General features: G+C 40.0%; 2 protein-coding genes and 1 long non-coding RNA gene across 5 annotated transcripts; all 3 read right to left on the bottom strand.

Annotated features, from left to right (window-relative positions):
* Positions 1-18,173: 18,173 nt before the first annotated feature.
* Positions 18,174-32,838, bottom strand: LOC131235572 (RNA demethylase ALKBH9B-like). 2 transcript variants are annotated; one of them, XM_058232778.1, is made up of 6 exons: positions 32,551-32,838; positions 26,474-26,998; positions 25,145-25,230; positions 24,751-25,061; positions 21,490-21,561; positions 20,482-20,939 (listed from the first exon to the last, which is right to left on the bottom strand). In XM_058232778.1, the coding sequence occupies exons 1-6, from the start codon at positions 32,804-32,806 to the stop codon at positions 20,675-20,677; spliced, it is 1,515 nt and encodes a 504-aa protein (XP_058088761.1). In that variant the 5' UTR covers positions 32,807-32,838; the 3' UTR covers positions 20,482-20,674. The 2 variants fall into 2 exon arrangements, with proteins under 2 accessions (XP_058088762.1, XP_058088761.1); XM_058232779.1 differs by lacking the exons at positions 20,482-20,939; positions 21,490-21,561 and adding an exon at positions 18,174-18,402.
* On the bottom strand, positions 21,642-24,743 carry LOC131235574 (uncharacterized). The gene is made up of 2 exons (XR_009166218.1): positions 23,651-24,743; positions 21,642-22,257 (listed from the first exon to the last, which is right to left on the bottom strand). It is a non-coding gene; the product is annotated as an uncharacterized LOC131235574 (long non-coding RNA).
* Positions 32,839-37,416: 4,578 nt separating the features above from the next.
* LOC131234477 (magnesium transporter MRS2-F-like) lies at positions 37,417-56,828 on the bottom strand. 2 transcript variants are annotated; one of them, XM_058231388.1, is made up of 6 exons: positions 56,338-56,827; positions 49,572-49,853; positions 44,630-44,758; positions 41,152-41,297; positions 40,315-40,450; positions 37,417-37,926 (listed from the first exon to the last, which is right to left on the bottom strand). In XM_058231388.1, exons 1-6 carry the CDS (start codon positions 56,725-56,727, stop codon positions 37,648-37,650), a joined length of 1,362 nt encoding a protein of 453 aa, XP_058087371.1. In that variant the 5' UTR covers positions 56,728-56,827; the 3' UTR covers positions 37,417-37,647. The 2 variants fall into 2 exon arrangements, with proteins under 2 accessions (XP_058087371.1, XP_058087372.1); XM_058231389.1 differs by lacking the exon at positions 44,630-44,758 and having other exon boundaries at positions 56,338-56,828.
* Positions 56,829-61,724: the final 4,896 nt, after the last annotated feature.

Below are 61,724 nucleotides of genomic sequence, written 5' to 3' on the forward strand. Positions count from 1 at the left end.
GTAGCCTTATAGCTACTACACTTGCAACTACGCTGCTTTTTAAGAAATGTAGAGGTGGGTCCCACGTAGGGCCCACCCTCATATATCATATATTTAGATATAATATATATATATATATATATATATATATATATATATATATATATAATATAATATAACTATTGCATGATACAACTTTTCTACATTAAAGGGGGTAGAGGTGGGTCCCACGTAGGGCCCACCCTCATGCATATATATAATATAATATATATATATATTATAAATGTAATATCCAGGCCCTTGGATGGCCTGGACGGTCACATACATCAAGGAGGGCCCCAAACGTGGGGTGGCTCCCACCGTCCAAGGATGGTGGACACTACACATACATGATGGTGTGGCCCACCCCAATGGATGGATGGTGTGGATGGGTCCCATGGACCTCATTGGCCGTTCACACTTCACTGTTAGCCCACACTTCACTGCTGGCCACACACACCGCCAGTACACACCTCACTGTCAGTTCACACTACACGGTTAGCCATACCCCACTGCTACCACGTCCAGCGTCCAGGGACGCTGGACAGCATGGATATAACACGACATCATGGTGGGTCCCACATGGACGTGGCCCACCAGATTTGGATCAGTCTAATATTTGTGTTTCTCCTACATCCAGGCCCACCCAAAGACGGTCAGCAAGGTGGGCCATACGGATGGGATGACGTGGATCATACATCACAGTGGGGTCCATAATACAAGAGAGAGAAAAGAGAGAGAGTAAGAGAGAGAGAGAGAGGGAGAGAGAGATTTCACGGTGATGGAGGGGCCCCGCCACTATGGGCCCCTCTTGTTACAAGGTGTACATTAAGGTGGGTCTCACATATATGGACCCTTAAATTAAAAAACAAATGAAAGACGAAAATCCAAGATCACCCATTGTCTTCTTCTTGCTCACTTGGCTTCCTTTGCTCCTTAGCTTCGATCTTAATGGAAGATGATGGAGTTTTGATGGTTGAGATGGGAGATGAGAGGGTTAGGAAGTGGGCCACACACAAAATCTCCTCATGGAGGTTGGGAAAGCTTGGACGTTGGAAATTTTGGGTTTTAGGTTGCTTGGAAAAGAAGGGAGAAATAAGAGAGAGAGGAGATGGGTGATGGAGTGATGGGTGAGGTGAGAGATTTGTTGACTTTTGGGGTAATTTGTGTAAGAAGGGTATGGGTTGTGTAAGATTTTGTTGACTTATGGGGTTGCTTGGGGATGTGGTGTGAGGTGATGTGTATTTGACATATACTTGACCCTTAATGGGATTGATTGATCGATTGAGGTGATAAGTCGTAGAGATTCTCTCAGAGTTCGCATGCGTGGCATTTTCCTCGAACTGAACGTGGGCCCACATCTTCTGGCCAAGGTATCGCCTCGGCGCACAAAATGTGGCATTAGAACCTCGGCGACGGCGCGGTTGTTGGGGTACAAGTATCGGGTTGAGTCGACTCGAGTTGACAGCGTGTGACTCAAGGTCGTGTGCAAATGCCGGTTACAGGTCGTGAGTCACCGGAATTCGACAGGGAGGATCGCGGGAATCTACGGGATGGTACGGGCTAGGATACGGGCCTTACAACTCTCCCCCTCCTAATAAAATTTCGTCCTCGAAATTTAAACCACAACATAACTAATATAGAGCTTACCAAGGGAGGGAAACCACACCACTATATATATAATCAGAACACAACATACAAACATAATCAAACACCTAAGAGATGAGGATAATGCCCATGAATCTCAAGCTCTAACTCTCAAGACGCCTCATTCATGAACAATCTAGGAAGACGGTGCAGGGGCCAAGTCAAACGAATCGTCGACGACTCCTCCTGATGTCTGAGGATCCTGTTGCTGCTGCTACCGCTGATGGGGTCCCGGCGGCGGATACTGTCGTCGCTGCTACTGCTGCTGAGGATGGGGACACTTGCTCCTACGATGTCCTATCCCACTGCACCTAAAGCAAGCACCAGAGAACGGTCTGGGTGGCAAGGGCTGCCAAGGGTTGGGGGACTCCCAAAAGCGGTGCCCCCAAAAGCGGTGCCCCGCCTCATCACATCTGAAGCATATACTTGAGGACTGACGTATAAGTGGTGCAAATGCTCGGAAGGACGGGCGGTTCCTGTGCCTCTGTGGCTGTCGATGGTATTGGAAACTACCGGAGGGGGCCCGCCTCTTTTGGCCTCCTCTCTGAAGAATGACGATCATTGCTTGCAACATTTGCTGCAGCTGGTCCGCACTTACGGACACGGTCGATGCTGTGCTAAACTCGGATGGGGGTGCAGAAGTCTCAGGTGGGGGAACAGGAATCTCAGGCGAGGAAACGGAAGTCGCTAGGGTCACTCGCTTGGGTGCCATGTCTTACAAGAAGGAACAAGGGCCTATCATCCTTAGGCATTCTTGAATGCACACATGATAAGGAGCTATATCAGGAAGTTTCAAAGTTATTCGAACTCGGGGGTTTAACCATTCTAAGTTCTCAACAATCACACAGTGTAGTGTAATTATCAGCAGATATGTGATGTTATTCTCAGGTATTCCTAAGTTATGCTCTGATACCAACTTTTATCATGCCCCAAACCTAGAAATCGGACTCACAAGAATCCCGATCATCGAATCTGGTGCCAACAGCCTCCATAATACCCCATTCTCGGCTCCCAGCGCTCATTCGCCAGATTTCGATCCTGGGATCCTACAAGGAGGATTTTTCAACGTACATTTATCTCATAAGAAGCATAACCACAAGTTTACCCAAATCACAAAGACAACATCATCATCACATATCCACTAATATAATCATTTGAATACAATACTAAAAGAAAAATACATATATCAAAAATCAAAGCTCCAGAGGTCCGCTGCATGATCCAAGCTCAACGCTGCTGCAACCTAACGCCACCTACAAGCATCTATCGTGCATAAGCTTATAGAAAGCTTAGTGGGTGGTGAAAGTGTGTGCACAAGGTAAGTGCCAAGTAAGCAATATCAGAGTAATTAGAGTAAGCAGAAATACTAAAAAGCCCATAAATCATACAATATCAAGATAATGCGAAAACATGCTGATAGGCCCATAAATACCATTAGTCTTATCGAGGCTATGCGATGCAAAAATATATATAAAAATAATATCATATACTAATGAATCAATGTAAATCACTTATGCAATGCGGAGACAGTAAGCCAAATATCAGATGCCGATGATACAGTACAATATGCGATGCAAATGAAATGACCAAGCTGGAGTGAAGTCGGGATGATAGTACGTATTATCGTAGGCTATGGGGTCCATCACAAAAGACTTCTATAGAAACCAGTCCCATACCTAAATTTGGATAGCCAGACTCAATGTAGTAGACTCCTGATCTTAGGTTAGTCACGCGCCCGACCGAAATCCTGGCCATGCGAAGGTATACAACAATTAATTACGCACCACCAGCCCAAGTGGATTGTGAATGAAATGAATGCATGAGTATATAACTCCTACTCAATAAGTCTGCATATCAGTACGGTTCCTCTCTGGGAAATCACCGGGGTCTATTACACTCCAAACTAGATTGCTGCACCATTGCGCACAACAAGGTGAGTGAAAGAGACCTCACTATCCGCCTACCAATATCGAGCTCGGCTCATCGATAGCGGACTCATTCCTCGAGCTGGTTAGACTCCGCCTAGCATTACCCCCTCCTCTCGGCAGGTAAGGCCGTGCCCCCTTCCAACCGACCACGACACAGTGGGAGACACGGCCTAACGGTATACAGCCCTCATGCGCTCGTGCATCTACTCAGTCTAGACGTTGGAGTAACCTTTGAAACCAAGATGGTTATGGGATTTTTACTTAAAGATATATATAGCACCCCATATAGAATGGATTTTCAGTGTCCTATCTGGCCACCCACGATATGCTTGTGGAGGCTATGACCCTGATGTCGCTAGGGCATATGGTGGTTATATCACAAAATGCGATATGCATGAGTCATACCATCCAGTCATGCATCAAACTTGCGTGTACCACGCGCTCATGTGGGCAACTCCTCATATCAGGGAGTTCCATAATAATCTGCCCAATGGCATGTGCTATGATCAATCATTTCTCATATCAGGCATACATATGATGCGCATGGGCATGGGTCGTGAAGCTATACTAAGCATGATATATGATGATGGTGTGATGCGCATGGCATGGGTCATGAAGCTATACTAAGCATGCAATATGATAATGGTGTACTTTCCTCATATTAAGGATAGGCCTAGACAATTTACTCATAACAAGAATGTGCCTCACAATGGGCCCAAGGGAAGGTCACAATGCGGACATTTAACCATCATTGTACATCAATGTGGTCATTTAACCAACATCACTCCCAAGCAGTGGCCCACATAAATATTATTACATACATTATAGTGAAATCTCACATTACATTGGTCCGCACCTTCTTCACGTTGGGCCTCACTCAAGGGCCATATATACACCACATTAGGTCTCGCCATACGGGCCACAAATATATCACGATGGGCCTTATCAAATAGGCCATAAATATATCACAACAAGCCACCTACCTGGGCCTAATACACATCACAATGGGCCGTGTGACATGGGTCTAATATACATCGCAATGGATTGCTCACACGGGCCTAACATACATTAAGTCGGGTCTCATCACATGGGCTTAATATGCATTGCAATGGGCCGCATGACATAGGCCTAATACACATTACTATGGGCCGCGTGACATAGGCCTAATACACATTACTATGGGCCTCGACACATGGGTTATAAATACATCACATCGGGCCTCAAATATACATCATAGGTGGGCCTTACACATAAGCAAGCGGGCCCCAAAAACTGATGGACAGCAAAGATAAAACATATATCACGATGCTCCCCTATCCCTGGACGGCATGGATGAAATCACACATCAAGGTGGATCACACGTCCCTCGGATGGTGTGGATAAAACATACTTTGTGTGGGGTCCACGTCCCATAGACGGTCAGGATATAAGGCACATACATAACCTGTGTCCCACGTGGATAGCAGGGATGAAACACATACATCATGGTAGGCCCACCATCCCATGTTGGACGGTGTGGTAGATACATCACCTAGGTGGGCCCTAAGGTGTAGGTTTCATGATGCTATACTATCACATACTTATAATCAGTATCGATAACCGGCCTATACAATTGGAATCGACAATCGGAATTGGTTTCGACCATCAAAATTAGCCTCGATAATCGGAATTGGCCTCGACAGTCAGAATCGACCTCGACAATCAAAATCGGCCTCGACAATTGGAATCGGCCTCGACAATCAGAATCAGCCTCGACCATCAAAATCAGCCTCGATAATCAGAATCGGCCTCGATAGTCAGAATTAGCCTTGATAATCGGAATCGGCCTCGACAATCGGAATCGGCCTCGACAATTGGAATCGACCTCGACAATCGGCACCAATGATCAGCATTAACAATTGGCACCGATAGTCTACATCGATAATCGGCACCGACAATCAGCATCGATAATTGACACTGACAACCAGCACATAAACAAGGCGGGGTCCATAGATGAACAACCGATTAACCATAATATAAGGATCGATCCTTGGCCGTGGTTATATCAAATCCCGTAGCACGGAGCCATCCATCTATGGTGAATGGGGCCCACTTATTTGGGTTAACTTACTAAGAGAATGATGAGAATGGGCCTAACAAGGCCTAAAGGAAGGTCACAATGAGTACATTCAACCATCATTGCCCATCAATGTGGACATTTAACCGGCATCGCTCCCAAGGAGTGATCCACATAGAGTCATACATATAGTGGGCCCATGGCCCCTCACAAGGGCCTAACATACATCGCCAAAGGCCTCACTCGTAGGCCACATATGCATCACATTGGGCCACGCCCATGGGCCTCGAATACATCACAATGGGCCTCACCCATGGGCCTTGAATTCATCACAATGGGCCTTGCCCATGGGCCTCAAATACATCACAATGGGCCTCATCCATGGGCCTTATCACTAGGCTTCATATGTCAAGTGAGCCACATCACATGGGCCACATTATTTGGGCCGCATCAATGTGCTTCATGTATATCAAATAGGCAGCATAATGGGCTTAATGTTATCAAATCGGGCCCACCCTTATATACTTTTGAGATCCGACCTATTCATAAGTTAACATAGAGATAAATGAAGTGAAAATAAATATCAGCTTAATTGGAAACTACTGTGGCCCTTAGGAGTTTGAACGGTGGATGTCACGGTCCACTATTATTGCAAATGGTGGGGGTCCACTTGAACTTTAGATCTGTCCCATTCTTTTACTCATGCCAGAAAATGATCTTACAAATGGTTGGACGGTTTGTATACAACACATGCATCAATGGTGGGTCCCATAGATAGACGGCATGGATGGAACAGGTGGGACCCATGGAGCTTGCTGCTGTCAGTACAGCGGCCAGTTGTGGGGTCCACATAGTTAGACGGTGTGGGTTACACCCACACGTACAACAGCAGACCTACTGACGTAAACAGGGTAGCCTTGTAGCTACTACACTTGTAGCTATGCTGCTTTTTAAGAAAAGTAAAGGTGGGTCCCACGTAGGGCCCACCCTCATATATCCTATATTTAGATTATATATATATATATATATATATATATATATAATATAACTATTGCATGATGCAGCTTTTCTGCATTAAAGGGGGTAGAGGTGGGTCCCACATAGGGCCCACCCTCATGCATATAATATATATATATATATATATATATATATATATTATATTAATGTAATATCCAGGCCCTTGGATGGCCTGGACGGTCACATACATCAAGGAGGGCCCCATACATGGGGTGGGTCCCACCGTCCAAGGACGTGGACACTACACATACATGATGGTGTGGCCCACCCCAATGGATGGACGGCGTGGATGGGTCCCATGGACCCCACTGGCCGTTCACACTTCACTGTTGGCCACACCCACCATCGGTACACACCTCACTGTCAGGTCACACTACACGGTTAGCCATACCCTACTGCTACCATGTCCAGCGTCCAAGGATGCTGGACAACATGGATATAACACGGCATCATGGTGGGCCCACATGGACGTGGCCCACCAGATTTGGATCAGTCTGATATTTGTGTTTCTCTTACATCCAGGCCCACCCAAAGACGGTCAGCAAGGTGGGCCATACGAATGGGACGGCGTAGATCATACATCACAATGGGGTCCATAATACAAGAGAAAGAGAAAAGGGAGAGAGAGAGAGAGAGAGAGAGAGAGAGAGAGAGAGATTTCAGTGGTGATGGAGGGGCCCCCCACTATGGGCCCCTCTTGTTACAAGGTGGACATCGAGGTGGGTCCCACATATATGGACCCTTAAACAAAAAACAAATGAAAAGCGAAAATCCAAGATCACCTACCATCTTCTTCTTGCTCCCTTAGCTTCCTTTGCTCCTTAGCTTCGATCCCAACAGAAGATGGAGTTTTGATGGTTGAGATGGGAGATGAGAGGGTTAGAAAGTGGGCCACACACAAAATCTCATCATGGAGGTTGGGAGAGCTTGGATGTTGGAAATTTTTGTGTTTTGGGTTGCTTGGAAAAGAAGAGAGAAATAAGAGAGAGAGGAGATGGGTGATGGAGTGATGGGTGAGGTGAGAGATTTGTTGACTTTTGAGGTAATTTGTGTAAGAATGGTATGGGTTGTGTAAGAGTTTGTTGACTTATGGGGTTGCTTGGGGATGTGGTGTGAGGTGATGTGTACTTGACATGTACTTAACCCTTGATGGGATTTATTGATTGATTGAGGTGACAAGTCGTAGAGGTTCTCTTAGAATTCGTACGTGCGGTGTTTTCCTCAAACTAAACGCGGGCCCATATCTTCTGGCCAGGGTATCGCCTCTGCGCCTGAGACATGGCATTGGAACTGTGGCAACGACGCGGTCTCTAGGGTACAGGTATCGGGTTGAGTCAACTCGGGTTGACAACGTGTGACTCAGGGTTGCCCGCAAATGCCAGTTACAGGTCGGGGGTCGCCGAAATTCGACAGGGAGGATCGCGGGAATCTACGAGATGGTACGGGCTAGGATACGAGCCTTACAACTACCAGTGGAATTGTTGAACCTGAGCTTATTTGTGACAAAGCTATCCTGCCAGAGTTCGGGTAATGCTTGGAAAGTATATCTCCCATCTTACCTCCAAACAATCCTCCAAATGAAAAAGCAATGACAAACAAGCTCATCAGGAATGCCGTTTCTTTGTGAAAGAAGCCAATGGGCTATAACCATATTGGTGCACTAGCTTTTAGGAAGGATGCTATATAAAGAAAGCATAGGCACTTGAACAAACCAAACTCAAGACCATTTGGATTGGCTTATTGAAAAGAAGGCCCCTTGATGTTGCTAGTCTGTGAGAAACAAAGGCGGATGACTTCTATTAGAAGGCAAAAGGAACCTAACACATCTTAGAGGGGTATGATTCCTTAATCTCATTGTAAAGATGACCATTAGGGGTTCTTTTGATTTTGGATTAGTCCATGATTGGTTGTCTCAGTAAGATGGAGAAATTCTATGATCCCCATACCAAGGACATGGATAGTATCCTCAGGCTTTCTATTTCTACAAGCAGGGACCATGGTTTAGTAAACCAGACCTTCCATGCCATTCATCTAACACGGCAGGTTTCAACCCAGTCGACCCCGAGTCACTATCCCATTGACCCGGTCGACCCCGAATCGTTGTCCACCCTCTTGCAATCGCCCCAAGCCCAGTCAGCCGGGCCAACCCTATATCATAAAATTTTGTCTTCTCCTATCTCTTTTATCCAAGACCCAAACCCAAGCATACACTTTCTTTTTTATTTTCTCAAATATTTTTCTACAAATCCTCCACAAATCCAAAAACCTTGAATTGACTGTGAAGTGAAGGGGAATCATCGGAATTGACCGTGAAATGCATGGAATTGATCGTGAATGCATGAAATTGACCGTGAAGTGAAGGGGATTGACCGTGAAATGAAGGGGATTGACTATGAAATGAAGGGAAATAACCGTGAAATGCATGGAAATGACCGTGAAGTGAAGGGGAATCGCCAGGATTGACCGTGAAATGCATGGAATTGGCCGTCAAGTGAAGGGAATTGACCGTGAAATGAATGGAAATGACCGTGAAGTGAAAGGAATTGACTGTGAAATGCACGGAATTGACTATGAAGTGAAGGGGAATCGTCGAAATTGACCGTGAAATGAATGGAGATGACTGTGAAGTGAAGGGAATTGACCGTGAAATGCATGGAATTGACTATGAAGTGAAGGGAATTAACGGTGAAATGCATTGAATTGACAGTAAAGTAAAGGGAACTGACCGTGAAATGCATGGAATTGACCATGAAGTGAAGGGGAATCGTCGGAATTGACCATGAAATGCATGTAATTAACCGTGAAGTGAAACGATTGACCGTGAAATGCATGGAAATGACCGTGAAGTGAAGGGAATTGACCGTGAAATGAATTGAATTGACCGTGAAGTGAAGGGGAATCACCGGAATTGACTGTGAAATGCATGGAATTGACCGTGAAGTGACGGGAAATGACCGCGAAATGCATGGAATTCACCGTAAAGTGAAGGGAATTGACTGTGAAATGAATTGAGTTGACCGTGAAGTGAAGGGCAATTGCCGGAATTGGCCATGAAATGCATGGAATTGACTGTGAAGTGAAGGGAATTGACCGTGAAATGAATTGAATTGACCGTGAAGTGAAGGAAAATTGACAGAATTGACCGTGAAATGTATGAAATTGACCGTGAAATGAAGGGAATTAACCGTAAAATGAATTGCATTGATCGTGAAGTGAAGGGAATTGACTATAAAATGAATTGAATTGACTGTGAAGTAAAAGGGAATCGCTGGAATTAACCGTGAAATGCATGGAATTGACCGTGAAATGAAGGGAATTAACCATGAAATGAATTGAATTGACCGTGAAGTGAAGGGAATTGACCGTGAAATGAATTGAATTGACCGTGAAGGGAAGGGGAATCGCCGGAATTGGCCGTGAAATGTGTGGAATTGACCGTGAAGTGAAGGGAATTGACTGTGAAATGAATTGAGTTGACTGTGAAGTGAAGGGAATTGACTATGAAATGAATTGAATTGACCGTGAAGTGAAGGGGAATCGCCGGAATTGACCGTGAAATATATGGAATTGATCGTGAAATGAAGGGAATTGACCGTGAATTAATTGAAATTGACTGCGAAGTGAATGAAATTGACCGTGAAGTTAATGAAATTCATCACGAACTGATTGAAATTGACCGCGAAGTGAATGAAATTGACCACGAAGTGAAGGAAATGAATGAAATTGACCGCGAACTGATTGAAATTGACCGCAAAGTGAATGAAATGGATTTTCGACCATCTACCTGATGAAGTCTTGGAAAATAACTAGGTTGGTTGGCTAAAGTAGCTTCTCCTACCCCAAAATCATATATGGTACATCAAGTAACTAATTTTGCTTTAGAAGATATTCTTGTTAAATGAATAAAGAAAGAAATGAAAAGAAAAGAGAAATTTTATTTTATATACTCATATATGCATATTTATATAAATATTAGAGAAAAATGTAGGTAGAATAAAGTTTTCCATGTATTTAAAAAAAAAAAAAAAAGTGCGCGGCACTATGGTTATAATCTGTAGCCATAGGCAACCCCAACTTTCAGAAATCAAAAAGCTGAAAAGGCATGGGCATTTTCGACCCGAGAAATGGGGCCGTACAGCTGAGGTTTGTTTTTGGAAGCTAAGAGGAAAGTGGGTTTAAAAAGGTTCATGGGCCAATAATAATGCCTTTATAACGTTATAAGGAAATCAGATTGCGAACCGAGTAAACTTAGTTGGGCCCACCTTGAATGTATGTGGTCTATCCATGCCGTCCATCCCTTTTTTCTTCTAATTTAAAGTGTTGAGCCAAAACTTGAAGCATATCCAAAGATCAAGTGGATCATACCACTGGAAACAGGGTGGATAATGATTTCCACCGTTGAAACCTTTCTAGGCCCCACAGTGATGTTTATTTGTCATCCAACCTGTTCATAAAATCACGTAGACATGGATGAAGGGAAAACACTATATAAGCTTAATCCAAAACTTCTGTATCCTCGAAGCATTTTTTTACGGTAGACATTTAATTCAACTGTTTCCTGTAGTGTGGTTTATTAGAACAATGGATATGCCTCATTTTTGGGCTGAAGCCCTAAAATTATCTGGTAAAATGAATGAACGGAGCTGATAAAATACATAAGTCATGGTGGACCTCCCAGAATTTACTCAGTACGATAAGCATAGTGAGTTACTACGCAATCCGCTGAGAAATTTCCTACTGTACGACCCATATGTGAGAAATTTACCACTGTATGACCCATTTACCCACTTAAGCCCACCCCATTTTACCTGACCAGAATAAGCCCCAGCTGTACGGATGACTTGCCAAAGGTCGAAAATGACCTTGCATTTTCAGATTTTAGATAAAGCTGGGGATCCCTATAGCTATGGATTATAACTGTAGCCATAACCGTAGCAATAATCCGCCAATTGCGAGAGGGGGACAGGGAGTCGGGGTCGACCGGGTCAAATCTGGGCCTATGGCTACGGATTATAACCGTAGTGCTATGCACTTTTTTCTCTTTTATTTATTTATTTATTTATTTTTTACATGGAAAACTTTATTCTACCTACATTTTTCTCTAATACATATTTATATAAATATGTATATATAAGCATATTAAAAAAATTCTCTTTTTTTCATTTCTTTCTTTATTCATTTAACAAGAATATCTTCTAAACCAAAATTAGTTACTTAATGTGCCACATATGATTTTGGGGTAGGAGAAGCTACTTTAGCCAACCAACCAGGTCATTTTCCAAGATTCCATCAGGTCGATGGTCAAAAATCCATTTCATTCACTTCGCGGTCAACTCAATTCATTTCACAGTCAATTCTATTAACTTCACGGTGAATTCCATGCATTTTGCGATCAATTCCCTTCACTTCACGGTCAATTCCATTCATTTCACGATCAATTCCCTTTACTTCACGGTCATTTCCATGCATTTCACAGTCAATTTCGGTGATTACCCTTCACTTCATGGTCAATTCCATGCATTTCACGATCAATTCCCTTCACTTCACGGTCAATTCGATGCATTTCACGGTCAATTCCGGCGATTTTGTTTCATTTCATGGTCATTTTCATGCATTTCACGGTTAATTCCCTTCACTTCATGGTCATTTCCATGCATTTCACAGTCAATTCGCTTCACTCCACGGTCATTACCATGCATTTCACGGTCAATTTCGGGGATTCTGTTTCATTTCACGGTCATTTCCATGCATTTCACGGTTGATTCCCTTCACTTCACGGTCATTTCCATGCATTTCACGGTCAATTCGCTTCACTTCATGGTCATTTCCATGCATTTCACGGTCAATTTCGGGGGATTCCGTTTCATTTCACGGTCATTTCCATGCATTTCATGGTCAATTCCCTTCACTTCACAGTCATTTCCATGCATTTCATAGTCAATTCGCTTCACTTCACGGTCATAACCATGCATTTCACAGTCAATTCCAGGGATTCCGTTTCATTTCACGGTCAATTCCCTTCACTTCACGGTCATTTCCATGCATTTCACGGTCAATTCCAATGATTCCGTTTCATTTCACGGTCATTTCCATGCATTTCACGGTCAATTCCCTTCACTTCATGGTCATTTCCATGCATTTCATGGTCAATTCGCTTCACTCCACGGTCATTACCATGCATTTCACGGTCAATTCCGGGGATTCTGTTTCATTTCATGGTCATTTCCATGCATTTCACGGTCAATTCCCTTCACTTCACGGTCATTTCCATGCATTTCACAGTCAATTTCCTTCACTTCATGGTCATTTCCATGCATTTCATGGTCAATTCGCTTCACTTCACAGTCATTTCCATGCATTTCACGGTCAATTCCCTTCACTTCACGGTCATTTCCATGCATTTCATGGTCAATTCCGGGGATTTCGTTTCATTTCACGGTCATTTCCATGCATTTCACGGTCAATTCCCTTCACTTCACGGTCATTTCCATGCATTTCACGGTCAATTCCGGCGATTCCATTTCATTTCACGTTCATTTCCATGCATTTCACGATCAATTCCCTTCACTTCACGGTCATTTCCATGCATTTCATAGTCAATTTCCTTCACTTCACAGTCATTTCCATGCATTTCACGGTCAATTCCTTTCACTTCAAGATCATTTCCATGCATTTCACGGTCAATTTCGACGATTCTGTTTCATTTCACGGTCATTTCCATGCATTTCATGATTAATTCCCTTCACTTCACGGTCATTTCCATGCATTTCACGGTCAATTCGCTTCACTTCATGGTCATTACCATGCATTTCACGATCAATTCTGGGGATTCCGTTTCATTTCACGGTCATTTCCATGCATTTCACAGTCATTTCCCTTCACTTCACGGTCATTTCCATGCATTTCACGGTCAATTCGCTCCACTTCACGGTCATTTCCATGCATTTCACGGTTAATTCCGGGGATCCTGTTTCATTTCACGGTCATTTCCATGCATTTCACGATCAATTCCCTTCACTTCACGGTCATTTCCATGCGTTTCATGGTCAATTCGCTTCACTTCACGGTCATTACCATGCATTTCACGGTCAATTCCGGGGGTTCTGTTTCATTTCATGGTCATTTCCATGCATTTCACGGTCATTACAATGCATTTCACGGTCAATTCCAGGGATTCCATTTCATTTGATGGTCATTTCCATGCATTTCATGGTCAATTCCCTTCACTTCACGGTCATTTCCATGCATTTCACGGTCATTTCCCGCGATCTCGTTTCATTTCATGGTCATTTCTATGCATTTCACGGTCAATTCCCTTCACTTCACGGTCATTTCCATGCATTTCACGGTCAATTCGCTTCACTTCACGGTCATTACCATGCATTTCACGGTCAATTTCGGGGATTCCGTTTCATTTCACGGTCATTTCCATGCATTTTATGGTTAATTCCCTTCACTTCACGGTCATTTCCATGCATTTCACGGTTAATTCCCTTCACTTCATGGTCATTTCCATGCATTTCACAGTAAATTCCAGCGATTCCGTTTCATTTCATGGTCAATTACGGCAATTCCCCTTCACTTCACGGACAATTCCATGCGTTTCACGGTCAATTCCCTTTACTTCACGGTCAATTCAATGCATTTCACGGTCAATTCCCCTTTATTTCATATTTCAGAGCCTTTATGCTATTGCAGTTGAGCCGTTGGAGCTCGACTGATAATTTAGAATTTACTTGCTTTCATATTTCAGATTTTGTATCTTGTTTGAATTGTAATAAAATATTTTCCCTATTGTGGGATTTTATTTTGCTCTCATTTACATGTATTAAGCTATCTTGTTGTTAGTCTTGATATCCTTAGTTTATGCACTGTTACCTTACTCCATGTTATGGAATTTGCTGCTATTTAAACGTATGTTAGTCCATTTTATAACGTAGTACTCGGGTTCTCAGTGAGGAGCGACTATCCTCGGATTTTAGGAACCAGGGTATTACACTTAACATCTAGCTGCTCTAGATGTAAGTCCTCTGTAGCCACTATACTCAAGACCATGCGAATCGTAGACATTTTTACCACAGGGTGAAAATATTTCAATGAAATCGATACCTGTCTTTTGTTGAAACTCTTTCACAACCAATCTAGCCTTGTACCGTTTCGGACCATTGTGTTCCTCCTTTAGTTTGTAAACCACGTGTTATGAAGAGCTTTCTTATCCTTGGGTAGAGTGACTAGCTCCCATGTACGATTAGACTCAAGAGAGTCCATCTCATCATCCATGGCCTGCTCCCACTTAACCCGTATATCCGACTGTAATGCCTCTTCAAAATACTCTGGTTCACCATTATCTGTCAGAAGTAGATAATGTAAGGAGGGTGAGTATTGGACCGTGGGTCTCTTCTCTCGAGTAGACCTCCTCACAACCGGTATATGTGGCTCTGCCTCATAATGCTCCTGTACATGATCATCCTGTGGTGCTGTAACACCCGTGTCCAGTAACTCTTCCAACTCTACGAATTCTTTCTCCCCGGCCTTATTGTCCTTCACACTGTCCTTATGTATCACTTTTTCATTGAAGACTACGTCTTTGCTTTTGATGATTTTCCTGTTTTCCGCATCCTAAAACCTGTAGCCAAAATCATGCTGCTTATAGCCTATAAACGTGCATCTTCTAGACTTCGCATCCAACTTGTTTCTGTGCTTTGCATCAATGTAAACATATGAAGTGCAATCGAACACTCTGAGATGTGCAAGGTTCACTTCTTTTTCAGTCCACGTTTCTTCTGGTAGCCCACTACCTAATGGTGCTGAGGGACTTCTATTGATGAGATATGCGGCAGTATTCACAGCATCTACCCAAAAGGTCTTGGGTAACCTGCATGTAACCTCATGCTCCTGGCGCTTAAGGATGGTCCTGTTAATGCGCTCAGTCACACCATTCTGTTGCAATATCCCTAGAATCGTTTTCTGATGTTTGATTCCATTTGCTACACAATACTCCTCAAATATCTTATCATAGTACTCTCCCCCATTATCAAATCTGAGAGATTTTACTGTTTTACTTGTCTCATTTTCTACCATTACTTTCCACTTCTTAAATACATCAAATACATCAGATTTATACTTTAAGAAATAGATCCACAGTTTTCTACTAGCATCATCAATAAAGAAAACAAAATAACATAAGCCACCAAGAGATAATACCTGTGCCGGTCCTCACACATCAGTGTGTACAAGCTCCAACAGATGCGTCTTTGAAGCGCGCCCTGTCTTTTTGAAGCTTACCCTCTTTTGCTTGTCATACACGCAGTCCTCGTAGAATTCCAAGTCGATAGACTTCAGCACTAGTAGCTTTCTTTTTGACAATAACACTTTCATCTCCTTCTCACTCATATGTCCGAACCTCTGATGCCATAACTGCCCATTCACTCCAGTTAATGCGACTATGAGTGAACTATACGATCCTGAAGTCACGTACAAGATACCTTTCTTCTTGCCTTGAGATATCACCAAGACACCTTTTATGATTTTTCAGGAATCACTGGTGAATGTCGTCACATAACCGGTATTGGTCAACTGCCCTATTGAGATCAAGTTACGTTTCAAACTCGGTACATGTCTGACATCCTTCAGTTTCAAAGTCGTTCCGTCTTTCTGATTTATATGAACGTCTCCCTTTCCAACAATACTGCACGGCTCATCATCATCCAGGTAGACTCTCCCAAAGTCACCTGATACATAATCACACAGAACTTCCTTACATGAAGTGGCATGAAACGAGGCACCCGAGTCTATAACCCAAGACTCATTCCTCACATCAAGAGACAAGATCAACGTCTCTGTGTCACTCTCCTCAGATAGATTCACTGAATCATTCCCGCCTTGAGAGCTTCCTTCTTGTTTCTTGAGCGCCCTACAATCACGTTTCATGTGTCCCTTCTTCTCGCAATGCCAATACCCGTCTTTGTCTTTCGGTCCCTTGGACTTCTTCCTCGACTTGGAACGTCCGTGTTTATTGCCTCCTTTGTTCAGCGATCTTCCTCTTTCTTTAACGTTTAGAGCATTCCCTGAATTCCCTAAAACTCCTGATGCCTTTTTTCTAGATTCTTCGTTGAGAATTAGATCGGCCACATCATCAAATTTCAGCTTTGTCGACCCCGAAGAATTGCTCACAACAATCACCAAACCATCCCAACTGTCTTGCAAACTGGACAAGATCAATAACGCCTTGATCTCATCCTCAGAAATAATGCCAACGGATTCCAACTGGCTCGTGACTGTATTGAACTCGTTTAAATGTTCAGCCACGCTCCCACCATCTGACATTTTCATGTTGAATAGTTATTTCATAAGATGAACCTTGTTAGACGTTGAGGGTTTTTCATATATGGCGGCTAGGGCTTCCATTAATTCTTTTGTGGTTTTCATATTGGATATATTGAAGGCGACACTCTTAGACAAAGAGAGTTGGATCGTTCCTAAAGCCTTCCGATTCAATAAAAACCATTCATCATCTGTCATTTTTTCTGATTTCTTCTCTTTTCCTCCTAGAGGAATATAGAGGTCCTTCTGATACAAATAATTCTCCATCTGTATCTTCTAGAAGGCAAAGTTTGAACCATCAAATTTCTCAATTCTAGTCTTCTCTTCTTCCATCATCGCTCCCAATAGAACTAATCCAAAATCTCTGATACCAGTTGTTGCGCAGCACGCTAACAACGCTGTGAACCAAGATCCAATCTCCGATCTCACCCACAAACAATAAACAAGAAGAAATATAAATTAGAAAAAGAATCAAAGCATTCCAAACAAACCACAAGATAAGATATACGTGGAAAAACCTCAACAAGGGTAAAAAACCACGGATGAAAACTTCCACTATGAAAAAAAACAAAGATTACAAGACAATACACTAATCTCTCCCTTAGAAATACAGAGAAAATCTTTTGCCCACACCTTGGAATAACTCTCATAATACTTAAAAAAGCCCTAAGGACTCATATTTATAGTTTAGGTAACTTCCCTTTCGTAACCTTACGAAAACTGACTCAAAAATCCACAGTCCATGTAAAATCAGAAAACGAATCTGCGTAAACTCGACTGGTCAAGCGGACCCCTCAACTGGTCGAGGAGGGACGTCGACCAGTCGAGCACCTTGAAACCCAAAAACTGCTGCTCGCTGGACTTTGACTCGAGCCAGTCCTCGACTGATCGAGTGGGCCACTCGACCAGTCGAGTAGGGCACTTGATTGGTCGAGCGGCCTCCAGATGTGGCTCCACATCTCAATAGGAAAAACTCAGTACTGGCCCTGAATCGGCTGGACTTGGAGAGACTTGTTGGGTTGAATTGACATGACTTCGCGAGGCCTCAACCAAGGGAGGCAATGACTTTAACAAGAGAGGTATGTCATAAATGTAATGTTGATTCTTTCTCATGTTATATATTACTTGGAACTAAATTGGATTGAGCTGAACATCAAGTGGAGTCGAGTTTTTCAGGTTTTTAATCTATGGCATGAGAATTAGAGCAGGCCAATCTCCCACCTTCCAAAGATAGTTGGCGTGAAGGCATTCACTTTTGGAATATGTGGACGGTGGGTGAATGGTGTGCACCAGCTAGCTATGATTGTACACTCCACAATATGGACCATTGAAAAGAAATACCTCTTGCCGGGGACAGCCGGCACGCAGTGTTTAGCGACGTCTGCACCTTTCCCGTTTAAAATGAGCACTGATCTGCAAGAACAAAGACAAGGATGATTATTAAGTATGAAATCTGAATGTATAATAGACAAAATTCAGAAAAATAAGAGAAAAGAAAAACTCTCATCAATATGACCGAAGGCAATGACCCCAAGCCAGATTCACACATCAGACTACCGTAAGTCACAAACTCTATTGCAACTATATAACAGAGGCAATGTAAAAAACAACCGATGTCACAAGATCAAAATTCCAGTACGTAAATGAGAAGCCAACAGAAAGAACAAAATAGAAGTCTAGCTCGCTACATAATCAACAAAAGGTTTGATAGAAAAGCGCCTTGTGTTGTGCACCAGAGGCTTGTCCCAGCATCATCCATTTGTATGGCACTGTGCTTAAAAGAATGATAGGACACACTCCCATGCATGGAAATCTCTATCAATCCTCTAGTAAAAAATTAAAAAATAATTTGAAAGGTGATGCATTAAATTGGTACACATCATTATACTACAATCGAATCAAAACTAAGTGAACAACTTTCCCAAATATCATCGATCGTTTCATGTACAATCTTAATGTAGCATCTAGAAGGGCGGATTTTGTGGCCTTAAGACAAATGAATGATAATGCTAGCGTGTAGCGAAAGTTGAGAGAGACTCTTGAAAATAGGGGCATAGGCCTGAGTAAATGGATGATTGGGGCCACGTCATCAGCCGATTTGATCCATTTACTTTAATCTGACAGCCATGAATTCATAATAGGGTCATTTCAAAAAAAAACGAAGCTATTTGTGGCCCACAACTATATGAGTACTGAGCGCCAATTTTGGACTGTTTCCACCAGTGTGGTCCACCTATCATTAATTCTGCACTCAAACTTCGACGTATAACATGAAATTAAAACCCATTTCATATGGATGGCTTGGATTTGTTCTGAGACAAGCCAATGGGCCCTACATAAGACGTGGGATTGGTTCAATAGGTGAAGATCTTGGGCAGGGAAATGCCATTGTGGCCCTCTCTCTCTCTCTCTCTCTCTCTCTCTTCAGTGTAATAGACCACACGACAGTAGGGGACCACGGCAAAGAGTTGAATCACCATCGACGATTGGTAGAGTTATACAGACGGACAACCCACTCCCAGCGACAGCGACAAACTTCAGCCAATCTCCACAGCCCCCGGGAAGTTTTGGGTGGAATTTTTTATTTATCATTATTATTATTATTTTTAAAAGCTATACGGTCACATTCTCTAGAAGCTATGGCGCCTAAATGTAATTTTTTGTGCATTTTTTTTTCTTTTCTTTTTAAATTGTTGGTGGCTATCAATAGTGATAGTTTTTGAAAGGAGAAGGGTGCGGTTATCTCCTTTCTAGTCTTTTTCATGCTTGAATGGTTAAAGTTTGTGGAAGGGAGGAAAATGTTATGTTTGTATGGATTGTGTATGTATGGTAGAGAGTTTTGCGGTCACCGATAAGGATTGTGGATCACTGATATTATATGAGGTTCCCCAATATGATCTATGGATCTTTGATACACAGTGACTAATGATGATCCACACTTATTATCAATGATCCACTTGGTGATCCACACTTATTATCAATGATCCACATTTAACATCGGTGATCCCCAGTCCATGCGCATTTAATAAAGTCCTTGCACATTTAATAATCTATTTATTTTTCTTTCTATTACTACAGAATCCTTGTTTCTGCCTAGAAAACTTGACACTACGGTTCGCCAATACACAATTTGAATAACTGATAATCACTGCAGTTTGGCGATACAGTGTACTACCCCACAGTGAATATTGGACCGTTGCGTTGGGCTAATTGAGTATTAAACAAAGCTATTTTCTACAACTTGATATATCACCAATTCCAACTTACCTAATCGCATTTCAAGCAAATAGCAATATAAGTACTTTCAAATGCAGCCTAAGAGATAAGCCACCAAAAGACAAATTTCACATGCAAAAGGAGAAAATGAAGCCCCCTCCCAAGTCTCACCCCGCCTGATGGACTTTTGGGCTGGCCCACCAAATCATTGGCGAGGGACTTGAGTGGCCCATCACAGTTCGATCATGATCGTGGAGTGCAAAACACAAGGAGACATCCATCAATCATAATAGACTGAAATATATCAGCAAAATTGAATAATGAATGTGTTAGTATACATGACAACTCTACAGAATAACACTACCCAAAATCTCATTAAAACTTAAACCAGAATAGAAAAAGAAAAAAAGCAAAAAAAAGACAAAAAAAGGCTTCCAGCCGTAACAAACAACAATAACACTTAATGCTTTCATCGCTCCTGTTTGGCCCTCGTCTTGCTCCCAAGACTCAATGCGCCAAGTGGGGGAAAATCATCTTGCCCAAGGCTAATGCTTGTATCATTGCTGGGCCGTTGATTGCTGCGATGCTGGGGCGGTGAAATTTGGGCCACTTGCTGATTAAGTGACTTGTTGACAGTCGTAGGCACAAGAGGCTGAAGGCCTTGCAACTCAGGGTCGGGCCTAAACCTGTATGGAAGCTTGCTATCGTCCATCTTTCTAAAAGTTATTGAAATCCTGTAATCAAGTAAAAGAGAAGATGGTTAAGCAAGAAAGGCTTTCATAATATGGAACTTTTTAGTCATAGTTCTAGAACCCACTGACACAACTCAAAACTTGTCTGAGTCAACTCAACTCAGCTAGACTTCGAGCTGAGTTACTGGGAAAAACTCTGGAGTGGGCCCGAATCGGCTGGACTTGGAAAGACTTGTTGAGTCAAATTAACATGCCTCTGCGAGACCTCAACCAAGGGAGGCAATGACTTTAACCAGAGAGGTATGTCATATATCTAATGTTGATGCTTTCTCATGTTATGCATTACTTGGAACTAGATTGGGTTGAGCTGAACATCAGGTGGAGTCATGTTTTTCGGGTTTTTAAACTATGGTCACAGTTTGCATAGGGAGTTAGAGCAGGCCAATCTCCCACCATCCAAAGATGGTTGGCATGAATCCCAATGTATTTTGGGATGGAGAATCCACTTTTGGAATATGTGGACGGTGGGATAAATGTGTGCACCAACTATGATTGTACACTGTGCACAATAAGGACCATTAAAAAGAAATACCTCTTGCTAGGGACAGCCGGCACGCAGTGTTTAGCGACGTCTGCACCATTCCCGCTTAAGATGAGCACTGATCTGCAAGAAAAAATGACGAGGATGATTATAAGTATGAAATCTAAATGTATAATAGACAAAATTCAGGATTTAAAAAAAAAAATAAAAATGACCGATGGGTTTTTGGCGTGTAGGACATCCAGAGTACCCACATTTTGGATCACTACACCATTGGCAACACACTCAGACAAACTCAAAGCTGAACATACTGTATTAACTTACAGACCAAATATTTTATGATGGGGTGAGCTCTGATGGTACTGGTACCACCGTAAGCCACGGTTGTACTGGCAAGAAGTAGGGCCCATGTGATGTATTTATGACATCCAACCCGTCCATCAGATTTTGTTTTATGTTACATTCAGGGCCCAAAAATCAGCCCAAATGAAATCTCAGGTGGGCCACAGCAGAGGGGACAAGTTGGGAGGGGACACACCCTTGATTTGTGTGGGCAGCCAACATGTTAGTAGCATGCTGTCCAGACATTTCATCTGCCCAGGATGAAGGTTCAAGACAAAAATCAGGATGTTCTGCAACTCAGCTGGACCCCATTGAGAATCAAGGGCGGGCATCCACTCCCACCCTGTTCCCTGTGCTCTGTGCCCACCAGAGTTTTGGATTGAGCTGCTTTTCAGGCCTTGAATGTGACCTGAGGCTGAGGGGCACATTCGATGGATGGGTTTGATGTGATACATAAACCATGCAGCCCATATCTGCCTGGGTACCACCCAGTGTTTTCAGTAGCGCCCGTAGCGTAGCGTAGCGATTTCGCTACGTAGCGTTACAAATAGCGTTTTTCCCCTGTAGCATGCGCTACAGGGGTCGTAGCGTACGCTACGGATACGTAGCGTGTAGCGCAGGTAGCATGCGCTACCTGTTTGGTATTTTTTTTTTTTTTTTTTTCAGTGCAGGAAACTGTGGTGAACTCATACCACAAGCCAAACTTAAGTTAAAAAAAGAAAAACCCTAATTCGAAAGGCTTCCACCCCCAAACCGAAGCAGCCGACGCAGCCGATGCAGCTGCTGTCCCCACCCTTCCATTTGGAGACCAAAAATTCTCTCACAGGGCCAATCCGACGCTGCCGACGCTGCTCCTCTCCCCACCCTTCAATGTTGACGTCGAAAATCTGCTGTCAGGTGCAAACCGACGCTGTTGACATTGCTCCTCTCCCCACTTTTCAATCTTGAGTTTGAAAAACTGCTTCCAGAGGCAAACCAACATTTGCAGTTTTCATTGATTCAATCTCATCTTGAGACAGAAATAGGTACGCTCCTTCCTTTTTCTTTTTTTTCTTTTTTCTTCTTCTCCTCTTCCTTCTTCTCCTTCTTCTTCTTCTTCCTCTTCCTCTTCTTCTCGAACTGCTGCGGTTGCGACCACAGCTGGGATTCTTCCTCTCTCTCTCTCTCTCTCTCTCTCTCTCTCTCTCTCTCTCTCTCTCTTTTCTTTCGGTTTCCCCCTCTCTCTTCTTTTTCATTTTCGGAATAGACTGCGTGGCTGTTTCACAGCCACGCACTTATTATTATTATTATTATTGTGTTCTGCGGTGCACGTTGAACAGTGCACTTGCACTATTTTGTTACACGGTCCGTTGTAATGTTTATTTTCCATCTAACCTGTTAATTGGGTCACATTGGCATGGATGACGGGAAAACACACATGTCAGCTTGATCTAAAACTTTTGTAGCCCCCAATAAATTTTTAATGGTGGACGTTTAATTATTGTTGTTTCTTATGGTGCGATCCACCTGAGCTTTGGATTTGCCTCATTTTTGGGCTCATGCCCTAAAATTATTTGGCAAAATGGATGGACGGTGTGGATATAACACATTTATCATGGTGGGGCCCAAAAAACTTTGACACTTGTGTGCTACACTTCACAATCCGAGTCCCGCCTAATTCGGGCCCTTAAAAAATTGTACACGAGACATGTATTAACTTAAAAATAATAAGACCCTATCCATCAACTTCTTACTATTTAATATTTATCATATATATATATTAAAAAATTAAAAAATAGAAGTATTGTGTAGCTTACGCTACACGCTACGCTATTTCGCTACACGCTACGGAGGGTTGAACGCTACGCAACACGCTACCGCTATTTAAAACACTGGTACCACCATGAGATTGAAGTGGTATTGATACCACTGGAGTGCGCCTCTATCATAATAACTCGACCCATTAACCCCAAGCCAGATTCACACATCAGACTACTGTAAGTCACAAACTCTATTGCAACCATAACAGAGGCAATGTAAAAAATGACCGATGTCACAAGATCAAAAGCCCAGAATGTAAATGAGAAGCCAACAGCAATAACAAGATAGAAGTCTAGTTTGCTGAATAATCAACAAAAGGTTTGATAGAAAAGTGGCCCACGCCCTGTGCTGTGCACCAGAGGTTTGTCTCGGCATCATCCATTTATATGGCACTTTGCTTAAAAGAATGATAGGGACACACTCCCATGCATGGAACTCTCTATCAATGCTCTAATAAAAAATTAAAAATAATTTGAACAAAAGTCACCAAGCAACATGATGATTACAAACATTTAAGTTTAATTATTAAATAATCAACAGTGGTGATGAAAAACAAGATCTTTGGGGAGTTATTTGATACTCCGGCTGCGCCTCACACTTGATATGCAAGCACTCAGAAATTGCACATCAACTCAAACTAATCCAACTACATTGTGGAATTCAGTCACTAGGTAAAAGTCCCAAAATCAGATTCGAGGAACAATCCTAACATGACATCTGATTTGTGGATATTTTGTTGAAATAGGACTTGTATATTTTTCATTTTGAACCGTCCAACAATTGTCCACCAATCTGATAGTCAGGTTATCAAATAAGAGTAATTTTTGGGCTATGATACATCTTACCTAGGACTCATAATTTGGACAGTTTGATTTGAACTGCTTGTAATCCATGTATGCAACTCACTAGTAATTTCTACTTGCCTGTGCATCATCCATCACACCCTACCAAGTATCAAAGTCTCTCCTTTTAGGCTTGAGAAGAAAAAAGAAGATGAGATGTACTGACAGCAAAGCAGTGAAGAAAGGCCAAGATTCATTACAAAGAAAGGGAAAAAAGCCAACATAAAAGGAAGCCATGATAAGTCATGTTAGAAACACATTCCCATTTTCAATCATTACATTCTCATGAAGTATGGTATATTTCAGGGGAAGAGGTGCGAATGCATACCCGACAGGCAGAGGTATCGAAACAGGACCTGAGAATTCTCCGGGACCTGCTATTTTCAGGTTAGAACCAAACAGTATATTGCACTGGGTCAAGAATGAGACAGTGCAGAAAGGCCGGACGAAATCATGGTGGTCAATATGAGGAGGGATGCAGTCTCCTTCATCGTAGATGTTGACGATGCAGCTGTTGGGAACACATGTGGGAGGGAGGACATGCCACCTGACCAATCTCTTGATGATCATTTTGAACAAGGGCGGAATAGGATCCACATCTTCATCTCGAATAATGCCTGGGGGATTCCCATTTTTATCCTGCCAATTAGATTACGGAATCAGCAAACGGTTACAGATGAAGTATGAATTTTGCGACTTGTAATGACCAATTGTAGACTTACCACTGCATAGTTGTAACAGCAGCCGAACTGAATAGTTACACGTCCTTTACCGCGCATCCATTTCCTTGGTTCTGAATATGTGCGCACTGCGGAAAATAAAAATAAAAATGAGACCATCTGTTTAGATCAATCAGATAGTAAGATCTAAAACTCTAGGAGGAATGTATGAATATTCTATTGTAGCTTAATAAGACATCAAAATATTTTGCATCTCCTAAAATTCAAGGCAGCACAAGGAGCAAGTTAGCAGCACAGTTTAAAAACCAACCGAAGACTCACTTAGATGAGACTTTAGATGTGCAACTTGGCATTTAATAATTATGCTATAATAGTGTTACAAAAAACAAAAAAAAAAAAAAAAAAACACTATTGAAAATTTGGATTCAAACAATCTGTGGCCTCTCATTTCTCTTCCCCTCCCTGCAAGAATTCTACAGAAAAAGAAATGAACAAGCAACAGAAGAGAGAGAATTCACATTTTAAACCATCAGTATGTTGACAGTCATGAGGTCTAATATTCCATTTAGCAACAGCTAAGCTATTCATAAGGGTGTTCTAAAGTTTGAGAGAGAGAGAGAGAGAGAGAGTAGTTCTTCGAATGCATATGGTGATAAGATCTTCAGTTACATTCCAGCAATAGTAAAATGTTTCAGCAGTTCTAGTAATTGTGGATTCTGTAAGCCCATTGACACCTCTCCAAATATGGCTGGCATCCTCCCATGTGTATAGATATTTGAACATACATCCGGGGGTGGGCCCAATGTGAAGATGATCTGGCCTAAAATTCATGCTGGTGCACTCATCAGAAATGCTCCAGGCGTACGTTGACTGTGCGCACAAACATTTGAAGTCTTAAACCTACCACCACTTCCACACGTTGGCCCCAATTAGCTGGGTCAGAACATCAAAACACTAGGGCCCAGCTGATCATGGTCCAACGTCACACACAAATGTTATGTGGCTGCATGTAGAAGCGAGGTAAGCTCAGTAAAGTTTGGCTAACGAAACAGCTTGCCTTAATGCACGTACCAGAAATGAATGATAGATGCCCAAACCTTGCCAATTTCTAGTTTCAACAATCTTACATTCAAGCACACACAAACTACCATTTCAGTATGTGGTTGATACTAGACACATTTGCTTATATCCTCAAACATACATGTAAGCTTTCATTCAAACTCAACACAATATCTAAAAACATCCCTTTGAATATGACGAAATGAGATGTAAAGAAGAGAAAACAAACTGCAGATCCATGTGAGTAATTTCCGAAAAGACCCATAAATAACGAACAAACTATTCGAGAATAAGCAGCGAAACCATATGTACCTCGAAGCTGCCCCTCCCGCCCCATCTGCTGAAGGTTGTAAACATAATTGACAATCTTCTTTTGTTCAACTTCGCTAAAAACGCGGGTGTGAAGCTCAAGCCCCTGCAGAGTGTTAACTGGCTTCCCATTTATCCTCTCAATGAAAATAAAATCCTTTTTCCTTTCAACTAGTGAAAAACGAATCTGTTCCCTCTCTTCTCTTGTCAAACTGGATCCATTTTGCACTTCCAAATCATGAGCTAATCGACTGTCTGCTGATGATCCCTCACTGAAATCATCTCCAAGATATTGTTCAGAAACCGAATATTGGCTGCTTGCAGCAGGTGAGAAATTGCGGGTATGCCTCCACCTTGTAGACAAGTCAGAATTTGGAGTTCTTGTTGAGCTTCCTTGGGAGTTCACCTTATAACCATTAGTTGATGAAATGGATCTTTTATCAGGAGAAGACCAGTCCGAGTCTACGGAACAAAAATCTGCTGAACTCTCAGCATTATCATTTGATAATTCCAGTTCATTGATTTTTCCTATGACAAATCAAAGGTAAAATAGGATTGGTTAATGCCAATTCAGATTCAGCAAAATTCAGATAAAACCAAACAATTATTTAATCAAAACCAATTGAGAGATATTATGCATGACTTGGGTGTCCCCTAAAAAAAAATAATAGATGGTCTAAAGAAACTTTACAAAAGTCAGCAAACCCAACATTCGCGCTTGGCCTGCCTCATAAGTTGACAGGCCTGATTTCTGCACCAGGTCATCCGCATGGTAAGGGCCCACATTATGCATGGTTCAGATATCCCACAAATGGGCCATGTTGGTAAAATCGTAATGCAATCTCAAGTCCTCAAATCCATACTTCAATGTCAAATCCTTATATCCATACACTGATGTGCACGTTTGGATTTGAGATTTCCACAGTAATGCAATGAAAAATTGCAATGACTACAAATTCCTTTACCCATCTCCTGTAAACATTGTATTTGATTGACGATTCCTATGTTTGGTTTGGCGGTGGTAAAATTGTAATGATGGGGCTTTTACATTACATTACTACAGTAATTTGCAATCCAACCAGCCTCCTAACGAACGAACAAACGCCATTATTACTCCTCCATGTAAGTGTGGCCAACATCTATCGTCAAGATTTTGGATCGAGACACAAACAAAGTGGGCCCACCTGTTGACCGACTTGGACCTTGTACAAACATTCTACACTGACACGTGGAATATGTTTTCATTGTTCGTACTAGCACCAAGAGTACAAAAGGGGTCTGCGCAACAAAAGATGCGGGTGCAAATATCAATTCCTTCCACCAACCGTGACAATATCATTGAGATTTTTAAATCTCACAATATTTTTTGCAGGAAATTGGTAATATGAGATTATCGTGATAACAATAGATTTTAATTTTCCGTGATTTTATTGCGAAATTATTGTACTTCTAATGCAGTAAGTATCTGAAAGTTGAAGGAATTTATCTTATACTTGTATATTTAAATTCTGAAATAATTTATCAATTTAAAAAATATATATATTTTTAATATTTTACTTTCAACTATATTTTCCTGATAATATCAAAGTGAATAGATTGTCATTATACTTCCACCAAACCCTAACCCTAACACTAGATGATGGACATCTCAACCATAGAATCAGATGGGTGATCTGACCTCTCTGCTCCTGTAGAGCTTCGGCAGAGCACTGGACTCCCAACATCGTGTAGACCGTTAGATCCTGTGGGCCCAACCATTCAGGCCGCCTTTCACCGAAAACCCCGAGCACCAATAAACTACGACTGGTTGTGCGCTAATGCATTCATAATTTTGGTTTCCAATATTACCCTTCGAACTATCACATATTTTCAAAAAAAAAAAAAAAAACCTAATATCTAATCTATCACTAAAAAACGAAAACAAAGAGAACAATAGATCCTGACCATCAATTCCAATTATCTGAAATAGAATAAGACTAGAATTCATACCAGAAGAAGCGAGGTTTTGCAGACGAGTCTGCAAACTATCACTGCATCTTCCACACATCCCTTCGCACAGGAACGGCATCCAATCGGACAGTAATATAGCTGCAATCTCCTTCTTCCCCATCTCCTCCTTCCTCCCGTTCATTAGCGTCTTCCCACACATCTTTTCAAATCGACAGACGAGACTTAAGAGTACGAAAAGCTTCCTGATTCTCACCACCGAAAAGCTACAGAAACCGTGATTTTGTATCCAAACCACTTCGTGGGCTGCTATTTATAGAAGAACTTCCGATGCGGATTTGGGTTGTGATGCGTATTTACTACGAAAGGCGCGAAAGCATTTCGTAGGAAGTTCCCGTGCTGGAATGCTAAGTGGGCCCACCATAATGTTTTTGAGAAATCCACCCCGTTCATCCGTTTTATCAGATCGTTTTAAGATACTAGAACAAAAATCAGTTGGATAAAATACTCAATAAGACCATGCGAAATGGAAAACTAGAGAAAGAGTTTTCCACCGTTGAAACCTTCCTGGGCTCCTTCTTAAATGTTTATATGCCATCCAAACTTTTTATAAGTTCTTTCCCACTGGGATGAAGTGAAAACACAAAACTGTTAGCCTCATAATAATCTTTTGTGGCCATACAAATGTTTAGACGGTGATCACTGAATCTCCATTTTTTCCTTTTGTGCGGCCCACTTGAGTATTATATCCGTCTGATTTGTTGTCTAGTATCTTAAAATTATTTGAAAAAACGGATGGAAGGGCTGGATTTTACATAAACATTATGGTGGACCCCACGTAGCATATCAGTGCAGGAACTTCCGCGGAAGGCTTTTGCAGGAAATCCGTGTCCGGTAACTCACAGGTAATCCACTTGTAACATTTCCTGTGTGCGGTAACTCGCGAGGAACCCACTAATAACGGGAAGCAGATTGGAGAAATTTCCTACTGTATGACCCATGTATGGCCCACCAACCTTTTAAAGCCCACTTGCTTTTGCCTCCCGAGAATAAGCCCCAGCTGTATGGACAACATTTATCAGGTCGAAAATGCTCCTGCCTTTTCTTCCGGAAGCGGATCGCCAGGTGCTCGAAGACTAGTGCTGACGCTCCTCGAACCCCGAGTTGTAGGACCGGTTCAAAAGAGATCAAAGTTACATGGCCCCACAGTTACGTAGTTATTATATCCACAACGTTCATCCGGAGATCATTTCGGAGCATTATCCAAAAAAAAAAAAAATCATACCCAAAGATCGACTGGACCACACTACAAAGAGCCACGGGAAAATTAACATTCATTGTTAAAAATTTTGTAAGGCCCACCATAACATTTATTTTCCATCTAATCTATTCATAAGGTCACAAAGACCTGGATGAAGAGGAAAAACAAATTTCATAATGATCCAAAACTTTTATGACCCCTGAAAGAGTTTCAATGGTAGTGGTTTAATCCTCAATTGCCTTTTACAGTGTGGTCCACTTGATAGTTAGATCTATCTTATTTTTTGTCTCAAGCCTTAATACGAGTTCACCAAATAGATGGATGGTTTGAATATAACACATATCTCATAATTGGACCCATAAAAAGCGGTAGGGATTACAATAGGAAAAAAAAAAAGAAAAAAAAGAAGCCTACCAGTTGAGGTCAATCGGGTCAGTGGTTATGGATTACAACCGTAGTCATGACCGTAGTGCCGCGGTGGTCTGTACATTTTTTTTACATGGAGAACTTTATTCTACGTACATTTTTCTCTGCTACATATTTATATATACATGTATATATAAGCATATAAAAAAAAAATTCTCTCCTTTTTTTTTTTTTCATTTCTTTCTTTATTCATTTAACAAGAATATCTTCTAAACCAAAATTAGTTATTTGACGTACCATATATGATTTTGGGGTAAGAGAAGCTACTTTAGCCAACCAACTTGGTTATTTTCCAAGATTCCATTAGGTTGATGGTCGAAAATCCATTTTATTCACTTCGCGATCAATTTCAATCAGTTCGCGGTCAATTTCATTCATTTCATTCACTTCGCGGTCAATTTCAATCAGTTCGCCGTCAATTTCATTCACTTCGCGGTTAATTTCATTCACTTCGCGGTCAATTTCAATCAGTTCACAGTCAATTTCTTTAACTTCGCGATCAATTTCAATCACTTCACAGTCAATTTCATTCACTTCACGATCAATTTCCTTCATTTCAGTGTCAATTCCATGTATTTCACGGTCAATTCCGGCGATTCCCCTTCACTTCACGGTCAATTCAATTCATTTCACGGTCAATTCCCTTCACTTCATGGTCAATTCAATTCATTTCACGGTCAATTCCCTTCGCTTCACGGTCAATTTCATGCATTTCACGGTCAATTCTGGTGATTCCCTTCACTTCATGGTCAATTCAATTCATTTCACGGTCAATTTCCTTCACTTTACGGTTAGTTCAATTCATTTCACTATCAATTCCCTTCACTTCACGGTCAATTTCATGCATTTCACGGTCAATTCCCTTATGTCTGAATTCATCTCTGTCGTCTCTCTCCCTTGTGTCCAAATACACGTCCGAACTCATCTCTGTCATCCCTATTCATTCTTCACCCATTTTCTTCATTAAATCTCCAAATAATCTCCATCCTACTATCACATTACCTCTTCCATGTTCCATTCCACTCAAGGCTACTTGTCGTTAACCATTACTTGTAATCCACAGGTATCATAGCAATCAAGTTCACCACAATTGTCCAAGTAAGCTAACTTGTCCATTTAATGTTCCCAATTAACTTCTCTTTACCTATAATTATGACATCATCTTTACTCACTATGAAAATTTAATATATTATATATTCAACTTCTTAAGTATTGTTTAAAGATTTCAATGGCTTGTCTCTGTTAAAAACCATTTTGATTGGATATTCAAACCTTTTGATTAATGGTTAGGGAGATTGATTGTCCATGAACTGATCGCCGGAAATGACCGTGAAATACATTAGCACCTGTTTGGATTGCAATTACCTTGGTAATGTACCGTAAAAGTGCAACGATTACAAATTCCTTTACCAGTCTCTAGTAGAGAACATTGCATTTGATTGACAATCTCCTGTATTTGGTTTCTCATGGTAAAATGGTAATGATGACACTTAACCATTACTTCAATCTCAAATCCTCAAATCCATACTTCAATGTCAAATCCTCATATCCATACACTGATGTGCATGTTTGGATTTGAGATTTCCACTATAATGCAATGCAAAATTGCAATGACTACAAATTCCTTTTCCAATCTCCGAAAAATATTGCATTTGATTGACGATTCCCGTGTTTGGTTTGGTGGTTGTAAAATCGTAATGATGGGGCTTTGACGCAAGTGTGGCCCAACAAAAGATGCAGGTGCAAATATCAATTCCTTCCACCCACTGTGACAAATATCGTTGAGATTTTTAAATCTCACAATATTTTTTGCAGGAAATTGGTAATATGAGATTATCGTGATAATAATAGATTTTTATTTTCCGCGATTTTATTGTGAAATTATTGCGGTTCTAATGCAGTAATTATCTGAAAGTTGAAGGAATTCATCTTATACTTGTATATTTAAATTCTGAAATAATGTACCAATTTAAAATAATATTTTTAAAATATTTTACTTTCAACTATATTTTGATGATAATATCAAAGAGAATGAGATTGTCATTATACCTCCACCAAACCCTAACCGTAACACTAGACGTTGGACATCTTAATCATAGAATCAGAGAAGTGATCAGACCTCTCTGCTCCCGTGGAGGTTAGGCAGACCACTGGACTCCCAAGATCGTGTAGACCATCGGATCCTGTGGGCCCAACCATTCAGGCCGCCTTTCACCGGAAACCCCGAGCACCGATAAACAACGACTGGTTGCGTTCATAATTTTGGTTTCCAATATTACCCTTCAAACTATTGAATATAATAATAATAATAATAATAATAATAATAATAATAATAATAGTAATAACCTAATATCTAATCTACCACTAAAAAACGAAATCGAAGAAAACAATAGATCCTGACCATCAATTCCAATTATCTGAAATAGAAGAAAACTAGAATCCTTACCAGAAGAAGCGAGATTTTGAAGACGAATCTGCAAACTATCACTGCATCTTCCACACATCCCTTCGCACAGGTACGGCATCCAATCGGAAAGTAAAATAGCTGCGATCTCCTTCTTCCCCATCTCCTCCTTACTGCCGTTCAACAGCGTCTTTCTGCTCATCTCTTCAAATCGACGGGTTAGATTTGAGTACGAAAAGCTTCCCGATTCTGACCGCCGAAAAGCAACAAAGAGCGTGGTTTTCTGTCCAAAACACATCGTGGCTTACTATTTATAGAACTCGGAAATGACGCGGAAGCCTTTCGCAGGAAGTTCTGCGCTGGGAACCTAGGTGGGATCCACCGTGATGTTGGTGAGAAATCCAATCCGTCCATACGTTTTGTGAGCTCATTTTAGGATTTAAGGCCAAAAATTATCCGGATCCAATATTCAAGTGGGCCGAAAACGTGAGGATCGTACTTTCACAGTTGAAATATTCGTAGGGCCACGGAAGTTTTGAATCATGCTACTATTTTTGTGTCTTCAGTTCGTACCAGTACTAATACGAATGACGTTATGAACGGTATGGATGGTATGTAAACATCACTGTAGACCCGATGCAGGTTTCAACGGTAGTAATTTCCCTACCCACCTTTTCCTTTAGTACGGCCCACTTGAATCTTGGATCCTGATCACTTCTGGTATCATGTACTAAAACGATCTTACAAAACGGATGGACGGGTGGATTTCTCACAAACATAACAGTAGGCCCCACATAGGTTTACAGCGCCAGATATTCAGATGCAGCGGAGTCGTGTAGCTAAGGCACATGTGAGACACCTATATCTTACAGAGTTGTGCTAGATACCATGTGTACGGTAGTTGAGCCTTCACGTGTATCCTAGCCATGCAAAACCATTTGGATTAGAAACCTACGTAAGAGAGGTATGGTAGTCCCAGAGGCAGCCACACGGGCCAACCTTGCATACGTGTTAAAGATCCGAGCCATATATCAGGTTGAACCCACAGTCAGACGGAAAAGTCAGGCTCTTTAGCTAGGGAGTCAAATGTAAGATAGTAACAGACGGCCTAAAAAGAAATTGCTAGGTTTTTAAGACCATCCATCTCTATATTAGTGGCCTGCTAGCCCGAACTTTTGGAAATGATCAGCATGGTGGGCGCCAACTGATACATGGAACGGATATTCTACATGCATGCCAACGTGGCACGTGTGGCTGGTCTTGGTAGATCGCACTAGATTCCATGTAAATTAGGCACATGCTAGATTAGGTTCATATATCAATCGGGCCCAAAGGCCGTTGGGCCCGAGATGGGCTCGACAGTCGTCTGGTAGATCCATCTCAGACAGGGTACACGTGGCGGATAATGTAGCAATCAGAGCCATTCATCTAGTGGACCCTAACTCAAGATGGAAATTACTTAAAGATGCACAGTGATAAGATAATACTAGACGATATGATCAGTGCACGTCAAAGCGACAGTAGAAACAAAATTTGTTAATGGTCAACCATAGGTGCTTTTAAAATGAATGAAAATGAGCTCCTGAAGTATCTGATGGGCATGATTTCCGAAACATGGGCCGTTCGGGAATGTGCGGTCCGGATTGATATATGATAGCTCTATCATGTGTACCCTTATGTCTATAATAACACAACCAATGCAAAATTCAGCCCACAAACTAATGAATATAATAAGCTGTCCACTTATTTTTTTCCAATCATTTTGGACTAAAATTAAAGCATATCCAAAGCTCAAGTGGACTACACCATAGGAAACAGTGTGATTTGAACACCTACTGTTGAAATTTTCTTGAGGTCAACAAGTTTTAAATGAAGCCGATGTTTTTTTCCCTCCACTGGTATATTTGTGACCTTATGAAGAGGTTAGATGACAAATAAACATAACTGAGGGCCTTGGAAAGGTTTTAATGGTGGACGTATCCCCATTGTTTCATGTGATCTATGGTCCACTTAAGATTTGTATATGCTTCAATTTTAGGTTTATGCCCTTACATGATCTAAAAAAACGGATGGGCAACAAATACATCCATGGTAGCCCTGTACACAATCTGCTTCCCCAGTGGTAGTGTTAGGCGCTGTGGGGCCACCGTGATGTATATGTTTTATATCCACACCATTCAACTGTTTTTTTTAGATCCTTTTAAGAACTTAAGACAAAAATAAAGCAGATCCGAAGCTCAGGTGGACCACACCACAGGAACGGTGGAGATAATGACACACATCATTGAAACCTTTCTAAGGTCCACCATAATGTTTATTTTAAATCCGACCTGTTGATAAGGTCACAGACCTGGATGAAGGGAAAACGTACATATCAGCTTGATCCAAAACTTTTGTGCCCCCGCTAAATTTCTAATAGTGGGCGGTCAATCACCACTGCTTCCAGTGTGTGGTCCACTTGAGCTTCAGATTTACCTCATTTTCTGTTTCGGATACTAAAATGAGCTGGAAAAACGGATGGACAGTGTGGATATAAAACAAATACATCATGGTAAGCTCCACAGCGCCTAAGACATAATCACACCACTACTGGAGTTGGTATGGGCAAAATCACCTAATCCGTGTCCCAGGGCCCCCAACTTGGCATGAGGACTCAGCCTGTGAAATATAGACCCAGTGTTAGGGCAAATCTAGGCCTGGCCCAATGATGAATTACCATTGAAGGTTAGGATCATTAGTAAAGGTGATTCTTAAAAGTGATGGGCAATCAAGTATGGGAGTACATGATGGACTGTCTATATCAATGATGGAACCATTTGTAGTATTATAAATATAGGCGGTCCATTTCCCTAACCATTGAATGGGCAGTTGTGAGATCATCCAAAAAGAAGAAGTTTTTACGGTGATGGCAATCAAAGGTGGCACCCACTATGATGGATGGTCTACTACATCAATGAGCAAATTTCTGTAGTACCATCAATATGGCCATCCACTTTCCTAACCACTGAATGGATGGTTAAGATCCCCTAAAAAAAAGTGGTTTTCTACAATGATGGGTGATGATCAAGGATGGGACCCATATAATGGATGGTCTAGACCAATAATTAGACTGTTTTGTACTGTCTGTTTCCCCATTAATGATGGTTGAGAATCATCTGTCAAAAGTGTTTGTTTGTTTGTTTTTTAAGTGGAGTGTGCAGTAAAGGCTCAATTTATGGATCCATTTGCTACCGTATGCATAAATTCGAATCATTCATTTTCAAGCTGTGAGAACCACAAGATGGATGGTCTACATTAATGATTAGACAATCTTATAATATGATTCATACCACTTGATTGAAGCACAATCCTATCAAAGGTTTGCTGAGATAGGTTGTTCTAAACAATTTTATCCACCTAAGGCCTATTTGGATAGGATTTTATGGATACACTCTGTACTATGGTTGTTTTTCAAACACCATTGTCGAGGGTAGATGGACAACCATATGCAGCTCTTGTATACATTTTTCCAAATAAGAAAGATGAGCCATGTTAAAGATTTTTATAAAAAGAGGTCAAAGTGGATGTTTTTGGCAACACACTAAGTCACTCATGTGCATGAGAGCCATTAATAAATAATTTTATTTTATTTTATTTTTAAAAAAAGGGGCTAACGATATGGCCAGAAGCCATCCATGCTTCGGGTGTTTAATAAAAACTCATGTTTAATATATACAATTAGTCAATTCTGCTCAAGTGTCCGTTTTCCTTACGCACATGATGAGTGGGCCAGTCCATGATGGATTAAGCCTGCTGAATGTTTAGCATCAGGTTGGAAACACAAATGGAGATATAAGATATACAAATGGTTAAAATTTAACACCCACACAGGTTTCGTGGAAGATATGCTATCTGTCACACGTGTTCCTCGTTCATTTCTCAAAGTGCATTTTCTGTGGGTTTTGACAATATGAAGTTTTCATGTCTATACTAAATGCAGACCAATCGTGAAATACAGCGATTAGAGATTTTTTTAATGACAATTTTTTATTTTTGGAAGGCAATTTTTTTTTAGAGATTTCATTTTCACCCCATCAGGTTTCTCATGTGTTTGGTTTAAGACTAATATTTTTTCCTGATGTTAGACACTATGCATGACTCTTTCAGTTTAGTAACCTATATTAATGTCAACAAATGTTGCTTGCAAGTTGCTTTTATCTCTAAGTTCCTTTATCTACAAATGTTAAAGATTTAGTTTGTTTCATTGAATGAGTGGACAGTTGCTGCAAGTAAACGACTGATCCAATGCAAAAAAATAAATATAATAATAATAATAATAATAATAATAAAATAAATTAATTTCCACTTTCAGTAACTAGAGACAATGGTTCAACCATCTGTAACCTTGTTCAATTGGATTCATTAAAAAAAAATGCCCCCCAAAACTCTCTTCAAATCCTTACCACTAATCGTAGACCTTTATGCAGTTTAATACAGAGCCTTGTTGTATTCATGTACTCCATTGCAATTGCAGGTGACATGTCGAGAGGCAGGGATTGCGTTGTAGGTGAAAATATGGGACATCCATGGTATGTCCCAACGGAGCAACAGTCTAAGATCATGAAAAAATCAGGCACTATTATAGCAAAAATGAAAATTATGATTTACATTCAACTACACTGAATTCAATCTAGTTATGGATCAATAGTAAAAATCAGTCCATGTACATCCGAAAGAAGTTGAAAGATTGTGGGCTAGGATCTTGAATCTGAGAATTTTTAGAGACTTCATACTTCCTTCCATGGTGTTGACTGAGTGGGATCACGAATGAACAGACCACATTGAAGAAACAAAAACAATGGGTGTCTCTACCATCTCAAACATCAATAGAATAACATACCAGCCAACAAAACCAATACAAACGAACCACCGGAGTTGTCCAATTGTTGCGATTTTATAACCATAACCCATCAATTCAGTAAAAAAACAGATTAACAACTGTGATCAGCTATTTGCAAGTAGAATCAACAAAATCATTTCCTTTTTTGTTAGACAATGAAATTTATTTACGTCCATGTAACATACACCTACTTTCATCCCTAGTCTACTTAAAAGGGAGAAAGACTGCCTCCAACCAGCAATTGAGCAGCAAGATTTTCTTCAAGCAAACAGTCCTTTTGTCTTGCCCCATCCAAGCGCCATGACATATAAAACCACACAACCTAATGTGGTACCGAGAGTAGCCTCCCAGAATTGCCTGGGGCCTGTATCAAACAGACTAATATGGATGTTCATGCCAAATATACCCACCACGACAATGCCCGCATTGAATACCAGGTTCCCAGTGCTGAGCTTCACTCCCATCTGTAGTAGCTGATTCTGTTTGTCATCCAACATGATGTTGATATAATCCTCTGTGTCATCCACATACTCTCTCATCTTTGCATAAACAAAAAAGAAAGAATCAGAACCATCATTAGAATCGGTGCCGGAGAATAAGATGAAAATGATGAACTCAAATAGCTTGAAAGGTGGAAAATGTTCAGATCAATGAACTTTAAGAAAATTCTTGTAGCCAAGAATGTCATTTATAGGGTGCTTAAAATCATATTAGCATAGTTGTTGGGGACCTAACATTTCTTGTCGAAAGAAAAAGTTCAAGTATCAGCAGTGATACAATACGATGTAGGCCAAAAGAGAAGAAATCAAAAGGGCTAGGGCGACAACTTACAGTATCTTTATTTTTGTCAGTTTTTGGGTCATAAACGACGTCCTATGAAACTGGTTCCATTTGAAAGAGTATTTAGTTAGCTTTTAAACAAGTCCAAGGTCATGTAATTCTATTAAATTGAGCGAGTTACGATTGATTTAATGAGGGGTTGTATCATTGTAATGAAATTCAGGGGTATTTTAGTCATGGGAACGAATTCCCAGTTCATTCCTAATAGAGGACTCCCCTGTTTGGAATTTGGATGGTAGAGATGTGGGCCCATGGTTGGTCTATCCAAGCCATTGATCTGATGGCTCCCATCATGGATGGACCATTCCTAGAATGTACTCTCAATTGGTAACTCTAACCTTCCTGTTGTTAGCACAAAAATACAGGCTTAAAAAGAAATGAACAAACAAACCACATTCAGTAGAGGAAAGGCCAAAGAATCAATGGCTAGGATCTTCCAATTTGGGAGCTTTGGAGGAATCGTCCATCAATGATGGGGGCTGCTAGTCAATCTGGCTTGATAAATCAACCATGGGCCCCACATCTATAAACTAAGTTCCAAACAGGGAAGTTACTAATGCATGCAATTTCCTAGCAATTTTTAGACTTTCAAGGTGCTGAGTTTTTCTATACATGACCATATTTACTGCACTCATTTGACTCTAATACTCCTACCTAATAACTAAAATTCCAAACAAGTCCTGAATAGACAAATTACAAAAATAACCTGAAACAAACTATTAATTCCCGGATACGTCCCTTTCAAAATCTGGATCAACAATGTTTACATCACAGGATGAGGCCCATCCCATGTGGGGTCCATTAGTAAAACAGACTGGGTTGCTGAACCATGGATACCACCCCACTAGTACAACTGAAAAATTGAGTATGCAATTCATATCCTTAGCTCAAGGATAATATAATTCCTGTTTCATCCTGAAGCAGAGTTTTCTCTCAAAACTTCACACAGAAATAATAATCCAAACACGAACTTTCTCAGAAGAAAAATAAACTACCTGTTTACATAAACAGTCCTCCATGATGAAGAGTTGATGCTTGAAATGGCAATGGAAGGCTGGTCAGACAGCTCAGTCCATACCAGATTATAGATTGGGCAATCCAATGATTGCACTCAGACCTAATTGTTTATCGGGTGATAGAGCAGGATTCCAATGGGTTTCCATGGGCTATACCTCACATCAAAGGAAAAAGTTTTAACTTGCTTAAAAGTCTGAAGGGGAGGGAACATGTGGGTCAATACCAAATGTTACATAAGTTGCCAACATCCTTATGTTTTCTGTTGCTAATGGCACGAACTGGATTATGAGTCATTTGTAATCTGGTTAGTCATTTTTTACCAATCTGAAATTATGTTTTTATACGCTCAGCACCAAAAAATAAATAAATTTATACCCTCAGCATTGATTAAGCTGTAACGTGAACTAATATTTAGAGTGTGGATGTTTATATTTCGATTGCATCATTGGGCAAAAGAGGAAGATTGATTTTTGCCGGGCAACCAATCATAAAAATACTATCAATCTACCATTTAAAAGCCAATCCCAAATTTCTGGGAGAAAGTCTAAGATGAAGACAACCATCATCATAGAATACAATCTAAGTTTTTTCTAGTTAATGTTGATTTGGAGTAAATATATTCATACCAAGGCCACTACATGAAACGGTTGATGACTCGATCTCACCATGGTTAAAAATAGCCATTCAAACCTCGGTTTTGGAGCTGGAGAAAATGCTCAGTATACATGTCATACATGAGATGGTTGATGACTCGATCTCACCATGGTTAACAATAGCCATTCAAGCCTCAGTTTTGGACCTGGAGACAATGCTTAGTATCCATGACATGTACATACCTAAAAATCAAAGCATTATGAGGAGAGGTGATTGCAATAACAATTGGATTGAAGAAAAGAAACACAATAGCTTCCCTTGCCATGTGCCTAGCACAGGCATGGATAGCAAAAAATCACTACATAAACTGATTCTTTATGAAGTTATTTAATAAGATGCTCAATCAGACCCTGAGAATTTCTTTTTCCAAATAGTAGAGTCTGGGCAATGATAAATAAATAGGAAGCACCACGTACCGTGGATAGTTTTTGTAAGGTACCATCGATCTGCACAAAGTAGGCTTCTAAAAGCATCTCCAACTCCTCAATATCAGGTTTAAAACCACGTGAGCTTTCATTAAAGCTTCTGGATTTGCTCTTAGTATCTTCATCCCTAGAGGTAGAAGAATACCAAACAAAGAACAAACAAACACACTGAGTGAAGTTGGAGGAGCTGAACTAAGAAATGCAGCCATAAGATAGCAAACATTCATGATGTTGAGATGTAAGCGTATTTTGGGTGTATGAGTAAGTATGTGTACATGTGTGAGAATGGAATATCCTTGTAGTTGGGGGTATTTCTGACATTTTCCTGTGATTAGACTTTCTAATAAAATAAGGAGGAGACAAGAGAGAGCATTCACATTTTCATCTCCGCATTCTCCTCTTTTTTCCTCTTCCTCTTCCTTTTTCTTTCATTCTTTCAAAGGTTTTAATATTTCATCTTGGTATTAGAACATCAAGATCGTCACATGGGTTTAACAGAGGAGGATTATTGTTTCAACCGCATGGTCATCTCCATCTCTCCGGTTATTCCAATGCTGATTGTGCTAGCAATTTACATGATAAGTGGTCTACATAAGGGTATTGTACATTCATTGGTGGTAATCTTGCAATTTACTATGCTTGATGACTGATGAGTTTAACTATTTCTGTGGCAGGCATAAAAAAAGAAAGAAAGAAAGAAACTAGTATGCATGAAAGACAATTTTGCAATTAATACTTCAATAAAGGAACATATGGGTAAACATTGTAAATGACAACTCAAAAAAATCAAATCAAATATCTATGCACCATATGTCATGACAAACTCACCTCTCATTACCTAATTCAAATGCACCAATATCTAATTCATCTCTTGAGGAGGCGTCACTTAATGATTGCTGAGCAAGCTTATCTGTCAAATACATCTCAGCCATATCCATATCATCATCTAATAAATGTTCAATTTCATCTCTCACCTGAAGAACAAATTAAAATTAGAAGAAATGAGAGTGCTGATATTCTTGAAAGCAAAAGGGAAAAAAAGAATAATAGGCTAGAAATTGGAATTTCAAAGCCACAAACTCCTTAGTCCTTCCATTGAGAGAACCAAATTTTGTTGAAAGAGAAACTCCAGTAAGCCAAAAAAAGAAAAGAAAAGAAAAAAAAGAAAGTGAAATGCTAATATTTATTGTTAGGTGTATAGGACTATGCATTGTTCTGGTCCACATGGAAAACAAACCACCATTGGTGGAGCGAAATTAGGCATGGAGGCATTATACTGTTAGCAAAGTTAAAAAGGGATGGAAATCTAATCCTGTTGAGTTTTGACTCAGTTTTTAACTGGAGTTGGCACACATTTGCTACAGGTAGTCCAGATATTGTTCCATTCTTCCACAGTGCTTTGCCAAACAGCAGATGGAATACATCTCCACATAAATTGTGTTTGGTAAGGTCCACAAAAATCTCAAACACGAGCTGTGATGCATATGGAAAATGGCTCATACATGTAAAACTTGGAGTGGAATATTATGACATCAAGATCTAACTTGTGCACCTGTGGTGTGAAGCCTAAATATTGATTGCTTCTATTTTTCTCACTGACAGATGGGTCGAATGCCCATACTCGTGCCACGTTTGTACTTGCGTGCATCAATGTTACCAAGATCGTCAACTCCTTTATATTTTCTATTCTGAATCACATAATCCTCGTTATGAGTCAGTTATGATCTGGATCACTATTTTTACCAACTGAAAATTATGATTCTCCACTCTTATAGTAAATCAAATTGTAATGTAAATTTTATTAAGAATGTAGAAATTATACTTTGATTCATGCAATATTGGGAATACCAAACTACCAAACTACCAAACTATTATGCATGTGGGATCTACAATAATAATATTTTCATCATTATAGATATAAATTACAAAATTGATTTGTATATACAACTATATTGCCTATACTTGGTATTATGTATGGAATGACCCACTTGATCCTACCTCTAACATACCATAAATTAGTGGAAGTTACTTACCACATACCCATTCCTGTACCATGTAAGAAAGTAACCTGTGATCTGGGTAACCTTGGTCAATGTGTAGAGGTGCATTTGGGGCAGCTGGGGCTAGAAATACCTCTATGCGCTCACTCTTTTCTTTCTCTTGATATTTTGTCAGTATGTACAATGGATTTTTGTTGCCATTATAAATGTGATCATTTTTCTTTATGCAATAAAGACATCGTGAGTAGGTTAGAACCTTCCCTAAATTCAAGATGGATTTGTCCTACTACATATCATCATCTTAGCCTTTGTCCCACCAATATCAAGTCAGCTTTTAAATGGTAGGAAGGCAAAAGTTTTAAGACTGCCTGCCCATCGTACATCTGCCTTCCTCTTCATCCAAGCTCTTGGTATATGCCAAGTAGAGGCTCACATTGATACCACTCACATGCCAACTCGGTCCCACCACTCACTACAAAAATTAATTAATTGACCAGTTACTGAACTCTCAATGCTGAAGAATTTGTGTCGGGTCAGGTTGGTCCACTGGTCAAATGCTCGACCCACTTCTGAACCAGATTTGAGAGCCATTCTAAATAAGTGGGTTGGGCTTGGGCCATAAAAATGCAGCCCATTTAAGTAAATGGTTCAAGCTCAGGTTGAACCCTACCTGACCCGAGCCCACATATGTTATCTATGGGCATGGGCCAGATAACCCATCTCAACATAGAACCTGAAACAAATATTAACATGGAACCTGAAACAAATTGTAGTATAGAAATTTCATTGTTCGACCCTCAAAAGTTATAAGGCTTCATTATCACTTCTACCACAACAGGTGCTGCAAATCCATAATCCAGTTTGGTCCAGTTCGAGCCTGGCCTGACTGCAATACAATGGGTTGGGTTGGGCCTATGGATAATCTGGGTTGGGATTGGGCCGAAATTCTTTTGCCTGTTTACTAAATGAATTGGGCTCAAGCTGATCCTGACTCATTGCCGCCGCTGTCTTTGGCTTGTGCTCAGTGCATGTTTGACAAGTCCATGACCCTTCTTTGCTAGATTGACCATTGTGGTGTGCATGTATTAGTAGTTGGGCTGGGGTTAGTACTAGGCAGGATCATGTCAGCATGCGGGTGTTGCTAATGTGAGCCACTTCCATGGTCAGTTCCAAAGTCTGGGTAAAAGACGGAGGTTGATGGGCAGCTGATCGTAAAATTTTTGCTAATCTACCGTATAAAAGATAATCTGAAATTGCTAGGAGAATGGCTAAGATGATGGTGAAAACAATACAATGCTTGGGCCAAAAGGTTGCACAATATTGTTCAGATTTTAGATTTCTATGAGTAGGGCAATTGGTTGAGTGATCCAAACCATTGGTACGACAGACCTCCCAGTGGATGGCTGATGCATCAACGATCCACCAGACTGAAGGATCCTAGCTGTATACAATTTGGCCTTTTTCTTAGTTGAATGTGAACCCTCTCTTTCTCTCTTAGTCATCTATTTGTTGGCCACTTGTTATTGAAGAGTTGGGTTTCTTCGAATCCAAGGGGGTTTTGTCCACGGACCATCTACTGCAGAGCCCATAATATCAAATGCTTTCATTTTCCATCACTGTAGGGCCCATTATATCAAATGTTTGGATCATTGAACACTGATCTCCACTCACCCCCACTTATTCAACCTGCAAGACCAAAAGCTATGGTACTAACTTTCGGCGACAGATTTCTATAATCCTTTTGAGATATAAAGATGATGTTTCAATTTACTATCTAATCATAAATCATGAGAGAATAGTTGGATCAAATTGAACCCCATGTCCAGTGGCAAGTGGAAGGTAGTTTTTGATCTTCTCATAAAACAATAAAAATAACTAAATGTGGAAAATAAGATATTTTACAAATCAAAACTTTGAACATTAAGACAATTTTGATTTTCATCTAGTGCATTTGATTGATAACTCTTCTGTTATTTTCCTCTATTTCAAACTGTTTACCCATCTGTACATTTTGGGCGAAAGGCCACAAAAACTAAATGGATCAAACTGAAAAACCTGAAAACAGAAAGAACTGCATAACTGACCAAAGATTTCAAGTAAAAAAAAATATATAGAAATATGAATACATGCTTCAGTAGTTCATAAAAAATCCACAAATAAGAACTTCATTCATTAACCATATGCTTCATCAATCAAAATATTCATGGCACAAACAAGATTATTTTGAATTATCAATTCATCAAGTTTTATGCAACTTTAGCCATTTTTTGAGGTAGTGACTACAGCCAACAGATCGTCATTATTACCTTCTGCACACGTCCAGATATCGCAACTAGACAACTCTTTATCTGTCTCACACGTTCGAGTGTAAGGGTGCTGATTTTAGAGGTCAATTCATCCAAAGCTGGATACGCCTCTAGCTCCAATGTAGAAGTCTAGTATAAATGTAAGGAATGTACAGTTTAGAAACAGATGTAAAGAAGATCTGGAGCCAAACAGAAATGGAGATTGCATAAAAGCTTCACGACCAGTGAAATACAAAAGGCAATAAACAATCTCTCAGCATAAAATAGCTAAAGGAGATGTCAAAAAATAGATTAGTAGTGATAGTTAGATATGATGGAAATGTTTCAAATCTGTGCTGCCTAGTTGCACACAGTGTTCGAAGTATCAGAATCGCTACAAGTTTCGTTGGCCGGGGATATGGAAACAATATCGGTATCGCCAATAACATCGCAGATGACCGGAAATGCAAGGAAACACAGGGAAAACGGTGGGATTTTTGAGTGAAACTTCGGGAGACTAAAATACACATATTTGCATATTTAAGAATAAAAAATTGCAAAAAGAATGCATATATAATAAGTTTCCATTTAATGGGGGCCTAAAAGCATGTGTTGTTGTAAAAAATCGGTCCAACCATCCCATCTATCCAACGAACCATCCAACCTACAATCCAAACATCCACAATATTTCAGAATATTGACAACACACGATATTTCACCGAGAAATCGTCGACAACGGGAAAGAAAATGAAAGAATATTGTCTCGATATTGCCCATGTTGCGATAACAATAATATCGCGATATTATCGATATTATTGTTGAGAATTTGAACATTGTATACAACCATACGCCCACAAAAAATTTGAAATGATTTTTTTTTTTTTTAATAAACATATTTTTGATGATTTTAATACATTGGCGATATTATTGAAATATCGCCGATACACTAGCGATACAAGCAATGCCTGGAATTTACACAGTAAAAAATACTGGTGATACTTAGTGATACAACGTCGATACTTGGAATTTCTGATACTGCCAGTGTTATCGGTATCGCTACAAGTGTTATCAATATCGCCAAGCTAGAGATATGGATAATATCGGGGATATTTCGATAATATCAAGGATACTTCGAACAATGGTTGCACAAAACAACATGTCACAATTGGTATAAGATAACCTCTATAATAAACTTGTAAACTTGTACCAACTAGACCAGTTGGTTGGTGTAATGCTTGGCACTGCCCAATTTAGCAGGCACTAATGTGGAATTCAATCACACAAACAATGAGGTAGCTAGAATGCCGTGGATTTGATCAGTAGACCCTTTTGGGCCACAGCTTAAACTTCATTCAATGATTTAATAAAAGATTATATATTTCTATCTTTTCAATAAATAAATGTTGTGGTTTGCTCTCATGATCAGCCGCCTCTTTCCTTCAATCTTTCTCTTTTCTCTATCTCATCCCTTTTATCGAAACCTAGAACTCTCAATTGTTAACTGCACTCTCCATCTGAAAACCACTTGACATTTGATAATGAAATCTCTTTTGCCAGTAGTTGCTGCTCTAGACGAACTTGTTTGGACATCTTGATTTCATTAATAAAATTATTATTGATGAACACAGTGAACTAGTAGGTTGGACAAAGCTACCTTGATAAGTACAATCATATTCGCACCATGCCATTTGCTATTGTTTCAATCAATTTGTTATTGTGGAAGGCCCTTTTTGTAAGTTTAATATATTTTGCAAAACTCATTTTCTCCTGGCCCAACAAAAAGAGCATATTGGTTTCAACATTTTCAGTACAGAAGACAGAAAGAAATGATTATGGTCTTCATATCCAATGTATTACACACGTTAGCAACATCCCCAAACCTTTTAAATGGCACACACAGTGACCTATTGTCGATCACACTCACACTAACCTTTTAAAGGGCAGGGGGTAACCTATTGTTGATCCAAACCGTAAGCATCCATTCCATAGCATGAAAGTGGACACTAAAAAATGACTGGAGAAACAAAATATGTCCAATCATCATCTTGAAACATCTAGTAGATAGATCCCAATATGTATTTCTTATAATTCTAGAGTGACACTTTGATTTGATGATTCTAACCATGTGATTTATGGTTCATAAACAAAGGATGGTTGCAACAAATTGGCCCCATTCAAAGGGTTAGGATCATCTGATTGCCATGATTCTTGCACCATGGCTTGCACCTAGCTGTATGAATGAATGAATGGTTCAGATCGATAATAGGTCACTCCGTGTGCTATTTAAAAGGTTCAAGGATGTTGCTAACATCCCCATGAAGGTGGGGACGTTAGCAAAACACACACACACACACACACACACACAGACATTTAACACAGAGTCAACTTGATTTAATAAAGGATAAGGCTCCAGGTCTAGATGGTTTTCTAATATTTTTTTTTTTTTTTTTTTGTCAAGAGTTTTGGGAAATGTTGAAATATGATCGCATTGCTTTCTTTAACAAGTTCCATAACATGGGAAAAACAACGACTGAATTGGGTGCAACGTTTTAGCTTTGATTCCAAAAAAAGAAGGGGTGGAGAGTTTGCGAGATTTTCGGCCCATCAGTTTATCAGGAAGTCAGTATAAAATACTAGCAAAGACATTGGCTTCAAGATTTCAGCAAGTGTTGAGTGGGGTTACTTCCAAATCACAAGGAGCTTTTGTGGCAGACAGGCAGATTGTGGATTGCGTATTAATTGAGCATGAAGTGATTGATTCTCATCACAGAGAAAAGAAAAAGGCAGTGGTTTACAAATTGGATGTAGAAAAGACATACGACTATGTGGACTAGGATTTTCTTAATTACATATTAGAATGTTTGGGATGTGGTCAGAAATGAAGAAGGTGGATACAGGTATGTGTCAAGTCAGCCAAGTTTTCAATACTGGTTAATGGATCTCCAAGGGGCTATTTCTCAACTTCGAGGGGTTTAAGACGAGGAGACCCGTTGTCTCCATATTTACTTGTAATAATGATGGAGGCTAGTCAAATGCTACAAAGAGGTGTAGAATAAAATCTTATAGAAGGCTTTAGGGTGAATAGATCAGTATTTCAGGTTTCTCACCTGTAGTATGCAGATGACATGAATTATTTTGCGATGTGGATGTGATCAAGGTGGACAATTTAAGGAAGATAGTCTCTTGTTTTTTAGGCAGTTTCTGGTTTGAGAGTGAATATTAACAAAAGTAATTATTGGGAATCCATTTATCCAAAGAGGAGTTACATGAGTTTGCTAGAGTCTTTGCATGTCGGCCGGGTCTTTTTCTTTAACATATTTAGGCTGGCCACTGTGTATAGGCAAGAGGACTAAAATCTTGTGGGATAAGGTAGTGGCAGGATTCGAATGGAAGCTATTAAGTTGGAAAAGAAGACATTTGCCTCTAGGAGGTAGGTTATCGTTGATAAAGGCAACAATGTCTAACATTTCGATCTATTATATGTCGTTGTTCAGCTACCCAAAGTCAGTTCTTAATCACTTGGATAAATGCATAAGATACTTCTTATGGAAAGGAGCTAAAGAAATGCATAAATTTCATTTGATGAATTGGGAGGAGGTATGCAAGCCTTTTCATGAATATGGAGCTGGGATTAGAAGCTTGGATATGATTACTATGACGCTTTTGGGAAAATGGTTATGGTGACTTGGTGGGGAGGAAAATCATCTATGGAGACAGGTTATGGTAAAGAAATATGGAGTAGAGGAAGGAGGTATACGGATAAGAAAGTCCACTCTTTATAAAGCCTTGAGGGATTGGAAAGTGATAGCAAACCTAAGGTAGAAATTCAAGGAGGGTGTCGGCGTTTCTTTGGGAGTAGCATTCGATTTTGGGAAGATGTTTGGACAAGAAGCGAGCCTCTTCAAGAAGGATTTTCCCAAAATTGGCCAGAGTTTCGATGGAATTGAACATTTTAGTTGCTCAATGTTACTCATTGTAAAAAAAATGATGTGATTTGGGCCCCCTTTGTGTGGAAGAAATCTATTGAAAGAAGAAATTAAAGAGATGATAAAGTTGTTGGATAGGCTTCACCTTATAGCACCAGTGGTGGGTGAGTGGAATTCTATGGTCTGGATGAAAAAGAAATCTAGAAAATTCTCCGTCAAATTGTTTTACAAGTTCATTTGGGTCTTCATCAGGAAATCAAATTAGTCACACATAGTTTGTATGGCATTATAAAGCTCCCCCAAAGTGGTGGCCTTGGCATAGTTGGTGGGAAGGAACAAGGTTCTAACGGCCGATAATCTTCAAAAATGTCATATGATCTTGCCGAATGTATGTTTAATGTGCATGCAAAATGAAGAATCAATGGACCATCTATTTCTACATTGCCCTTTTGCAAGAGAACTTTGGCATGAGTTCTTCGCAAAGTTTGCTATCTTGTGGGTATTGCCAGGTTCTATTGAAATTTTTTTCCTAAGTTTGGCATGGTGGTGGCATTGGGAAGGCAGGGAGAGAAGTGTGGAAGATTACCTTGGTGGCTGGTATTTGGGTAATATGGGAGGAGAGGAACAACATGTGTTTTTGAAATAAAAAGCCAGGTATTGGATGTTTTCAAAAGGACTAAAGCGAATATATCAAAATGGGCATTAGCTTTTAAAGCTATATGATAGTTTTTCTATTTTTTGTATCTCTTTTCTTTTTGTTCGTTGCACTCTTTTGGCTTCAGTCCGGCAATAATAATCATCGCCATTGAAAAAAATCCTATGATTTTACAATTTGTGATTGCAAAAATTAACAATTTCAACCCTCTTGCAATTTTACAATCCATCTTTCAAAACACTGCCTTACAATTGGTTTGTTATCACATACCAATAAGTAATAGAAGATAAGAACTTTTGGATGGGATACCTACATTATGATGAAACTAAATGAGTCATATTTTTAAGATATTGTGAAGAATGACTAAATGTAAAACACATACCTCAATTTCAAGGCTTCTGCAAGTGGATTCAAGACAAACTTCAAGTACTCTAAACTCAAAAGGTAACACCTTGGGACCCCCAACTATGTGCATATCCAATGTGGACCAGGGACTGCTTTCTTTTGCTTCAGGCATCATCCTAGAGGTCTTTGGGGAGGCATTAAACTGTTGAGAAACTCCTGTGCTAGAAGATCTCACCGACTCATGACGTGCATGAAATGAGGGCGAGCCCCATGCAGCTTTGATCCTATCCTCCATTTCAGTATCATCATTCTCAATTCCCTTTACACAAAAAATTAATCAGCCCATAATTCAAAACAATGTTAACAAGTTACTAAAGCAAGAAGCTGATTTCGTTTCAAACATATGATATTTTAAGGAAAAAAAAAGTCTTGGTTCAACAAGATTAATCTCTCCCCATCAATGGATTAGGGCCTGTTTGGATTCGTGGAAAAAGAAAATGAGGAAATGGTGTTTCTTGGGAAATGCCATTAATAGAAAATGGTGAGAAAGAAGGCATTTTCCCTTGATTGTTTTTCAACAACATTTTCTTAAAAAAATTTCATCCATTTCCAAATCTATTGTTTGAAGAAAAGAAAATTTTCATGAAACTTTACTTGAAGAGAGAAGGTAACACATGTACGTTCAAGATAGATTATGGCACATGTCGGATGGTCACATCTGATGCATTGACACATGTAGGATATTGGCACACATGGGCTGTTGGACGATGGATGGTAGCACATGTTGCCAATGTGACATGTTGGCACGTGTAGCATATGTGGAACACATAAAGATCGGTGGTGGCACGTGTGGCACATGTGGAACAGCAGTACATTGCACATGTGGGGTGTATGAAGACAAGGGTGGCACATGTTGCAGTTGGAGCATGTGGATACATTGACTCGTGGAGCACTTGAAGATGGGCAATTGTACATGTCATGCATGTGGCACCATGGCACACATCTATGGTGCTTTAAGATGGATTGTGGCACATGTGGCACACATGCAGGACACTTAAAGGTGGTTCGTGGCACATGTTGCACGTGTTGCATAATAGCACATATCATGCATGTGAAGTGCTTAAAAGATGGATGGTGACCATGTGGTACATGTGGCTCATTAGCACATTTGGCACATTGGCACATGTGGGGCATTGAAGATGAGGGTGGAACTGGCACGTGTTGCACGTGGCACATTGGGGTGTATGGCACATGGACACGTGGGACACTAACAAGCAGGTAGTGGCATATTGGTGAGTGTGGAACTTTAAGATGGATGGTGGCATATTAGCACACGTGGGGCACTTGAAGATGGATGATTGCACATGTGGGGCACTAGAAGATGGGTGGTGGCACATGTGACTACAATGTGGGGCACTTTATAAAGAGAAGGATCATTTCCTCTCATTTCCTTCAGTTACTTGGAAATGGTGTTTCTTAAGTATGGGCGAGGAAAAGTAAAGGCATTGGTTTTAAATATTGACAATATTGACCGATACATCCCACGATATATCTTGTATCCCACCTATGTGATATGAAACACATAGGTAATACTGATATATCCCAAATGTTTGATCCGGTGAGCATTTTTACTTTCCGATCCCTTTTTTTGTTGAAATTATGTTAAATCAGTGTTAAATGGTTACGAATCCATTGATTCTTCATGTTTTGCATGAATCATGGAGTTGGAGCTTTGATTTCGATATCCATTAGTTCTTCATGTTCTTCATGTTCTTCATATTTATTTTTTATAGAAATTTTCCTTCAACAACTATCAATTGAGACTAATTTTGAAGTATTTAGGAGTGTTTTGATGAAATGATCATCACACACACTCAAAATGTTATGCATTCAATTTGAATATAGTTACATTAGTTCAATCAGACAATGCATAGCTTAGGACCATATACAAAGGAAACCTATTAATTGCACTTCTTTTTTGAAATGTTATGATTTAAAAGTGTTCTTAAGGTCATTTTAAAGAAAAATGTGTATTAAGGTCTTTTTTAACAATCCCAGAAGTTTCATTGAAAAATTCAACAAATTTCCCAATGTTTCCCAAAATGTGTGATAAATTACCCGATACAAACGATATATCCCATACGATAACTAGGGTTGTACACGAACCGAGTTAGCTCAGTTACCTCACTTGACTCAACTCTAAAAGGCTCAATTCGACTTGGTTCGAAATTGAGTTCAAGCCGAGTTGAGTTGATTTTTTGAGCTCAAAAAAATTTCGAACCGAGTTCGCGCTTGCCCGAGCTCGACTCGACTCGGATCAAACCCCAACTCAAATCAAACTTGGATCGAACCAGTTCGGTGATTCGGTTACTTTGATATTGATGTTGCTCACCAAGTGTTTGATGAAATGACTCAACGAAGTGTGGGTTGGTGGCAAAGAAGGTATGTATATGAAACAAAGACCCTTTTTTTTCTTGATTTTGATGTTGCTTACAAGGTGTTTGATGAAATACTTGTAAAACCAACAGTGAGAATTTGAAGGTGCAATCCATGTGTTTGTGAAAATGCTGCATAGGTGAATTCGACTCGAACTGGCCCGAGATGTTGACCAAGCCGAGCCGAGCCGAGCTAGCCAGTCAAGCTCGAGGACCAAGCCGAGACAAGTTCGAGTTGGGATCAACTAGTGGCCGAGCCGAGTCGAGTTGTGTAAAGCTTGACTCAGTTCGACTCGTGTACACCTTTAACGATAACCGATACATATTTAATACCGATATTTCGTACATTGTGTAAAGGTGCATTTTTTAGGAAGTGAGAGGGAATGGAAATGGTATTTCTAAGAAAGTTACAAAAATAAATAACAGAAATGCCACTTTCTTGGAAATGGCGTTTCCTCAATTTATGTTTCTGTGAATCCAAACAACCCCTTAATCTACAATATCATCAAACGAACTATATTAAAATCCAAAACTATTAACTTTCTCAATCCTACAATTAAAAGCACTTACAAGAAATAAATCTACTGTTGTTGGTGCAAATATATGAAAATTGTCATTATTTACATTGGAAACATGTTGCATATGAGATCAATGAGTGGAAACAATAGTTAAGCAAGTCAACAAAAATAAAGAATAATCTTCGCTACTATTGATCAAAGTTCAATTTCTAATGAGTTGCCAACATCCCGTCATGTATTGACTACGAGTGTACTTAAATGAGAAATACCTAGAAACATGCAATTAGCATCCATATATTCCATTGATGATAGTATGCACAGAGTCACATACAAGGAATTAAAACACAATTTTGGATTGCAACTTTGTCTGATTCACATGCATGTGTAGCTATATGTTAGGTGTGGAACTTGGGCCAACTTGAACCCGATTAGCTCAACTTGAACTTTGATTGGTGTTGGGTTGAGGTTGGGTTGGGCTTGGGTTGAAAATCCTCAACCCGACTGGTTCAAAGCCTCGGGCAACCCAAATCAACCCAAGCCCAACCTTATATGCATAAAATATTTGAATTGTGACTAATGAGAAACACTCTAGTGCTCTCCAAGCATATAAGTTACAGTGCTCGTAGTTGCACTGGGTTATGTGGAAGTTCAATGGATAGATCGAAAATGTCCATCAAGTCTAGAACATATTCCATGGACTACTATGTGAAAATCAAACTACACGAATGGTCAAACCCATTTTGCCTTATTTTTTGTAGCCATCCTTTTTCTAAGCCATGGATGCAATGGTTAGGATTGCCTAAAAAATTGATCCTTCACAATCATAAACCATGATGGGCCCTAACATATACATGGATTGAATAGTTAATTGGGCCTATTTTTGTGTAAAAGATCTTGGCCATCAATATTAAATGTTATTGATCAGTTGTTAAGATTTATAGATCAGTGTGATGTGTTGCATGGTAGCCCATGAAATGACTGTTGAACATAATGAGAGCATTGGAATATATCTCATGACTAATATGTGACTAAAAAATAAAACCATTGCCTAGATAGAAAATAGGGTTCATGCAAGTTTGACCTACATGATCAACGGATCATTATTATTTTTGGTCCATAGCATGTTTGCATGGTGCACTACTTGATGAGTCACACTGATCTTCGACATTCATGTCGTCTATCGGCATCTCTCACAATTGTTCCACCACCTCACATTAGATGCTCTTCATTGAATATTCATGAGTCATGACTCTGATAGAAAGGTCAAAATCATCCATAACCTATTTTACGCAATACAAACAACATCTAAGCTCCGTGGAGTCCACCATTTCATAGATGTGAGATCCACTAAGCCCATTTCTTTAAGTTTATTTGTTTATGAGTGGTGATTGTATGAGTTTGTTTTGCTAATGTTATTTCAGTAATTACGTGTGTTCTTTTAATGATATCAATTTGATGGTTAGATGCTTCATTTTAGTTGCAGGTACTAACCTGATCCACCCCAAATTTTGATAGCGTTGAGTATTCAATACCTTGGTTTGGGTTGGGTCTAGGGCTGATTCCTCTTAAGGTTGGGTTGGGCTAGGGCTTGGGCCGACTCCTCTTGAGGTTGGGTTGGGCTTGGGTTGACCCTCGACTCAACCTAACCATTTCAACTTGACCCCCTAATGTATGTATGTATGCTTTAGGGGGTTAATTCGGAACGGTGATATGTATGCTTCGGGGGTTTAACTTTGAACAATGATCAATTAAACTTATTTGACTTGAGTTTGGTAGAATTATGGTTCTTTGGTCATGGGCCACACATTTGGAAAGGAGAACTATATTTCCACAATGCTAATAAGCTATAACCATAGTTTAAACTCAACAAGTTAACTCAAACTTGATCGAGTCAACTTGATGAGAAAATTCATTTATTGAGCTTTCAAGTGGAGTAAAAACTTGACCAACTCAAGTCAAGTTTCCTAGATTTTCATCTTTTTATTAAATTCTGCATTTATAACACATTCTATTTTAAGAATCATTATTAATGATTAAGTCCTTAAACCTTTGGCTAAACCCAAGTTGGCGGACTTTTCAGTCAGGTTTAGCTTTTGGTTTTCAACCGATGGCCAAAACCATTCCTGTAAGGGAAATAAGAAAGGCATTAACTTTCTTAAAGACATTATACACACTTAGTGTTCCAAGTATTGACGATATTATGGATAATATCATTGATATTATTAGTATTGCAAGCTCGGCAATACCGACAATACAGGCACTATCAGAAACTCCATGTATCAGCAATATATCGCCGATGTATCGCTAAGTATTGCCAATGTATCGCCCATGTTTTTTTACTTTGTAAATTCTAGGTATTGCTTGTATCGCCAATGCATTGACGATATTTCAATAATATCACCAAAAAATTTTTATTAAAAAAAATTCCATTTCAAAATTTTTCTATGGGTGAATGGTTTTATGATGAAATGCATGTTTGTATGCATGTATATGCATGCGTGGATGGATGGATGGATCATGGATGTATCTATGTATGGATCATTGCTCGAATTATCTCCGATATTATCGAAATATCTTCGATATTATCATTATCTCCAGCTTGGAGCTACCAATAATATTGGTAGAGATATTGATGGCACCAGTGGTATAAAAAATTATAGATATAAGCAATGTATCATTAAGTGTCGCCAACGTGTCGATATCGCCAATATTTTCAATTGTGTAAATTCCAGGTGTCGCTTATATCACAGGTGTATCGATATCGCCAATATTTTCAACTGTGTAAATTCTAGGTGACGCTTATATCACAAGTGTATCAGCGATATTTCAATAATATTGCCAACATAAAGATATCACAATAAAAAAAAAAATGTTTATTAAAAAAAATTCTATTTCAAAATTTTTTATGAGCATGGTTGTATTCAGTGTTTAATTTGTCTCTAATAATATTGATAATATCTCCATATTATTGTTATCGCAACATGCGCAATATCGAGACCACAATCTTTCATTTCCTTTCTAGTTGTTGATGATTTCTTGGCAAAATATCATTATTTTCCAATGTCGATGGATGTTTGGATGGAAGGTTAGATGGATGATTGGATGCTTAGATGGGATGGATGGGATGGTTAGACTGTTTCTTACGACGGCACATGCTTTTAGGCCCCTATTAAATGAAAACTTATTGTGCATACATTCTTTTTGCAAATTTTTTTATTCTTAAATATGCAAATATATGTATTTTAACATCTCTTGAAGTTTCGCTGAAAATTACATCGATATTGTTTCCGTATCTCCGGCCAACGAAACTTGTAGTGATACCGATACTTCAAACACCGGTTGTTGAAGGGGGGAAGTGATCTCTAGTTTAAGACTAGAGGACTGTTGAGCTTACTCATGGTCTTGCATTCGCAATCTCTAACATTCAGCTAGAGGATTGTTGGGTCCTTTCCTACATTCTCCTTCTTCTTTTATTTGATCTATTTGCTTCCCCTTTGGGGGTTTACATTTTTTTTTTTTTTAATGTCTACTATTTTTCCTAATTAATAATGATTTTTCATATTAAATATTTCAAAATAATAAGTCTTTTGAGCATTTAAAGGCTGACTCACACAAAGTCGACTAAACTCAACAAAGTTGATTTTCGAGTTTTTAAACTATGGTTTAGACCGACCATTTGCAGAGCATCATAGAAACAACAAAATAATTCGATCGCCTTGATTTTCAGACGAGGGCCCACGCGCATGATATCCCACCAAAATCAAATGGTCCAGATTATCTCCCATCAGCAGCATTCCCAATAATAATAATAAAACAAAGAGTAAAAGAAAAGGCATTTGACGAAGATTACCGACTGCCCCACACCATGAGAATTCAAGATGCGATGCTGAAGATCTTGAATGAAAGGAGCGACCATCGGATCCTTCGAGTTGAGTACGAGGACCTCCTTCGCTGTGATGATCGCCTTGATGTGCTCCAAACTGATGACGATCGCCCTTTCCCTCCCAAGGATCGTCGATGGGTACGAGAGCATCGGATCCAGGACCCTAAGATCCCGGGCCGGGAGGCCCGTCCTGCGCATGATCGAATGCTTCCCGACATTCTCCAGGTACGATTGCCCAGAGTCCGTGACAACGAGCCATGTGCGGGTCCCAGCACCTTTCCGCCGGGCCTGGTGCGGTGGAATGAACGGAATGCGGCTGAGATCTTCTTCGGATGAGATTCTTGAAGAAGGCCTCATGCTTTGGAATTTCTAGGGTTTTCTTGGGATTCGATTCCTAAAGTTTCTATTCTTCCAGCCTGAGAGAGAGAAGAAGAAGAAGTAGAAACGGTTTGCCGCCAAATTGCTAGGCTGGCCGTTAAGAGGAGTTATAATGATACTCGGCCCGGGATCCGAATCGCATATACAGTACAGCGCGTGAAACACCTAAGCTCTGTGGGGTCCACCATGTTGTTTATGTAAAATCTACTCCGTCCATCATGTGAGCACCACCATTTTTAACGAAACCATATAGGATAAGAACGATTAAAATGTCATGTGGGCCACACCAATGGGAACAATGTAAAATAGTGGGCCAGCACATAAACCGTTGGCACACCATCCTCGTTGTTCCTTCTGGTGTAGCCAATATGAGTTGTATATATATCCTAATTTTTTACCGAAGACATAAAATAGAGAATAAAACCTGATAGACGGATTGGATTTTGTATATATCACATGATGAACCCCAAGTACTTGATTGTTTTAGGCACTACGTAAACACTCGTGTCGCGTAGGATTCTTATTTCCAGCCCCTCGGCCCGAGGACATGCATAGGGTGATCGTGTTTTCAGTTTTTGAAGGTGGAACTGAACGATCAGATTTCGGTGATCCAGACCGTTGATCTGATAAATCTTCATGAGTAGATGATAGAATAAATTTTTTGCCTGATTGGAGGCTCACATCAAGCCGATCTTTGGCTTCTTAACATGTCTTTGAGTGACAACTTTAGAAGGGCTGTAGCATTCGATCAGGGACGATTTTTTTAGGCATCCCCGTCCATGGCAGGCCCCATCTTTTCAACGGTCTGGATCAGTGAATTAACCTTTCCAAACTCAACAGTCTGTAGGGACTATCGCCGTTGGAGGTGGACCGGAATCCTCTGAAACATCTGTTTCAGGCAGCGTGTAAGAGAGAAATTTCGTATTTATGGCCCGGAACCATTTTAAGGGAAACGGATTGGCTACTACCCCTGCCACCAGCCCCCTAGCTGGTAGTCGGTGCTCTGTGAGCCCTACCATGATATATGTGTTTCAGCCGTTTCGTTTATCCATTTTGAAAGATCATTTTAAGTCTTGATTCCAAAAATTAGAGGTATATAAATCTCAGGTGTTTCACACCAGATGAAAACAATAGTAATTGGATATCCACCATTAAAATTATACTAAGGCCCCCTGTACTGTTTATTTGATATCCAATCTGTTGATTAGGTCATACAAGCCCAAATGAAGGGAAAAAACAAAAATCAGCTTTATCCAAAGCTTTTATGGCCCCCAAAATGTTTTTAATGATCGACGCTCATTCAACACTCTTTCCTGTAATGTGGTCCACTTGAGATTGGGATATACCTTATTTTTGTTCTCATCGTGTAAAATGATTTGTAAAATTAGATGGACAGCATGGATGAAACAAATATACCATGGTGGGGTTCACAGTTGAAATATTCGTAGGGCCACGGAAGTTTTGAATCATGCTAATATTTATGTTTTCAGTTCATCCCGGTAGGAATGACGCTAGTAATGGTATGAATGGCACGTGAACAGCACTGGCGTACCCAGGGATGGTTCAACTGTAGGAATTTCCCTGACTACCTTTTTCTTTCATATGGCCTACTTGAGTCTAAGATCCTGTTCGATTTTGGTCTAATCTCCTGATATTAACTCACAAAATGGATGGACGGAGTGGATTCCTCACGAATGTCACAGTGGGCCCCAACTGCGTTCCCAGCGCAGGAACTTCCTACAAAAGGCTTTAGCATGAAATCCGTGTCCATTTATGGCCCGAACCATTTTAAGGGAAACGAAGTGGCTACTCCCCCTACCACCAACCCCGTGGCTGGTAGTCGGTGCTCTGTAAGCCCTACCATGATGTATGTGTTTCGTCCATTCCATTCATCCATTTTTAAAGATCATTTTAAGTCTTGATCCCAAAAATTAGAGGTATATAAATCTCAGGTGGTCCACACCACATGAAAACAATAGTGATTGGATATCCACCATTAAAATTCTCCTAAGGCCCACTGTACTGTTTATTTGATATCCAATCTGTTGATTAGGTCATACAGGCCCAGATGAAGGGAAAAAACAAAAATCAGCTTGATCCAAAGCTTTTATGGCCCTCAAAATATTTTTAATGGTCGACGCTCATTCAACACTCTTTCCTGTAATGTGGTCCACTTGAGATTGGGATATACCTCATTTTTGGTCTCATACTGTAAAATGATCTATAAAATTAGATGGACAGCATGGATGAAACGCATACATCATGGTGGGGCCCATGGAGCACCGACCACCAGTCATTGGCCGGTGTCAGGAGGAGTAGCCAATCTGTTCCCCATTTTAAGCTCACTAACAAAAAAAAAAGCCCCAGCGATAGCTTTTCACGGGTGAAAAATACCCTTGTTTTATACCAAACAAATGCTGTCAGCCGCATCTCCTTCGAAAATATGAGCAATCGACAATAGTTAGAATTACATATGATGCTTACACCTAATATCGGTTTGTCCAGAGTATCCATTGGTCAATTAGATCAGTCTAGTGCCTAGCTTGATCGTCTTTATGTTTGGTGATTGTATGACACAATACAGAATCTGGGATATCCTGTTACTAGCGAATGAAGTTCATTTATAACTATTAGCGCATTACGGTCTGACAAGATTCGAGGGCTGAGTATGGTGGTATGAGACATCGTGTTCGAGTTGTCGGCCTATGCTGGGATGACGTACTTACCACATAGGCAAAAATTGAGTGACGAGCTCATTATGTTGGTAAAAATTAGGTGATGAGCATCCTCGTAGTGACTACCGAGTATCATCAATGAATGTCACAATCCTACCATGTTATTAATGGTTTACATGACATGTCTTCTCCACATTTGGAGCTTGGGTGATGACCTTCACCCTAATTGTGAATGTCCTTCGCAATGAGTCATACTATCAATCTGATTAAGTTATATAGACTATTGGGTGATGAATTCAAATTTGGATCAAGGGACATTGGTGAGAAGCCGCCTAATACCGCAACGAGCCATGTGGTCCCAGTAAAGACCTGAGATATGACAGTGGTATCTTAGCTTCGCTAACTTATTGTTTGAACTGGAAAAAAAATAATTACTTGGCTAATTATGCATATCATTACATTATCGGGTTGTGCTTGTCACGATCATAAATCTAGTGTTGGTAATCCATGATTACGGGACACTAAATTTTGGTTGACAGCCTCCGTAGAACTCCGATTTTGGGACTTCCAACTATCACATCCTAAGTCCCATAAGCAGGGCTCCACAAGGAGGATTTCTGAATGCATCTTCTTCTTCTTCTTCTCAACTTCACAGTCAACAAGAAAGAGTGCTGAAAAATAAAATCCTGCAAGAGGGTTTTCATATGTGTGGACTTGAAATTGGTTTCAAAGGGTTATGGGATGTTTTGTGATGATTTTGAAAAGTTTAAGTGTATAGTAGCAATATAATAATGTTATTTAAGTAGTTAGAACTAACGTATTCCAAGGGATTTAAAAACATCGAGGTCATTTAAGTATATTTTCTCAAAGTATACATGTACATATCTATGCATAACTTACACTCCGGGTGTCCTATTGATATGCCATTTTCGCTATTAACTCCATAACTCGCCTACGGTTACAACGGCTAGGCTCTCTGACCTAACGGATTTTAAAAACTCGATGGTGGGGCTCTGCCAGATAAAATAAGGATATAATTGTCATTTCTCAGATTGTTTACTTTTAAGTCCATATCTTAAATTCGGACATCGGCTTGAAATACGGCTTGCGGCTTGATAACAGAACAACATTATGATCAAGTCAAAACATTCTCGAGGCCAATGGACCTATAGTCAACGGCTATCCAGTGTACAAACCAGATTTCGGGGTCACGGGTCTTACAGTGCTTCATGCCGGCCATTTCGCATATGTTGATTTCCTTGCTAGCAATAGCATTGGTATGTATAATTTATGACTGTTGTGCTTCATCATCATTGTAAACAATGTTGGGTTGTACTGCAGGCCAGCTATTGCACATATCATCATGTTATCTATGCATTTATATAATTAAATTAGGAATTATTTGTTTGGAAATGTTATCATTGCCTATGCTTACTTGTATTGATAGTATGTGTAATATAGAAAATGGAACCACTAAGTTAATTACTCACTCCCATTTGAGATTGTGTTTTAAAACTGTAACGCCCTGAAAATCGGGGGTCGAGCAAGAGCCCAACTCCCGAGTCAAAAAACATCACTTATGCAACATATATGATGATGATTAAATGTTGTCTATATTAGTGCATTAAACATGAGTGGAATTATACCAAATCAGAACGCAAGCGGAAGAGAGATGTATATAAGCGTATATGGAACGTATAGACCATTACCGTCTCCAGAGTATGAATTCATTGCCAGGTCAAATAATTACATGTATTAGTTCAAAATAAAAAATATCAAAGATAGTCCAACTACAAATGATAAGCCCTACAGCCCCCGTCGATCAGGACGGTCTAAGTGAACCTGCTTGATAACTGCATGTACGAGAATTCCTCATCGTCGTCGTAGAAGTCAGGCTTCGCCTTATGTGTCACGTCGCCATTTGCAATTAAGACAGAGTCTGGTTGGTGTTTAAAACACCGTCCCAGAACGTGGGAGTGAGTGATCAACTCAGTGGAGCTATAAGGCAAAGGTTAACATGTTATTAATTCAATCAAGCAGAAATGATAAAGCAGTACAACAATCAAGCCCTAAATACTCTTATTAATGCAAAGATGGTATGATATGATGCATGCCCTCGCCTGCACTCCCTCTACAAACTTCATCTCACAGTCGCGGCATGCACCATTCCAGACACATGCTACTTCCTCGCCAAAGCACCGTGTAATGCAATGTTATGATCGTGTTAACCGAGTTCTTATTTAAGCTTATTCATACAGCAGGGTTGGGAAGCTAAAGTACCTCCCTTATATCAATTCCCAA

Source organism: Magnolia sinica, chromosome 19 (genome assembly GCF_029962835.1).
Source record: "Magnolia sinica isolate HGM2019 chromosome 19, MsV1, whole genome shotgun sequence".
NCBI classification, from domain to species: Eukaryota; Viridiplantae; Streptophyta; class Magnoliopsida; order Magnoliales; family Magnoliaceae; genus Magnolia; species Magnolia sinica.

What these genes read in the sequence shown, in the direction of transcription:
- LOC131235572 (XM_058232778.1), bottom strand. Translation starts at nt 32,806, where the DNA reads ATGTGTTTTGGACAGAAAACCACGCTCTTTGTTGCTTTTCGGCGGTCA. An exon ending in GCGGGAGGGGCAGCTTCGAG is followed by an intron (nt 25,231 to 26,473) that starts GTACATATGGTT and finishes TATTTTCCGCAG; the next exon opens with TGCGCACATATTCAGAACCA. An exon ending in GCTGTTACAACTATGCAGTG is followed by an intron (nt 25,062 to 25,144) that starts GTAAGTCTACAA and finishes TCTAATTGGCAG; the next exon opens with GATAAAAATGGGAATCCCCC.
- LOC131234477 (XM_058231388.1), bottom strand. Translation starts at nt 56,727, where the DNA reads ATGAGGCCTTCTTCAAGAATCTCATCCGAAGAAGATCTCAGCCGCATT. An exon ending in CTCATGGTGTGGGGCAGTCG is followed by an intron (nt 49,854 to 56,337) that starts GTAATCTTCGTC and finishes TTTTGTGTAAAG; the next exon opens with GGAATTGAGAATGATGATAC. An exon ending in TTTGAATTAGGTAATGAGAG is followed by an intron (nt 40,451 to 41,151) that starts GTGAGTTTGTCA and finishes TTCTACCTCTAG; the next exon opens with GGATGAAGATACTAAGAGCA.